This window comes from Euprymna scolopes, chromosome 25, assembly GCF_053919585.1.
Source record: "Euprymna scolopes isolate OS-2025 chromosome 25, ASM5391958v1, whole genome shotgun sequence".
In the NCBI taxonomy this organism is placed as follows: domain Eukaryota; kingdom Metazoa; phylum Mollusca; class Cephalopoda; order Sepiida; family Sepiolidae; genus Euprymna; species Euprymna scolopes.
Window position 1 is genome coordinate 28,454,611 of NC_136506.1, and position 72,089 is coordinate 28,526,699.

A 72,089-nucleotide genomic window follows, 5' to 3' on the forward strand; every position below is an offset into this window, starting at 1 on the left:
CAAGCAAATCTATTGATCTCGTGAAAATTGCTATCTATTATCTATCGAAAGGTTCGCAAATTGCTGTTATTGTTGGACGGCTCTCGGCGTTTTAATTACGTCCGTTTTTAGAAAAACCCGCTCGGACGGGGATAAAGCAACAATGCCCCCCACGATTAGACTGTTTCGTCAAGGAAATAAAACCGTCCAAACATTGACTCTACCTTTCAACTCCAATTATGTTAACCAGGCGTCAGTAATTTTATTCGTACTATTCAACCCCCCATCTCAAATCCAACATCAAGTGTAAAGGTTGTCCTCAAAGAAATCTACGAAGTCTTATATATAGACGGTTATATGTCTATCTGTCTGTCTGTCGGTCTCCGTATTTTCAAAATTTATCTTCTCCGAAACTAAAAGTCGCGGAGCGGCATTAAGGGACTTAAATGATTGGAGGTTTTTTTTTTTTTTACGGACACTTATTTTATAGGTCTTTAGCCGGTTAAAATAGTTTTCGAGGGGTCAAAATTTGGTCCAAATTGAAAAAATCGTTATACATTTTTTACAGTGATCTTAGTTAATTTTATGTTTTAATTTTTAATTAGTCCCTAAGTGTGTCACGTTGGTACAGTGGTAACGTCATCAGCTTAGAATGCTACAGTATTGGTTTCGGTTTCGATTCTAGCTGATGGCACCCAAATAATTTTCTTTAAATATTTAAAATCACGACTCTATAATAATATATACGAAATCTGGAAAAATCAAAATACTATTCCGAAACATATTTTTTACGACCGGGCAAAGCCGGGCATCCCTCCCCGCTACTAGTCTCAAGTAATTTCTGTATACCGACAATAGCTTTAGTACGGCACAATCACGTTGACAACCGGTTCTCACCAAATCACCGAAGTTAAACAACGTTGAGCCTGGCCAGTACCAGATGGGTGACCATTTGGAAACGTTAGGCGCTGTATGTACCTTCTGGGAAGGTTGGGCGTGGAGCTAGGTCCCTCACCACAAAAAGGAACTCGTCGTAACAAAAGCATCTATAAAGTTGTTGATGTCCTATGCTTCTTAAGGCTATGGGTGGACAATAGCTTTGTTTTACTTTTACTTTTTAACTGAATCTGGTGCTATTTTGTCTTGTTACTGATGGTTTTGCGCCGCTTATCAAAGCAAACAACCACTCGAGAATAATGGATTGTTGATGAATCAATTTCCGGCAAATGATGAACAATATTTTAGAGGAAAGCGAATTATTGAAATGAAGTAAGAAATGTTACTTATGGATATCGTTTATAGCAAGTAATTTGTACACATTCGATTTGATTCTGGAATATGGCATACTTGCGTTGAAACATCGGTTCTCGTTAGATTACAAGAGTTAAGCGACGTAGATCCTGGCCAGTACCAGGTGGGTGACCATTTGAGAATACAAAGCGCTGGTCGTATGTTATCTTCCCTTAACCGGAATATACATGCGACTTGCTACCGTTTGTGAATTTGATATTTCGTGTAAAGTTCCTCATTCGGAGGAAGTCGGTATAGCTTGGACATGACTAATACCGAGCAACGCCAGGTCTTCCTGCTACTCTTATATTCTTACTAGGTGGATATTCGTTTGTTTGTTTTTTTTGCGTTACTTCTCGGAATATTACAAATTCTTACAATATTTGTGCCCCATTGTTTGATCATAATTAAAATATAATTATAGTAAACCTTGTGTGACGATTCGTTATTTGGATCCAATTCGTTTCCAATCCTGGATTATGTCTAAAATGTATACCTTTAGTAAGAAGAGCTTTCAAAACCGGTTAAAATGTGAAGAATCTTATTTATTTGTTGTCTAACATCTATAGATAAAATTTGATTCAAATTGGAAATATTTTGCTTGTAAAATCAAATATTTTTTAAATATTGAACTCTCTAAAACCTGTAAAAAAATACTGCATTATTAATTGATATATTCATATTTAAATTGTACAAAAATCGGAATGATCTTAATTTTTACGAAAACAGTCTATCTTCTATTTTTCACTCCTAGCATACCACTAGATTAAATTAAAAATAATTAACACATTGCACGCCGTAGACTTATTATCTGCGTTTTCAAATTTCATAGTTTGTTTAGAAGTAGAACCTATACGACATTTAGGTTTAGTTTAGTTTGATCGTGTTGCTTTACGGTATATCAACCGTCTTCGTGTTATTCAATACTGAATCCAGTCATTTGTGCAAACGTTTTTAGTCGCGTGCAAACGACTCTATAAGTCACTCCGTCGGTCCATCCGTCAGTCGGTCGGTTGGACGGTCGATCGGTCGGTCTGTCGGTCGGTCGGTCTGTCGGTCTGTCCGTAACACTTTTGTGCTTGGCCTTTTTGGTTAAGATCAAAGGTCTGATGCCTTTTGGCCAAGATTAAAGTGTAGTATCTGTTCTTACTACAAGCTGTACTTATGTTTGTAACTTTGTGATATAAAGTGGGAGATCACTTTTCTGTATTAATTTAATGTAAAATGATCACCCACTTTACAACCAGTAAGTCGAAAAACCATTCAAGTCATTCTCCAGATCATTCAAGTTGTTTTTGAAGGATTCCAGTTATTTTTGAAGCATTCAAGTAATTCTTAAGGTCATTCAATTCATCCTTAAGTTCATTAAAGTCATTCTAAGTCATTTACTTTTTATTTATTTGAGTCATTTCAGCCCAGTTTTCGGTCATTTTAGTTTATCTTTAAGAATTTCATGTCAATCCTACATTCACGCATACATTCATTACACGAGAGCACGCGACTAATGGCTATCGGCCTTGTTATCCTCAAAGTTATTTATACTTTTAACTATTGGTTTGATTGTATTGTAGAGGCATAATCGCGTTGACACACCGGTTCTCCTCAGATCACCGACGTTAGGCAATGTTGAGCCTGGTTAGTACCAGATGGGTGACCATTTGAGAATTCTAGGCGCTGTATGTTCTCTCCGCTTATCTAGGCATTTGTTTCCAGTCGTCCTGTACATACACTTCACTTACCACTGGTATTTAACAATGTCGACTCGGGAGATGTATGGTTTGAGATTGCGCACCTCCTGCCACAAAAAATTCACGCGCAGGCACACCTTCGTGGGTATCCATAGTCTGTTAAAGACTGAAGAACCCTTTCTATTGTAGAGAAAATTATTGCTTTTTTTTTTTTAGCTTTTCAACATATGATTGAGTTTTGTACAGAGAAATAAAAAAAAAAACTACAACATAAATGTTTAGTGCATTTTAATTCAGGAAATCTAATCTCGTAGGATCAGTTACATATAAATACTAGCGAACGTTCAACCAAAAATTCAGCATCCAAATTATTTGCCATTGAATGATTTAAATAATATTTATGGTTCGTCTATAGCTGAGCACCTTATAAATAGCCGTTCCTATGCCCTCATTTTGAATGTTTACTTCATCAAATGATTTTTCTTAATCAGAATCTCAATATTGGTCTGTTAAGCGAGGTTAGAAATCGATTAGCCTGTCCTTTCAGCTTCTTTACTTTATTGATTATGTTTCAAAATGAACACGGTCTTTGTAAAGCTATAATAAATTATTGTAACCCCAAAACAAATTTCAATATATAAACATGTACACAGACCATTACCATCATCTTCATAGCTGTTGCTGTTGTTTCACAACGTTTCGGCCAACTCATGCTCTAGACTTCTTCAAGTGACGCAGTGAATAGAGGCGTCCAGTCTAAAGTCCAGGTGATCATTGTCTGAAGGTAGTGGTTTCAATTTTACCCCAAAACAGGCCAGAGGGTTAGTTGGCCAAAACGTGGTGAGACAATAAATATGAGTCAATAATTACGGGGGATACAGTTATATGACTCAGCATTACTATTGCGGTTAATCATATGTAGAAGGCCAGAGGATGAGATGGCCGAAACGTGGTGAAACAACAACTATGAAGATGAGGATACTAGTTCGCAAAAAAGGATGAATGCACAAATGATGAAGCCTCATCTCAAAAAGATTTCAAAAATCAAAATAACGAAGAGACCTGATGTTCGAGCTGAAGTCTTCTGTCATGGCCACGAAGCACCCTGGGTTCAGTTGAATACTCAATCGCGCGAAAATCTGAACAGAGATCTCAAAGTTTATTCTGATTTTATGGCATTATAAGATCAACAAAACCATTTTCGGATGCAGAGAGAAGGGCTGTACGATGCAGCATTGCCTTCTCTTCCCTTTTTCATGCAAAACCAGCCTAGCTTGCAAAAATTTGCAAAATACAATAATAATGGCAAATACACAAACTACTCATCTCAAAGGATTTCAATAAAAATATATATAAACTACGCAGACCTAATCTCATTTAGAGACTGAGGCGGCTACTTAATATATATGTTATATTTAGCCGGTAAGGAGAAATAGATAACGATAATAGGTTACTTGTTGTTGTTATTTTTTTTTTCTGTACTCATGAAAACACTTTACTATTTCAAGTCAATCGACCGTTTTATTTTCAGCAATACCCTGCACGCTTGTATTTCCACGCAATTCATCGAATTTCACTCACGTTCTTGTGACTTTTGCGGATTTTTGTAATGCGGTTTCCGGCTTGGCATTTCGTATTCCATCTTCAACAATCGACAACGTTCGTGTCATTATCTTGACTGACCTTTCCATAGCGTTGAAGTACCTCTTGGGATAAAACGAGACATTTACAACCACTTTTTGCTGCGCTTGCAGCTATATATCCACTTTCACTCGACCATATCTTTTTTCCTAGCTCATTCTCTCTATCACCATAAATATATATATATATATATATATATATATATATATATATATATATATATATATATATATATCATCCTTAAAAATTCCTTTGCTACCTCTGTTACTCTTTTTTCACCCCCAAATAAAGCAATTTACTACTGAGACGAAAGATGCTACTATTGTAATATAGCGCATATAGCGCGCGTGTGAGAACATCAGCAGCAGCCGTAGGATAGCTGACTAGCGAAAATATAAGCAGCAGCAACTGTCTTAGATCATATGCAAATTAAGCGAATGTTCACACACTGACGTCATGGAAAGGAGCTTAGAAAAAGCTAAAAAAAAAAAAAAAGGAAAAGGACTGCACTTAGTCTAGCAAAGGAAGGGATCAGACGTGTTTTGATTCTTGGATGGTGAGAGATAATATGCGTGGTCGAAAAAGCAGGAAAGGAAAGCGTCGACAAAGACACGTGCATGAAAGAGCGTCTCGACAGGCATGTTAGACGCGTGAGTGGTATTTTGAAACACAGTGATGTGCGTTGTTGAAAATTACTCGAATAAATGCTTTTTTATTCACCTTAAAAAACATTAGAGTCGTATTTTTATGTCCTTCCTTGTTTGTTTGTTTCTGCGACGGTACTAGACAACGTGTGGGTCTGAATCGTTGAAATGTAACGACAAGATTAAATTGTAACGGCCACGTTACACTGTTAATTAGATACTATGTCTACAAGAACACTCAGTAGGGAGTTGAGCCGCGAGATGTCTGTTTACTTTACACTTAAATTTCTGCCTGTTATTACAGTTGGGAAGCAGAGTAGAAGGAAGTAATTGAAAATCTAGCAGTACGAAGGAAGACACTTTCAAAGTAGACAGCTCTCAAGCAGTGGGGAGCTTTAGATTAAATGTTTATTTTTTAATGTTTGTCGGGTAAGTCAGGGGTATTTACGTAAAAAAAAGCAACAGTGCTACTAGTTCTTCGGAACACATTCCATTAAAGTACTTGTAAAGCACAACATTGCGGTCATGAGGCAAGGGTTGAAGCATAATTGACAGTGCGAGACGTATAAAATTTAAGACTTTTTATTGCACCCTGTCTAATAGAAAAAAGAAATGCACCGATAGATACGTGGAAACAATATTGTATGCGTCGGCGAATGGTGGCTTTGTAGAGATATAGAATACTGCCAGGTGTGCATATTTTTCCAGCGCGGTAGAGATAGCTAATTTTCTTCGCAGCAGCAGCCTGGGCAACATCTTCTATGTATTTGCTCCAATTAATATTCTACGTGAATGTTAAGCGGAGAAGTTGAATTATGGACTCTAAGCTAGAGTGGTGTTATTTATCACAATCTGTCGCACAATTCGCGTTGACACACTGGTTCTCGCCAGATCACAGATGTCAAGCAACGTTGAGTCTGGACGGTACCAGATTGGTAACCATTTGGGAAGGCGAGGCGCTATATGCAACGCAATGTAAAGTGCAAGCTTGAGAAACTGGCGCGGTCTATCCTACCTCTTAAGCCGTGGTAAATACCCCATCTAGTGATGACATCACGATAAAAAATACCCTTGATAGCCCTGGCGAAGCATCAAGTAATAAGCTGCGGACAAGATTTGAATTACACTACAAACTCGTGTAGTGAGTTCAATCTCGGCTACGGCAGCGCGGAATGGATGGATGAATGTGACTAGATAGGTTCATTGGACGGAAAAGAATTTTGCCTTCGTAGCATATATTATACATTATTCTGCTTTTTCCTACCTTTGTTATTAAGAACGTTACTCTTTTAAAAAGGTCAAATACAATTTTTGCAGTACAAACTGCTTAAAAAAATCGCGAAATGAGACTTTAAAAGAGCCAATATGACAACCAAGGACAAGAATATTAGAGTGACCTTCCTTTCCTAATATATAAACGACTATATGTCTGTCTGCCTGTTAGTCTGTCTGCCTGTCGGACTTTCTTCTGTCTGTGTGTCGGTCTTTCTGTCTGTCTGTCTGTCTATCGGTCTTTCTGTGTGTCTTCATATTTTCACACTATATCTCCTCCGAAACTGAAAGTCGCAGAACAGCGCTAGGGGTCTAAAATGATTGGATTTTTTACGAGCTCTTCTTTTTTAAGAGGTCAAAAAATGGGTAAAAATTGAAAAAAAATTGTTATACCTTTTGTTGGTTGGTTGGTTGGTTGGTTGGTTGTTTTACGGCATATCACCCTTTTCGGGTGATTTAATGCCGAATCCAAAGATTTTGAAAAAAAAAATTTTTTAATAGAATATATTTGTTGTTTTTCACGTCGGTTTCTATTTAACCCATAGTTGGGACCCTAACAGGTACTACCACTCCGGGTCAGAGTGGACCTGGGAGCAATGGTAATTAAAGGGTGGCTCCACACTCCCCAAAGCTCACAAGCTGGGGCCTCACCACTGGATATAGTTTAAGGTCATATCTAGGACCCCCATTGAGGGACTTTTACCCTCTGCAGGGGGGGGGCAGTCGGCGTATTCTAATGCCCCACCGACATGGCCAGTTATACATTTTGTACATTCATCTTCGTTTATTTTTAATTTTTAATCAGTTCATATGCGTGTCACGTTGGTACAGTGGTGACGTCACCAACTTTGAATACTAAAGTTTTTTGTTGCGATTCCAGCTGATAGCACCCTGATACTTCTTTTTAACTTTTGAAATCACGACCCTATAATTATATACAGTCGAACCTCGACATACGGCGGCCCTATCGTATTGTTTTTTCATGTTACGATGTGGAATACAATGTTTTTTCCAACCCATGATTACGGTATTTGCCAAGCTTTGCAGTTTATAATTTATAATGTTATTCGATTATATGCATGCGTATTATACACGGTAGTGTATTTTGTTACTAATTTTTAATGTCATATTCCGGGATTTTAATTTATACGAAATCTGGAAAAATTAAAATGTAGTATTTAAGCGTATTTTACGCCCGGGCAAAGCCCCAGACCGTGCTAGTATAATGTAATTATTGTTGTAATGGGGTAAGAAAAGAAGTCATAGTAATTTCGACGTAGGGGGTTCTTTACTAAAAGATTAAGTTGGTCAAATGTTACGTAAAAAAGAGAACATTCGAAAGAAAGAGTGCAATATATATATATATATATATATACATATATATATATATATATATAAACACTGTCTATCAAGAGGTACTGGACTGAAAGAGGAAATTAAAAATTGTCTCTTACGACGTGCTTTTATTATTTGCCTTGAACTATGTAGCACAATATTACTTTCTGAGTATTATCATTTTAATTATACGATGGACATTATTTTCATAGAAATGTTAATATATTTATATTTGCCTAGTGTTATGGTCTTTTTTCTATCACAATAAACAAATTTTTGCGCTAATCAAAGAAATACTAGATTCATCAAAGCATTGTCTGATTAAATATACGTATTATTTCGAAGAATTTTCAATTTCCAACATTTCTTTTTCTGCTGAATCTACTAATAATATAAAAGGGAACACTTTCTTTTTATCCGCCAAAGACAATATTTAAAAAAAAATGCAATCAATATATTGCGAAATTTGCTTCATTCCAAAATATCAGATATCGTACCTACATTTTTAGATAATAAATATTAATGGTTTATTCTTAAATATTTTTAATATATCGATACCCTTGTTGAACGCTAGTGTATTGATGTTGGCCTGTATTTTCTAATATGTATATATATAAAGTACTCGCGTTGGTGACGATGTGTGTGTGTGCGTGTGTGTGTGTGTGTGTGTGTGTGTGTGTGTGTGTGTGTGTACAACTCGCTTACAACCCACACAACTGGGCCGATCAGGATCAAACCTGACATGCTCATAGTCTCTGATCAAGGGATAGTGACACAATTTTTCAATGTAAAGGTCAAGGGTTAAAGTCATACTTTGTGCAGCTCTCCATAAACTTCTCACCTGGGGATGGTGCATACCAATTTGGGGTTTGCTATCATCCCGGGAGCCGCCACCATGGTGCCGACCAACTTCTTTGTGAATTTAAATCAGATAACCATCCTCTATCCCATTCTCTCAACCAATCTTAATGAAACTTGGCGTGATAGTGGTTCCTAAATGTTGTGGGGTACAAATCACCTCTATTTAAGAACTAAGTAAAATCAACCAGTGCTATTAATAACACTGGTTTCAGAGACTAAATGGAGACATTCATATCCTGTTTAAACTCATACCACTTTAGCGGCTCCTGTATTCTTTATGATAAATACATATTATATTTTATACACTTTACACTACTTGTGGTTTCTTTCATTTGTAACCCCTAGCAACACTAACATAGGCCAAAATTTCAATCTCCAAATTTCAACCATAATTCTTAGGCATTAAAAAAAAAATTGAACACCTTAAGTAATAGTTGCTCTTACAATATCCACTTACTGCAAGGGTGCCCGCAAAGAGGGTACCCGAGCGCACAGAAAAGTTCTGCGCTTCGAGCTGGTATCTTTTCTAGTATATATATATATGTATATATACATATATATATATATATATATATATATATATATATATATACTAGCAAATATATATATATATATATATATATATATATATATATATATATATATATATATATATATATATATATATGAAAATTAAGAATAAACTTCTTTAGGATATGGACTTGGAAACAGTTGTCATATTCTTCGCTTTCCGGAACCCAACACTAAAGACTTCATTGCAACTTGTATCATTTTATTTTTATATTATATTATTTTGAACACTTTTTTACATGTTTCTAATCCCCCACCCCACTTTCTTCACTTTCAGATATTTTTGTTTTTATCTATTTATCTATTTCTATATGTATTTCCGTATCCCCTATTTACATTTCTATATCCTCCCCTTTTTATCTACGTTTTCTTGAATCTCCCATTTTTATCCTTCCTTTTTTATTATTGGCTATCCTTTAATGACCCATATTATTTCATAGTGGCCTATTTTTTTTACTCTTCAGATTTGCCCTTTTATGTAGTACTTACTTTTAATTACTATTCCTCCGTTCTCATTTCGTATCTAGATCTAATTAAGCCAGTTTTTTTTTCTTTATTTGTATTTTTTCATAATTCCAGCCTTTCTACTCTTCTGATGAGAAGTATTTATTTCGAAATATCATGGCCTAAATATTTTTTTCTTTATTTTGCCCTTAACGTTTCGTTATTGTTCAGATGATACAATAAAGTTATATATAACTTTTATTACTCATCATTAATCAAGATTGTTGATGTATTTATTTTTATTAGCGATGTTGTGGTATTTTTCTTCTTTCTTCTCGCTCCCTGGACGCACTTAAGAGAGAAGTTGTTTGCCCTTGGTTTGCATTTTAGTTTACTCACATTTTAGGACGTATTATTTGTAATTATTTATTTATTATTTTAATAGTTTTTTTTTTATTTATTAACTTACTTTTATGCGCGTAATAAAATTCAAATAAAAAATATGTAAATGATAAATGTATATATATATATACATTATATATTATATATTATATATATATAATATATATTATATATATATGAATGTATATATATATTATATATATATATTATATATTAGATATATAATATATATTTATAATATATAAATATATTATATATATTATAAATATATATAAAATATATAATATATATATATATTATATATATTATATATATATCATATAAATATATATAATATATATAATATGGTATATATATATATAATATATATAATATGGTATATATATATATATATTTATATATATATATATATATATATATATATATATATATATGGGTGGCCGAATATTTATTTAATGGGCATTATATGAGACATTTACGAGCACCGATACATTGTCCAGTGGTAAGAACTGCCGACTATCAACGCGATAGCTGTAGGTTCAATACATGGCGAGGGAAAGATGCTAGTCCAGCCGCACTGATGGGTTGTGATAGAACGAAACAGTAGTGCATGGGGATTACTATATATATATATATATATATATATATATATATATATATATATATATATATATATATATATATATATATACTAGCAAAAGTGCCCGTCGCTGACTGGGTTCAAAACCAGCCTACAGAAAATGGACTCTGATTTATTAAAGTATGATAGGTTATGAAAAGGAAGGGTTATAAAGAGATAGCTTTGACTTTGGGGGTATCAAAGCCGAAGCAACATATGATGAAAGCAAAAATAAAATAGATAAACCCAATAATTTATTATACAATACCTGTTCACATTAAAACACTTATCACAATATTCTGTGGATCTATATTAAAAAAAACTTGTTAAACTTTGTGACATATTTCCATTCTATTGGAGGTCAGGCGCGAACGAATACTCCATAACTTTAATTTCACCATATTTGTTCAAAATGAAACATAATTGTCAAAGTATACTTACGGAGATAGATATGAAAAGTCTTTATTAAAGTGTGTGCCTATTTCTATTCTGTTGAGTCCAGACTCGAACGCAGATCCCACAATTTTATTATACCATCCCTATCTAAGTTAAAACATACTTATCAAAGTATTATTATGTACATCTATATGAAAAACACTTGTTTTTTTTTTTAATTATTTTTTTATTTCCATACGCAGACTCCACAATTTTAATGAATCATAATTATGTCAGATCAAACATACCCATTCCTGTGTCTCGATACATCTTCAATCATTATATGTGATGGGTTTTCTATAATAGTCAAACATATAGGAACCTATTCGTGACCAGACACACACAGAGACTTAAGCTGTATATTATATATATATATATATATATATATATATATATATATATATATATATATATGCACACATATGTACGCATGTATAATTATTAGAGGTTCTTCGTAGTTTAACGTTATCGACGCACAAATTCGTTTCAAGTCAAATCAACGTGTGCACTAACACCGTGAGAGAATTATGCCAATGTCTTACGTTCTTACTTATTTAGTTTCTCATGATGAATGTGATTCCTTTCAAGTTCTGACTGGTTTTACATTTTCAATCTTAAACATTTTCCGCCTACAATCCGTTCCACAGTTGCAAGTGTTGGCTTCACTGAAATTCTTTCATATCCAGAACACTCTAGTCCAGCACAAGGCCTCACACTTAAGCTCAGAGCCATAAAATCCAAAAAAACAAAACAAAAAAAATAGACGATGTTATATAGTGCGCGTTATAGTTTTATATTAAAAGTATTTTTCAACGTCTGTCTTTTATTATTTATGTCTCCGCCATTTTTCATTTCGATTCTTCAACCCTCTTTTTCTACTTCGCCCAGCCCATTCTTCTCCCTATTTTTATAATGTAACTTCTTTGCTTAACTTGTCTCTTTACAATGTAATACTGTAATCTTAAGCAAGTCAAGTAATTTCGTTTTTCCAAACTGCTTTTACAATAATATAAATAGAAATTATATTGATAATTAAAATAGTTCAAAGAGATGTATATGTAATATTATATATATGTAATATATATATATATATGTATATATATATATATATATATATATATATACATGAAAATCAAATAAGAGACGTGTTACATTTAATGGATAAACCTACCCAGACTTTCATATATATATATATATATATATATATATATATATATATATATATATGCATTATATGTATATATATATAATACTGTAATTTACGTTTAAATAATGTAAAATAAATTCATAATTTCGTCCTCTGCACAAATCTTTTGCTGACTCTGCATAAAATTACTTCAAGTAAATGCAACCTAAGTTACTAGACTTGATGCTTAGCAGTTTTTTTTTCATAAAATTCATCATGAACGATTAATTAGTTTAGATATAAATCGAATGCATACAAATATATAAATGTATACTCAAACCTAATGATATGAATAAGAAAAAATTTAACCATCTTAAGTTAGAACCGAAATTTTTGAGTGAAGAATTATTCTTGTAAAAGAAAATTGATTTAAAAAGACCTAAGTGTTCGAAAATAAAAGAAAATATAGTGAATATTAAATGCTTTAGTCCAAAGGTCATAGCCTCAGTCTAGTTAAAGAATCTTTAAATCTAAAATATAAACGGCTATATGTTAGTCAGTCATTCAATCTGTCTGTCTGCCTCCTTATGTTCAAACTCTATCTCGCCTAAAAGTCCCAGGCCTCAAATGATTGGATTTTTTCGGGCTGTTCTTTTATGTTTTTTAGCCGGTTAAAATTTGTTTAACCGGTCAGAAAAAATAGGTCATAATTGAAAAACTTGTTATACATTTTGTACATTAACCTTAGTTTTTTTTTTTTTTTTAATGGTTTGCATGCGCGTGGCGTTTGTACATTGGTAATGTCACCAGCTTTGAATGCTTCGGTTTCGATTCTAGCTGATGGTACCTAAACACATTTTTTACTTTTAAAATTACGACTAATATATATATATATATATATACGACATCTGAACAAATAAAAATATAATATTTAAGCGTAATTTACGCCCGGGCAATACCAGGTGTCCCTCTTCACTAGGGTTAAATAACTTCAAGTTAAAATGATTACTAGTAGTATCAATCCAGTCAGGATCAGCAGAATGTAGTTTCCATTCCTATGTCAAGTCGAAAAGCTATAATTAGAGAATGTAAAGAGATTCAGGCTATTTCATGAAATTATACTTGTATTTAGTGAGTATGTTCTTAAAACTCCTGGCTATAAATATAATCGTCCAAATCTTTGTGGTCATACCTAGTTATTTAGCCAAAATTATTACAACATAAATGTTATATCGCTAACTGTTATATATTTCAGAATAAATACATAGTTTTCAGATTAGTTTTTAAACGTGACTCGTAGTTAGAAAAGGCTGCAATCACCATTGTGAGGACAGGCGTAAATATGCTATGTAAAATGAATTCCCTTCTTTCTATAGCACAATTGAGCGTAGGCTGATATGTGCGTACGGATATCGCTGACTGGTTGACAGCCCCGAGTTACTTAGGTTATTGGATCTTCGTTCTATGTTTACTTTTATGCCAATGAATTATTCATTCGGACTTATCGATGCCAAAATCGCACGTGAAATGAATTTCAACTAATGGCATCGAAATAAACGGTTATGATTGATCGACTGGGGGAAGTAACCAAATCACGTGCTGGAATTTATCTGAAGAAGCAGAGAATAACGTATATAAAATAAAAATGTGGTCACAGCTTCAGATGCTATTCCATTATTTAAACTTAGGTAACGACGAATACAAACTTAGACGGGAAAAACCGACTAAAAATTATATATATATATATATTTCAGAATGTGATTTTTCGGAATATATATATATTTTCAGAATGTGATATATATATATATATATACAGGGTGCCCCCCCAAAAAAAACAAAAGCTAAATGGAGGCCATCTAGAACATATGATGTAGAACGGAGAAAAAAAAAGGCCAAAGACCCTAGTGTTTTAATGTAATGTTTTGAATATAATAAACTAGTTATGACCAAAGTTTCATTTCATTCGGACAAAACACTAAGAAACGGGGCCTAATTAGAGTTGAGGCCCATTATTCTTGGTCATATATATATATATATATATATATATATATATATATATATATATATATATATATATATATATATATATACAGTGTCTGCAGGTATTAAATATATATATATATATATATATATATATATATATACATAGTGTCTGCAGGTATTAATATATATATATATATAGTGTATGCAGGTATTAATATATATATATATATATATATATATATATATATATATATATATATATATATATATATATATATGATGCACGGTTTTTATCGCTTTTCAATTTAAGATTTGTTGTAGGTGTTTTTTTTATTGATATTAACAACATCGAAATGCTGGTATTTTTTTCCGTTAACTTAGCTGTTTTTTTTTTCTTATTCTTTCTTTTTATTCATATATATATATATATATATATATATATATATATATACATATATATATATATATATATATATATATATATATATATATGAATGAGTCGCCCCCTATTTATTATGGGAAGTATTCAGTACTTCAATGCACGGTTTTTTTCATATATATATATATATATATATATATATCACTCTGATAGACGTTATTACATATAAAAATAAATGTTTAAATTTCGACGATATTTCTCACGATTGACAGTGCCCGTGTGGATTTGGTACTTGCTAATGGAGTCAGAGATTGCTTCGTTGCCGGTTTCAACTCTACCGACCGGCGATAATCGTGACTCCCTGCACTGACGATTCCCGAAATGAGATATACTGGTTTATGTAGGTATTTAATAATTATTGTAGTAAATAATTGTGTCAGCCCCTTTCAGAATTTCGTTTGTTATCGTTGGGCACTTTACACTTGAAATAAAGTCGGTCACTTTAGCTCCTATGCGCAGATCATTATAATATAATCTTTTATAACTCTGGCAGACATTATGACATTTAAGATGTTTAAATTTCAACGATATTCTTCGCCGTTGACGGTGACCGTGCGAATGTAGTCCTTGCTAATGAAGTCAGAGATGACTTCGTTGCCGGGTTCCAATCTCCCGACCAGCGGTAATCATAACACCCTGCAGTGATTAAACGCTAGTGTCCGTAGGTATTTAATAATTTATGTAGTATTTAATTATATATATTACAATAATTTCTTTTTAATACCTGCAGAGACTAGTGTTTCATGATGTTTTATCCTCTCGGGAATCATCAGTGTAGAGGGGAATGATTACTACCGGTAGGGAAATTCTAACCCTGTCATTAAGTTATATCTGACCCATTAGCAAGGAACAGCCCTCACATCCAATCTCAACTACGAGAAATACTGTTGAAATTTTAACATTTATTTTTTAAATGTCGTAACATAGGGATCTAAGGATTATGATATCATGGTCAACGCATGTGAGTTCAGGTGACTGACTTTCTATTTCAACTTCAAAGTGGTCAACAATAAGAAACGAATTTTTTAAAAGGGCTCACACAATTATTACAATAATAATTTTTTCAATACATACAGGAACTAGTGTTTCATCCTTTCTAGAATCATCAGTGCAGGGTGACATGATTACTACCGGTCGGAAGACTCGAACCTGGCCACGAAGCCACTTCTGGCTCCATCACACAAGGAACAAACGCATATATATATATATAAGAGCAAATAGTTAATAAAAAATGTTAAAAAACACTTGGAAAAAGAGTTAAAAACATATTTAATCTGAAAAATATTTAATTGTAATTGTAATTTTTATTATATATACATATATGATGATTGCAACGTCTTGTCAGACGAGTGCCACTCCCTTAGACATTTAAAATCCATGAGCCCAAATGTCTGAGGGAGTATCTATACAAATATGATGTTACAGAGTCTTAGCTTTGTACGACAGCCAAGTCTCTCTCTCTCGGTTCAAAATGTTGATATCCAGCAACAAGCAAGAGCAAGATAGCCAGCAACAAATTAAACTGCAGACCCGCTTAATGCGGGTACTGGTCTTCCGCTTTATGGTTTTTTAAATCAGAGATTTGCTTCTCCTAGAAAGGTTGCCTTCACCACGGCTTACGGGAGCCCTCTCTACCCCAAATATATATATATATATATATATATATATATATATATATATATATATATATATATACACACACACACACACATATATATATATATATATATATATATATATATATATATATATATATATATATATATATAGGGGAGTTAAAACAATAAGATCGATTCTTTAAGAGAATACCTATCTGAATAATGCAAAGCACCACATATTGCTTTGAAGCTCATATAGAAAATATAAATAAAATAAGAAAATTACAATATAAAAATGCATACTAATGCATATAGATTTATTCGTTTATTCAATGTGTGTAACATCAATTAGGGGTGTAAAATAAGTAAAACACTTTATATCATGGTATTTCGAAGTCTAATGCTTCTCATCAGAAGAGCATAGAAGACGCTAGGTAACATATTAGAGATGCAACGTCTAGCGATATTTACATTACGTGCGAAATAAGTGTGAGCAAGAGAGGAATGGTGATATATTGCAACTGTTGGGGCGGGAAATGTGAGGAATGCAGTGATCTCTGCGATAGAAGAGTAATATATCTTATGTCACAAAATAGAGATCGGTGTATAGCTCGTATGATTTGATATATGTGTGACTATGCTATAGGAAAGAATATAGAAGTGATTGAAAGTTTATTTTTATTTAATCCTATACAGTTTTGGGTTATAACTATGGAAAAGGTATTCTTGAAATAGGGGACTGATGTTAGGTCCTTGCATATTAGAAGAAAACAAATTAGTATTTAAATGAAGTATACATTATAAAGTAATAGAACTAAGAAATATAATACAAGAATGAAAGGTAAAAAGATCAAATATAAAGAAATAAATATAGACACTATAAATGAATAAAATAAAGGATAAACAAATGCTTGAATAAGGGGATAATTAATATGGATGAATAATGGATAGAAAAAGATATAAAATTATATTAAAAAATGTAAAAGTATATGAGGCACAAGAATATTAAATATTACTATAGATAAAACTCAGATCAGCTTGCTTGCTTTAGCGTTCAAACCGTCCATCCGGTTTTTTTTTTACTTCCGGTTTCAAAAAATCCAGCTGCTTACTTACTTCATGATCGTCTTAAGTACGATATTAAAAGCCACTGCTGCTATTCAAAGCATACACAAGGTCAACAATATTTTTGTTTTAAATTTATAAATGTTGAGTTAAAAAAAACTGATTTAAATATAAAGACACTATATATAAAAATAATAGTATTTATAACCATATTTACTGCTTTTAGTAGCACTCCTATACTTTCTGACGGTTTTTTATTGTTTTTTTTTTTTCAGGCCTTGCTTAAAAAATATTTTCTCTCCAAGGAGGGAGTGGGGGTAGTAACTTGGTTTTGGTAGTGCTTTTATTAGGGCCTCCTTAATTTTAATTAGTGCTTGCAGTAGTGCTGTGGAGGCTTCCTGAGTTTTATTTTTTCACTAATCGCTTAAAAACTAGTTTCGCAAGATAATAAAAGACAATATAATCCCAAAATCACTTTTTATTATGAACATTTTTTATGTTACCCTTGAAAGACAAACAAGTAGACTAGTATGAATATAAAAGTGAGATAATAGGTAACACAAAGGTTGGGCAGGACTTTTTTTCACGCATACTGCGTCATTATTTTAAAGTATAGTAGTTATTTTTTTAAGTATATTACGTCATCATTTAAAGTATATTGCGTCATCATTTCAAGTATATTACGTCATTATGCTCTGAAAGTAGGTTTTTTAAACTATTTTGCAGAGAAAAGTGGAAGCTCGATATTTATATTGAAATAAATAGAGTTTAATATACATAAATATATTATTATTATCATCTATATATTAATACGATAGCGTGTGTGTTATTTTTTGTGCCACGCTTACACCCGGGTCGTTTAATTGTTATGTACTTCCATTTCTTGTAATAAATACTTTTATTCAAAATTCTTGATAATTTTGGTTTCGGTTTTGATTATAGCTGATGGTATTTAAGTCATTGATTAAATTCATATAAAAAGCACAAAACAAAAATGTAAATATTGGAAACCCTGCTAATAAACTCAATCCAAAGAAGGACTAATATATGTGGCCCTTTAGATCAACCGTCTTACATAAACCCTACCTTCCTTCCTTATTTCAATTCTTCACTGCAAGAATAATGTTTTTGACGCTCAAATATGGATATGAAAACGATATTATCTTTGCACCAACCTGATATTTGTAGAATTAAACTACAAGGAGGTATTTGGAATTAAAAATAAAGAATGCTAAAAAAAAATCAAGAATACTGATTACGCTGTTTAAATGAATCAAACAACTGAACTCGATTTGCATCAGAAGAAAAGCCGACATTTTTGTTTACTTTGTTTATTTAAAACAAAACATGCTATTTTATTTCATTTTCGACCGAGATTCATTTGTGAATGCCTATTTTCTCGAAGTAGGCATCGATCGAGTTGCATCTGTGCACTAGAAAGCAAGAGGCAGATGAACAAAACCAACATGGAGATGAAAGAATCATGAAAGAAAAGCGAAGTTAAAACTGAATATTAAGCCTTGACCTTGTTCTAGTATTTCCCAAACTAAGCCCATTCCGCCTTCAAATAATCCATTGCGGTTTATTCCGATTTTGATTTAAAACATCTGTTTTAATAACAAGTTTTATAACATGTTTTATTAACAAGTTTTAATAACAAGTTTTAATAACATGTTTTAATAACAAGTTATTAAAACTTGTTTTATTAACAAGTTTTAATAATAAGTTTTAATAACAATCTTTAATAACATGTTTTAATAATATGTTTTAATAACATGTTTTAATAGCAAGTTTTAATAGCAAGTTTTAATAACATGTTTTATTAACATGTTTTAATAACATGTTTTAATAACAAGTTGTAATAACATGTTTTATTAACAAGTTTTAATAACAAGTTTTAATAACATGTTTTATTAACAAGTTTTAATAACAAGTTTTACTAACATGTTTTAATAACAAGTTTTAATAACATGTTTTAATAACATGTTTTAATAACGTTTTATTAACAAGTTTTAATAATAAGTTTTAATAACAATCTTTAATAACATGTTTTAATAATATGTTTTAATAACATGTTTTAATAGCAAGTTTTAATAACATGTTTTAATAACAAGTTTTAATAACAATTTTTTATAACATGTTTTAATAACATGTTTTAATACCATGTTTTAATAAAAAGTTTTAATAACAAGTTTTAATAACTAATTTTAATAACATGTTTTAATAACATGTTTTAATAACATAGGTTTAATACTCCTTGAGAATTCAGATAACGTTGATTTTTTGAAAGTTTAAAATAGCTATTATTTATTAACTAGAAGGACACCCAGCGTTGTCCGGTAGTAAGTTACGTTTAAATATGAGAATTTAATTTATGTATATTACGTATTTATTATTATAGAGACAATTTTCTCTCGAGTATTATATTAAACCGAATATATAGTAAGAAGATCAAAATTGAAATATATATATATATATATATATATATATATATATATATATATCAAACTGTCATGTAGATGGATACCGCGAGTCTACAAAGCAATGGCAAGGTGATTTAGCTAGTCTCAGTCTTTTCTATAAATATCATTAAGTCACGTGTTCTTCAGAATTTATTGATTTTTTTGTCTGCTTCTTTTTTCAGCCTATTTGAATCGTTGGTTATGTGGTTTCTGTCAATTCGCTCTTTTGATACCTCATTGTAATGCATGTTACCATTCTAGTAACTTATTTTCACCAATTTTAAGCTTGTGGAACTCTTCTTGCTGACTGTTTTCCTCCTACCTGTAGATTTGTTTTTTCTTTTCATTATTCGATACTCATCTTTCGTTTCTGTTAGCTAGTTACATCAAGTGGTTTCATACCTTGTCTGGAGCGATTTCCATAAAGAACTATGAAACTTAATCCGCGTGCTTAGACATCTTTATGAAGTCTCGAAATTCGTCTGCCAACAATGTCCGTTCAAGAGTTGAGACGCGAGCTGCGACGAACTAAATAGGCCTCAACATTTACTGAACTGAGCTTTAATGGTATTTTACTGGTATTTCAAATTTAGAAAATATGTCCCCGTTGTGTATACAATAATTAAAATGTTCAATGTCTTATATTCGAAATATTTTTTATTGCTAATAGAATACTTTTCTATAAATTATTTACTGTTATATATCGGCGTTGTTCGGGATTCATTGAAGTTATTTTAACATTTTATTGCAAATTTTTTACAACTGCTTAAATTTTAGGTAAAAAAATATCCTACTTTGTCCTTTAATTTGAAATAACTTTTACTGATTTAGAAGTGACTAGTAGGGGTGCCACACCTTGCCGGTCATAAAATTTCTTGATGTCTATGTTGGTTAAATAGTCTGTGATCATGTCTGAGCAACATCGAGATAAACTTTATGCAAATCTACTGTATCTTCAATTCATCGCGAATAAGTGGGTGTACAGTTTCCACACTGATATCGACCTATGCACTTATTGTCTCCATATACACACGACTGTCTTTATCCATGAAATTCTTTATTTTAGCAATCAACTGTGGGGTTTTAACTTCCTTATTTGTCCCACACGTTAAATCATCCCTCACAGACGCACTGGTTTCCTTGAATCTCTTATGCCACTCAAAAACTGATGCTCCACTCATGCAAGATGGTCCAAAAGCAGTCTGAAGCATTCCAAAGGTTTCTGTGTCATTTTTTATAATTTCATTGCATATCGTTCTTTTTAAAGTGTTTTCACGTCCATATTGTATTTTTGAAATTCACCAGCTATGATAATCAGGCTTTAGTAGGGGGCCTTCCAATTCCTGCTGTAGCCGTTCATTTGAACTTGAAATCATAACAATTATTTAGTCATCTCATAAGATGTATAGCAATAACATGCTGGGTTTTCAAGTGTTTACGATAATTTCAAATACCAGTACAAAAGTCTGGACACTTATTTAAGGCATTTCGTAGATTACATTCATGTCCAAACTTTATTCATAACGTCATGTAACTGCGTCGCTTTTAAATAAAAACAAAAGCGTTGTTAGTTCGTTCTTTATATAGATGTTAACATATTCGACCAATACGCATAAAAAGAAAAGTATCAAGAAAAAAAGTAGATATTTCTCTGTTTGTTATTTTTTCAGTGAAGCAGCCGACTCTTTGATTCTACACACAAAAACATTAAATAACCATTTCAATCCATCAATCAATAAGGGTTTTATAACTCAATAAGGGACTCCTCCCTGAACTTTAACCATCTATCTCTGTCCATGTGAGACTAATATGTAGTATAAGGTCGTCCCCCCATCTCGTTCTTCGTCTTCATTTTGGCCCCTAATGTTCACGAGGTGTCCATTCCGTTATCCTAATAGACCATCTGTTGCCATGTTGTCTCCTACGTGCCCTGCCCGTCTGTGTTTGGATATCTTGATGGCAGTATTGATGTCAATACCTCTTGTTTGTTGGCGGATCCAGCTGTTTGTCTTTCTGTCTTGTTGAATGATGCCCAACATGATCCTTTCCATCGTCCTTTGTGCCACTGCCAGGATTTCACTTTGGCGAGTTGTCAGGTCCCATGTCTCACTACCGTTGGTCATCAAAGGTGGAACATATCCATTGAAGATCTTCTGTTCGATGTGCTTGTTTTTCGGCTTCTCATGATATTCTTCGCTTTCCCAAAGACTTTAATTACAATAAAATGAGTGTGCGATCATTTTGAATGTTATATGTGTTTTCTAAACAAGGTAAATTGTTGCCTTTTCATGAAATTTGAATTGAAAGCATTTTTTTTTAATCAAACACAATTAAATCAAACACAATTAAATCAAACACAATTAAATAAGCCAATTAACTGTGTTTCATGAATAAGTATTTATTTTCAGTTGGTGACGATGTTCATTTGTCTTGAAATTTTAAATCGCATTAAGATAAATATCGATTAATCAAAGATCCAAATTTGATTATAAAATCTTTCCAGGTAATCTCATTATTTCTTAGAAAAAAGACCAGCAAATCAGTACAGGGGGGGGCGATAAAATTGTCACCCTAAATAAAACAACACTGTTATTGAAAAAAAATCAATTCATGTAACTTGAATATGTAGTCGAGCTAACATCTATTGATTGTAGGCGCTGTCAGACTAAATCAGCCCCGATACGGGTCCGGAACTAAAGTATGCCTTACCCACTGCCCACATTGCGCCGGTGGGAGCTCGGTTGGTGGCAGCGATAGGCTGGCTTTCGTGTTATGTGAGGTCATGTTGGTCATGTTCTCGACGTATGACTAAACAAAGTAGTTCAGCGGGTTCAGGTCGGAGAGGAGGAGGAGGCAAGTGAGAGAAAGGTTCAGAGTCAGCACTCTTTCTGAAGCCAAGTCTGGTTTCTTTGAACTTGCGGACGGCGTCGAGTCTTGCTCCACACCCAGAGTCTTCCAGCTAATTACACCAGGGGACACTACACTCTTCAGCACACCCATGTCTACTTTGACTTGTAAGCCAACTTCGAAGACGTGAGGTTGCATGATGTTGCCCTCACTTGAAATCACATCAAAGACCAGAACTGTGTCCGGAAACTTTGTTTTCATCACCATGAGCACGCCCCTTTTATCTGTGGCAATCCAGCGATGCATTTTAAGGGTGTTGGTAATGGTGCTGTTGTCATAACTTCGATCGGTAGAGAGCATAAGTGTCACAGTGGTGCACCCCTGATCTCGCTCGTTGAACATGGTGTTACTTTCAGACATGATAGAAGGCTTTTATGTCTTTTGGGATTTGTACATAACTGGCCAACTAGTAGAGTGTCTGCAAAAAAAAAAAAAAGAAAACCGTTTTTTTTTGGGGGGGGTAACGGAAATGCAATCGTGTTGTTATCTCTAGGGCCACAATTTTATCGTTCCACCATGTATTTTCGGAAACCACAATAATAGTTTTATTTATTTCATTCTTATAATTTTATTAGCTTTAAAAGATCTTCATTTCTTTTAGCAATATTTTTCCATCACCATATCTTTTACATTCGATGGAAAAATATTTCCTACTTTTTTTTTTCCGAGGACCATAAGAGGAAAGCAGAATGTAAACAGATAAAGCGTTACAACCGTGAAATAAATGATTGTATATTGAAAATATAATTCGCGCCTTGCCGTTTTCCTTCTGAGGGAAGAATTTGCGGCAGCATGGCAACATGCAATAAGCAATTCAAAAGAGGAACGTAATGAAAACAAGGTATGCGTTTCATCTTGTCTTATTGAAGCAAGAATATGCATGTATATGTTTTGTTAAAAAGGATATGCCCCATCTTAAACGAACTGGATTTTATGTGTAAACACCGATACCCACGCATTCCACATACACGAATTCAAACTAGACTGTAACAGTTACACGGTTATATATATATATATATATATATATATATATATATATATATATATATATATATATATATGATTGCAAGGCCTTGTCAGACGAGTGCCACTCCCTCAAACACTTAAAGTCTATGAGCCTGAAAAATACTTTTTTTTCCTACCGGTTAATTCACACGCTCAAGCAGGTATGACACTAAAGACGGTCAGTGAGATCAATTATTGCATGCTTCCAGCATTTCAAGCCTCCACACGTCACAACTTTTCCATCGCCACAGGACCATTTTTATAGACAAATGCCTGAAGGAGTATCTATATACAGGTGATGTTACAGTCTTAGCTTTGTACGAGAGCTAAGTCTCTCTCTCGGTTCAAAATGTTGAGATCCAGCAATAAGCAAGAGCAATATAGCCAGCAACAAGTTAAACTGCAGACCAGCTTAATGCGGTACTGGTCTTCCGCTTTATGTTTTTTTTAATCAGAGATTTGCTTCTCCTAGAAAGGTCGCCTTCACCACGGCTTACGGGGGCCCTCTCCACCCCAACACACACACAAACACACACGATGCTAGTTGGCCGTTGACCCCGAAAACGGGTTCATTCGCCCTTTGTTTTATATATATATATATATATATATATATATATATATATATATATATATTTAAATAAGGGAGTAGTCACCAACAATGTGTATTTTGTAACATTATTTTATTATTCCGTGTCTTGGTTTTTCATTGATAATTATGTTTGGATCATTGTAATAATGTTTTTACGTCATTGAAATCGTTTACGCGCGTTTCAGACGGTCTGTGATGCGTCCTCGTCAGAAATTATTTTAAAATGTGTTGGAGATGTAAAAATGGCGATTTTCGTAGTTAACTTGAAGTTTTTCCAAGGGGTGGACGCTTGTAAGTGTTTATTATTCATTGGTATGCTGAATTTTTATTGCTCTTTTATTGGGCTTGTCCAGGGAGACGTTGACCTGGCTGTAGTCGCTATCTCTTTCTGCTAATGTTTTTTCTTTTCCTTTAGGGTGGGGTAGGGTGTGTGTGTGTGTGTTTATGTGTGTTTGCGTGTTTCTGACGAGGACGCATCACAGACCGTCTGAAACGCGCGTAAACGATTTCAATGACTTAAAAACATTATTATAATGATCCAAACATAATTCTCAATGAAAAACCAAGACACGAAATAATAAAATAATGTTAAAAAAATACACATTGTTGGTGACTACTCATCTTTCTTTCGTTGGAATTTCTTAACCCATTTTATATAAATATATATATATATATATATATATACATATATATATATATAGGGAGAGAGAGAGAGATAATACAAACACGTTTACCTATAGAGATAATTATATACACACCTTTATATATTATTTAGATGAGAATCATTTAGCTTCAAAATGCAATGACTTAAAGAGATTTTGCATTATTCCTATTTTCATTAATCTAAAGATATAATAAAGTAATAAAGTATTTTCTTACTTTTATTCTTATCTTTTATTTAATATATTTAATTGTTCCTTTTAAGAACGTTGGGTCTTTACTATCTTGATAACTCTATTTGGTAAAGGTACATTCTTTGATAATTTCATTATATATATATATATATATATATATATATATATATATGACAATGTCTCTATCAACCCATGTTGACGTTAAAAAACGGTCACTTAAGCTTACACGCAACGATCACGATGTTATAAAAATTAGATCACTATCACCGTCTTGACCTTTTAAAATTAAAATGTTTAAATTTCAACTGAATTTCTCGTGGTTAACGCTTGCCGTGTAGGTTTTGTTCCTTGCTAATGGACTCAGAAGTGGCTTCGTTGCTGAGTTCGGATCTTCTGACCGGTGGCAATCGTGATACCCTGCAATTATGATTCCCGAACGGATGAAACGCTAGTGTCTGTAGGTATTTAAAAAATAATTACAGTAATAATTATATATATATATATATATATATATATATATATATATATATATATATATATATATATATATATATATAAGGCAAAGTGCGAATGAACTCAAAATCCAGGCCAACAAAAATGGAACCCGGGAATTGGATGACCTGGTCCTATGACGCAAGTCGTTTTATGGGCCAGGCCGTTATATGAAGCAAGGTTCGAATGAACTTTACTCCTGGCCGACAAAAATAAAACCGGGAATGGAATGACCTGGAGATGACGTAATTTGGTCGCAGTTAAGACCAAAAGCAAACGCCGGCCTGGTCAAAATATGGGTCAATGACGTCAATTGGTTTATGGGTTCCCAGGTCGAAAGTCCATAAAAGTGAGATGGTAAACAAAAACAAGGCAGAGACGCCGTGACGGGGAACGAGAGACAGACAACGAGAAACTGCCTGTCACGTTCGCAACCTACACCTCTCTCCACCACCTCCACCGCCGTATCGTGTATATAATAATGTTTGTTAAATAAACCAAGTTTGTTTATAACAAAGTGTCTCGTTATTCATTGATAAATTAACAGCGGTCATTCCAATCACTAGACAATTTACAACAAACATATATGTATAAATGTCAAACACACTATCTCTCAGTCTATCTATCGAGATATTCAAAAATCTCTTATAGTTAAATAACAGGCTTGGTGCTCCTATAGAAGTGTGTACCCTGTCTCTAGATATCTCACTAAGACTCTCCCTAAACCAACAACAACAACAACAATACAGAATATACGTCAACTTCATACCACCCAGTATATAACATATACATATATATATATATCCATATATATATATATATATCCATATATATATGTAGAGAGAGAGAGAATATATATATATATAGAGAGAGAGAGGATATATATATATATATATATGTAGAGAGAGAGAAATATATATATATATATATATATATATATATGTAGAGAAAGAGAGAGAACAAGACAGGGAGAGTTTTAAGAGTCGACGAACTTTAACTTGACAACTCTGTTTTCTTTAATTGTAGATTTGGCAACTATCGGTTATTTTGTGTTTAACTTGTCTTGCCAGTTCATCCTAAAGAAACTAACATCCGAGTAGCGTTTACAAATTTTGCAAATTTATTTTTAAATATCACCGTTCACTTAAAACAACACATCGTTCATTATGTGAATTTTCTGGTGCTCAGAAACGCCTATCAGAACGAGTAATTTTAGAATGTAATAATTTTTCCGCGCTACGTTCAATATACACGATAAAACCTATCCCCTAAGACAAAAGGTGATGCTACTATACAGCGTAGTGTTGATGCTTCTGCAAATTTGTTAACCTCTCAACGTGCTCAACAATTGCAACTGTGCTTTGTTAAATGATTCTTAAGTAATTCTTAATAACAAAGATGGCGGCGAAGAATCAAAGTATAATAAAGTGTGAGGCTTCTGATTGGTTGATTGTTCTTAACGGAAAGTTATAAGTAAAATCGTCGGATTCATTAGGGTCATAGCCTCATTTCCAATCAAAAACATTTTAATAGGCTTAATGCAACATTTTATTTAAAGTTTGGTTTGCCATTTACATAATTTAACTTGTTCAGGAATTAAAACCGAATAGTCATCTTTCACGCCGTACATAGGCGGACAGTGATCGACACTTTCCTTTCAAAAGTTTCATCAGTGATGAAGCGCAGGTTTGGTTAAATGTCTATGTCAATAAACCGAATTGTTGAATTTGGAGCGATAAAAATACACGAGCTTTGTTCAAAATACTACTACACCCAGAAAAAAAGTAATATTTAGGTGCACTTTACGAACTGGTGGAATTATTAGTCCATATTTCTTCAAAGGTGATGATAGTCAGAAGGTACAGTCAACGATAAGTGATTGTGAAAAATTACCAACACTATCTTCGTCTCGTGCTTAAACCTGAAGCCATTCATGTTGCAAGAGGGAAACCCATGCAACACAGCATTAACCCCAACCCTAATCCTAACCCATGCCACACAGCACTATCATAATACTATGCTAATAATGATACAACTATGATAATATCAATTTACTGTCAGAAGTATCTGATCAAGTAATAACTTCACGAAATTGAACTGTTAACTGGCCATCTCATTCGTGTGATATTTTCTTTGGAGATAAGTAAAGTCCCATGTATGTGTTGATGAACCAAATAAAATGGACGACACTCAACTTGGAAGACAACTCTTGACGCGTTATTGCCAAAAGACAACAAAATTTAATGTTTAGTTTGTACCAAACATTGATCTCTGCAACAAGTTGTATATTTGTCTAAGAAAAATACTTTTCTGTGATTTATTTGGATAGAGAGTTCGCCGACCCTTAAACACACCCTTTACAAACACACACACACACACACACACACGCACACACTAATATATATATATATATATATATATATATATATCGGGATCGGGCCAGGATCAAAGTGTAGTATCTGTTCTGAAGATGCTGCACTTAAGAAAATTTGTACCAGTCAATGGAGGGGAAACCCTCTATACTGGGACAATTATTATTTTTGGTAACCAGAGTGCCCCCTGTCTGCCTACTTTTAGGGGAGCTGGTTTTTAACCCACATTAAAAACGGCCTTGTGCCTAATTTGCTTTGGTGAGGAAGCAAATAAATACAATATATATATATATATATATATATATATATATATATTGATTGAAGTTAAATTCTGTAGATTAAAATATTTATACGAAAATATCAAGTTAAAAATTGATTGTAAATTCTTAACTTGAATATATTTTTATAAATATTTTAATCTACAGAATTTAACTTTAATTATTACACTTATGTATTGCTCTATTTTTATATATTGAGCTTTACCTTTTTGGCTAGGATCGTCCTGAAAGAATTACAGCATAGTAATATCTAAAAGGACTTATCTCATTTATATATATATATATATATATATATATATATATATATATATATATATATATATATATATTGTTGAGGGTGTCTACATATACACTGTAAATTAGCGTTCAAGTAACCACAAAATCAATTAAAAATTATGTTTTATAGGCAGATTTTGATGGTTTCTTTCTCTATAACTGTGTTATCATCACACAAATCATAAGTTACAGGTAAATTTTATAATTCCTATGATGAAAATATTGGCTATATCTACAGTGAAACACGTGAAACGCACTTATCGAAACAGTGACAATAAAAAAACAGCCTACAAAAAATTGCTTTTTCAGTAACTTGAATGTAAAATATTTTATATATATATATATATATATATAGAGAGAGAGAGAGAGAGGGGGGGGAGAGAGAAAATAAAAAAGGAACAAACCGTATTATGTGTTCACCAACGTTTCGTCTTTATTTCGAGACTTCCTCTGGGTGAATGAGATTAAGAAACCAAAAAATATACCAGTACAAAATATTTGAAAAAGTTTCACGTGCACAGTGTGACGCAGTTCTATTTAAGAGAAACGGAAAATTGATGTTGGAAAATCAAAAAGGAAGGGGGGCTGTTAAAGAGAAGGAAATTTTAGTGACGTCATATAGTCGTTAATTTAATTTTAAAACTATGAACGCAAGTTTATATTCTTATTGGGAAAAAGATATATCTGTTGAAATTTAAATATAAGTTTGTAACAGGAATGAAATGAGTGTTTTTAATGTAATTTATTGATTGAGATTATGTGTTAATTATTACAGGGGGTGTTTGAATGGTGTGAGAAAGTTAACCTGTGTCCACAGTTAAATAATGTTCTTTTAATAACAGTTTACTTATTAATGGCGCTATGTTATAGAATCCTCCACGTTGTTTAATAGTGCTTGAAATTGCGATAAGCGCAGATTCAAGGAGTCTCCGGCGCGGTTTATTTGAAATAAATTTAACTACTTTTGCTTGTTTAAAATCAAAGGTGTGGTTATGTTGCAATGAATGAGAGAATAATGCACTTAGAGAATTTCTATTTTTTATATCTCTTTTGTGTTCATTGAGCCTTTTTTCCAATTTACGCTGAGTTTCACCAACGTATTTATGATGGCAATTATGGCAAGGAATAGTATATATACCTCCATCGGAAACTGGTTTGTTATAGAGATGTTTCGTGGTTTTTAATATATGTCTTATGGTTAGTGATGTGGTTTGTATCATAGGAATTTTTAGTTTGTTTAGTGTGTTATAGATTATTGTATTATTGGAGGGTGTAGGTAAAAGAAGATGTCTGTTTATGAGAGAAAGGTCTGGTGTGTATGATTTTTTATTATTATCTATTCTGGAAAATATTTGTGTGGCTTTTCTCTTAGCATTCAATATGAAATATGTCGGATATTGCAAGGTTTTCAAAATGTTTGTAAGGTATTTGAATTCTTCGTCCAGATATTCAGGACTGCAAATTCTGAAAGCGCGTAAGAAGAAACCAATTATCATCCCTGTTTTTATTTTATTGTTATGGTGTGAATAGAAATGTATGTAATCGTTTTTGTGTGTAGTTTTGCGGTGAACTTTGAAGGATAGTTTATTATTGGATTTTATTATAAGTATGTCAAGAAAAGGTAATGAGTTATTGTTTTCTGTTTCATAGGTAAACTTTATGGAAGGTTCGACTGAGTTTAATTTGTCTGTAATGATATTTATGCGCGTATTTTCAGGAAGAAAAATTAAGATGTCGTCAATGTATCTGAAATACTCTGTGTTTCATTCCTGTTACAAACTTATATTTAAATTTCAACAGATATATCTTTTTCCCAATAAGAATATAAACTTGCGTTCATAGTTTTAAAATTAAATTAACGACTATATGACGTCACTAAAATTTCCTTCTCTTTAACAGCGCCAGCCCCCCTTCCTTTTTGATTTTCCAACATCAATTTTCCGTTTCTCTTAAATAGAACTGCGTCACACTGTGCACGTGAAACTTTTTCAAATATTTTGTAATGGTATATTTTTTGGTTTCTTAATCTCATTCACCCAGAGGAAGTCTCGAAATAAAGACGAAACGTTGGTGAACACATAATACGGTTTGTTCCTTTTTTATTTTCTCTATTTTGTCGGAATACTATTTCCATTATTTTCATCATATATATATATATATATATATATATATATATATATATATATATATATATATATATACGGTTTTGTTTTTGTTTTTGTGACAGGTTTCGAATGAATTCAATTATTTACGAAAGTGCATTTTTACCTAAATGCGAGTTGGGAATAATTTTCTCATTTAACCAATTTGGTACCCCCACACGGGGAGCGGTTTATATATTGTTTTTAAAATATGATTATCTACTGATAGGTGTTTCGTCGTCTACGACTCATCCAAGTGGCTGAATTTTACGATATTCGAAATCGGGACCCCACGGTAATGAGCCTAACCTCTTTATACGCTTGTCGCCGACTGTTTTGATATATCGCGGTTTGCTTATATTTTATTTTTGGTTTTGTTTTATATTTATTTGTTATGCAATACGTTTTGAATGAATGCAATTATTTACGAAAGTGCATTTTCACCTAGATTGCGAGTTGGGAATAATTTTTCCTTTAACCAATTTGGTACCTCCCCCATGCGGAGCGGTATATATATTTTTTCATGGGTAACAACTTGGGAATATTTTTATATTAGCTCCAATATATATATATATATATATATATATATATATATATATATATATATATATATATATATATACATATATATATACATATATATATGTGTGTGTGTGTGTGTGTGTGTATTTATATATAGAGAGAGACACACATACACACACATACTCACACACACACACACACACATATGTGTGTGTATAGCATTTCTATTGATGTGGAAATTGAGGACTTTATTTAATTTTAGCTTCATCAAAGCAATGCATATGTATGCGTTATTTCCTGCACTGAATATCTCGAGGCGTTTATAAATGGCGCAATTTTGGAAAGATAAGCCCGCAAGATGTCTCGCGATCATAGGTTGGCGTCATGCCAGAACATCGCTTTCAAAATTGATTTCTAATACTGTATTGTGATTTCTTGATTTCTTCATACTATCTGGGTATGTTTTAACGAATGGTCTTTTGGAAATGAACGAATCAAAATCTCGAAAATATCAATAATTACATGTGATATTGATTTTCATAGTTTCTTTTTTTTTTTTTTTTTTGTAAGTATGCAGCCATATTTAACCAAATATGCACCTTCTGTTATCCAGAGAATACATAAAAATAGTTCGAACTTTAAAAAGTGTCCAGAAATGTTTTTTTTAATCTGATATGTCAAGTGAAAGAAATATATTCGTTTGACGTTGCTAATTGTACTTGGCTACAGTATTCAGGTGATTATCGGCGTAATTGTCAATTGGTATTTATGATTTAACAAGCCAATCATATTCTCGTAAAGAAAAATCCGAAAGCACTCATATTTTTTACGTCAATTGCATGATTTTTATTCTAGAAAAAGTTTATAATTTAATCCGTTTAAATAACATTCCTTTTCTCTCTAATGGATATTTTACATTCACAAGATCTACGTGTTTATAATATAAATCTCCTCGCTTAGGTGTCTCGACGATGCCCGGCGGTGATAATATATACACCAAGAATATATTGAATATACTAAATTTAAGTTTAAAGGATATACATAATAACATCTGATGTGTGTTAGTGTGTCTGTGCAGTTTTTTGTATGTCCGGCAAAGTCTTTTTTCATGGGGAGGGCTCTCGGAGCGGTTACTGCTTCTTAGAACCTTTTATATGCTACCTAGATTATAATATCTACGATTTACGAAACGATCTCTCGGGTATCTTTAATTTCGGCAACTTTTACACACTATTTTCGCAATATTTCTTGGCCTACACGTGTTTGTATGGCTTTTCAGTATAAAACGACACTGGATACGGCTCCCTGGCACAATACCCCCTTCGAGGAAGCACATTTGTGACCTTCGGGACTAGATCAAAGTGTAGTATCTGTCCCGGCAGATGCTGCAATCAAAGACCATGTCAATGTAGGGGCAATCCTACATACCAGTGTGCAAATCACTATCCAGCTCCTATTTCCCACCTCTCGGGAACTGGTCCCCTTTTCCCTTCCCCCTACCCCCCTCTCTCTCTCTCTCTCTCTCTCTCTCTCTCTCTCCACATTAAAAAAACAGTCTTGTGCCTAATTTGCTCAATGGGGAAGCAAATAAATACAATACGGCTCCCTGGCATTCGTAGCAGAGACATCCAGAAAAGCAATAAGGTTTGATCAATGTGGTGGAAACTTTTTATACCAGAAAATTGCTATTCATTTGGAAACTCCCAAACCCAACATCTTGTGAAACAAAAACAAAAACTGCCTCGCAGACAAACTTAACTGCGGGATTAACGTTTGATCGCACTAAATTTACGCACCTGTCAATTCACTTTTTAAACATTAAGTATCATCCATTCTCATTCCTGTACCCTCGTAGCGTCGAGGTAATTCATAACGTTTTTTTCCGCTTTCGCCTCAAGGATTCGGGTTCGAGACTACCTCCTTCCCCAAAACTTTTTTTTCATACACCAATCACTCCGCTAAGAAGTTTTAACATCGTTCGTTTTGCATCGCGTTCGTTTTTTTTGTTTTTGTTTTTGTTTTTTCCATCAGGTTCGTGTTTTTTTTTCTTTTTGTTCTGTTTTGTCTTGTTTTTTTCCATCACGTTCGTGTTTTTCCCCCGATAGTTTAAAGAAGTTTTAACATTGTTTTTTATATAATATTTAAACAGGGTGATTACTTCGCTTTGTTTGATTTACTCCCCCCACACACACCTCTTAACACCCGGGCAACGCCGGCACCCCCGCTAGTATAATATAAATCTGAAATATTTATATTTTCAGATAGGCAGTTATGGAATAGCATAGACCACGGGGAAAAATACTGAAACAAGAAACTCGACTTGTAGAAATATTTATTAATTTGTGTCTAGTGCATACGTCATAACCACATTGACACGCAGGTTTCCGCTGAATCATCGAAGTTAAGCAATGTTGAACCTGGTCACTACTAAATGGATGGCTATTTGGAACTTCCAGGTCACGTATGTGTTCTGCGCTTATCTCAGCGTTGTTTCCAGTCGTACTGGACTTCTAGCTACTGGTCTCTAACAGTGCTCATTCAAAAGAGGTGTGCTTGGAGATGGCACAAACCTTGCCTCACTATTATACGCGTAGCTGCCCCTACAGAAAGTATCCTTTGTCTTTCGAGACTGAACGGAGGCATCGTTCGACCTGTGTCTAGTAGTTATAATTTAAATTTAGCCAACTTATCTATTCTTATTCGATTCTATCATGTCATTATTTGTATTGCATAAAACTAAATTACGATACCGTATCTCTAAACGCTTTTTTTTTTGTAATGATCGTTTAATAATCTCTGGAACAAAGAATGTATATTAACATATATTAACATACACATTTAACTTTATCTAAATATGGTTTGCATGACCCTAAACGCCATCCCAAAATCTTGGAGTTCAAGTCCACTTAAGGAGGCCCGCTAGTTGGAAAAAAAGAGGAAATGTCTCTAAGCTTTGAACGTGACTAGCTTTCAAAACATTCCACTACTGTATATATATATATATATATATATATATATATATATATATATATATATATATATATATATATATAGGGTGGCCGAAAAGTCCCAGGACACTATACATGTATTTTTAATAAAACACAGTATTTTTTAATGAAACACACAGAAAACATATATATTCAACAAAAAAAGAGAACTTTATTAGAAACAAAGCAGAAAACAACTAGAGTAATTTAGTGGTCTAGGGGATCAGTATGTTGGCCCTCGTTGTTCTTGCACAATTCCATTCGCCTCCAGGTTCTTTGTGCCATTTTTTTAGAGAACATTAGAATATTAAAATTAGATCTATTATTTAACAGCATTAAAATATTAAAAATAGAGTGTCCTGGGACTTTTCAGCCACCCTGTGTATATATATATATATATATATATATATATATATATATATATATATATATATATATATATATATATAGTAGCAGAAGAACCCGTCATTGAGGACTGCGATTGATGAAAGTATGATAGGTAATGAAAAGGGGGGTGTAAAGAGATAAGTTTTGATACTCAAAAGTTTTACTAGGAGCAAAATATGATAAAAGTAAAGATAATTTTCGCGAAAATATATTTTTTATATCAACTTTGTTTCCATTCGTAGCCAAGAGTGACCAAAAAAATGATGTTTCCTTACAAAGAGAAAATGTTATATATAATAATATAAATATACAAGAAATAAATGTTATTATAGTCAATAAAAGTTACTTTTATGGTAGAAAAGCTCATTGGCTTGTATTTTTAAATAGGTTTTTGATTCACGAACCGGTTCAATAAAAATCAAAATGGCAGCGACTTTGAAATGGAGAGCTCCGTTTTCAATTTGAAGGAGAGGCACCTGGGCATTCTATGCTAACAATTTAAGAGAGTTCCGTCAACGTAAGGAATATTTATAAACATATTTTAATGTTTTCCGTTGTTTTGTGCTTGAGGAATATTCGATTATGGCATGTTTAGTTTATATAAGAATTCATTTAAGTAGTCATCGCCTCAAATTTCGTGTTAATTTCGGTTCGCTGAAATTATTTCAAGTAAAGAGCATTAAAAACTATTTCAAAACAAAAAAAACAGAAACTGAACTTTTATTGACTATGGTAACATTTATTTCTTGTATATTTATTTTTTCGGGTAGTAGTTTGTTGGCTTTTCTGCTAAACACTCTTACTAAATAATATCGACGAAATATCGAACAACAAAGAAACAAAAACTGTTTGGAAAAATGATGAAGCTTTACTTACTTAAGTAAAATAATCCGAAACAACCAAATGGGATATTAAAAAAGTAAACACGTAATTACTTTAGTTTTATAAAACAAATAATCGATATAAATATGAATAAGAAGAAAATGGCGCCCTTTTCAAGCAGAACAGCTTCGTTTCAGTTTTACAGTATTGAACGGTGTAGTATTGCGCTGTCGCATTCAGGGTTGTACTATTGTAATGTAAAGAACACGAAGAAAGAGTTGTAATCAACTGAATTTCTTCTAGTACACTGACAAAAAAGCTTAAACAGATATATAAATAAAAATAAAAAGGTTATGTAAATGTTTTTAAAAAGACACGTAATCACGTGAGCGGGGATTTTTCCTTCTTTTTACACGATAAAAAGTAACGTTCTTATTTTTTTATCATTTATCTATTCATCTATTTTCCAAAGAGTGAGACGTGCAAGTGGAGAAGGAAAAAAAACAGAGTTATGCAAAATTTGTGTCTAAGTTCTGACTTTTTTTTGGGGGGGGGGGCTTTCACTTTAATAAGAACGTGAATTCATGAGGTGAATTTATTCGACACAATATGATTCAACTCAAAAAAATAGATAAAAGCATACATGAATTAAGATTAAATTTAAGGTGCTATTGTGGACCCTCGCCCTTTTAAAAAAACCTTGTTAAACTTTGTGACACATTTACTTCTATGGAGGCCAGGCGCGAACGAACACCCAATAATTTTATTATACCATATTTCTTCAAACTGAAACATAATTATCAAAGTATACTTACGCAAATAGATATGAAAAATCTTTATTAAAGTTTGTGCCATATTTCCATGGAGTACAGTCGCGAACGCAGACCCCAGAATTTTATCATACTATCTCTATTGAAGTTGAAACATACTTATCAAAGTATAATTATGTACATCTATATCAAAAACCCTTGTAAACGTTTTTTTTTTCATTTTTTATTTCCATACTTTGGGGGGCAAGGCGCAAACGCAGACCCCACAATTTTTATGAACCACCGTTTTGCCAGATCAAACATACCCATTCCTGATCCTCAATACATCTATCATTATTTGTAATCAGTTTTTTAAAATAGTCAACCATATAGGAGCCTATTCGTGACCAGACACACGCACAAACAGACGTTCCGCTTTATATATATAAATATATATATATATATAATTATTTTTTTACTATAATAATTAAATACCTACAGACACTAATGTTTAATCCTTTCGGGAATCTTCAGTGCAGTGTGTCACAATTAATACCAGTCGTAGGATTTGGACCCCGCAATACGAGACATCTCTGACTCGATTAGCCAAGACCTAATCCATTCGGCTACCATTAACCGCGTGCAATAACGTTGAATTTAAACATTTTAATTTTAAATGTTCATATATATATATATATATATATATATATATATATATATACATATATATATACATATATATATACATATATATACATATATATATACATATATATACATATATATATACATATATATATACATATATATATACATATATATATATATACATATATATATACATATATATATACATATATATATACATATATATATATATATATATATATATATATAACGATAGTTTTATTAGTTTCATTTAAAATATATATAGTTTTTTCCCCGGTTTTCTCCTCTTCAATAATAACAAAAAGCCCTCGATACATCTCCTGACGAGCGACGCCGAAACCGGTCAGCTGACGTTTTTCTCCTTCCTCATTATTGCTTTTTAAATCATGAGTATCAATAAAAAAAAATGTATACAGTATAATAATAAATCAACTCAAATACAAACAGATCCATTGGCAAACATGGCAACAATTCATAGTAATTATGTACATCCATATACAGTTATTTACAGCACAGAATATTTTTCAAAGATAACTTCAAACTTAGGTGTACTAGGGGTTGTGACGACTTCCTATGAAAGGATGTTCTCCAGAGCAGAAACACGTTGGTTTTCTTCTGTTGATACGAAAGCGATTAATTATAGCTGATACGGCTCCCTACGGAGACTGTGATTTAGGAGTGAAAGACATCACAAAGTAGACAGGTGAAACATACATGGTTCCCCGTAAGTGCACAGCAAACGAGGCATAAAATATGACTCAATTTAGCATTTCCCCCTCCCCTCATTATGCTCCAAAAGTCCCCAGGGTAATAATATATTTAAATTGGAGTTCAACACCATGCAAAGTGCTAAATAGACATACACAGACAATTTTGGACAAATATGGTAAAATAGTCCCACAAATGGAGTGTTTTATTTGCCATAAAAGAACCCCTGGGGCACATCCAAGAGTTATCGCGAAGTATAAACAAACAAAATTTAATAGAAATTAGTTAGTTACAACTTTTCTGAAAGGCTTCAATTTTTTTTAATAAGCACAAAAGTGTTGAGTTTAGCTATTTAAACCCGAAAAGCACCCCAGGGGATCAACCAGAGTTTTTTCCAGAAAATCCGTTCTGTTACTTTTTTACTCATATCATGTTTAATGCTTGTGCAAAATTTCCAAATATTCCAAGGCGTAGTTATTGAGAAAAGTGCGGACAGACGAACAGGCGACCGGACGAACGGACAAGGGTGAATTTACCGGTCCACCTTGCTTTTGTATGGGTACCTAAAATTATATATTTCCTTTGCTGATAATGTACGCGGGAATACCTTACTTATAAATAATATTTTCCAAAGGTAACCTTTCTTATATGAGTTTAAAGAAACGTATATCCCCACTCATTATTCCTTGCAAATTCATACACTTATGACTGGTTTACAAGTACGTCCTTAGCATGTGCTCACTTTACTTGTACAATCCACCGAGGTAAAAACTCTTGACAATTCGGACTAGCAAGAAAATAAAACCTCATTCATTATATATACTTTTACTTAAATGGCTTCCTTTTTTTCTTGACTTGAAATTCCCTTCCTGACTTCTGTTTCCTCGAATACCCGTAAAGTTAAATGCAATATCACCAAAAGTCTAGCTATCCATCTATTCATCAAAGTTTCACTCCACCAAAAATCTGACTTATTATGCTTCTGTGACAATATGATTTTTTTTGGGGGGGGGGGGGGATAAAAACAAAAAGCACAAAAATAATTATAATGTTACAGGTACATCTCTTAATATAGATATTATTTCATATATCTACATAAAATGTACAAAGACGATATAATATAAGGTGTTTTCCAGAGGCGGCTAAATTTAAACTAAAATAATTCATGGATAAAATATTGGCATTTAGTACGATTCCTGTCATTAAATTTAAACAGAAAATCTCCCTTCAATATATATTTATCAAACGAGTTAAACATTGTAATGCGTAAATTAATTTTTTCAATTTTCAAAATAATTTTAATTTCGTATTAATTAAGAAAAAAATAAACAAATTCCACCAAAAAATATTTTCCACGTAAAAATCAACACAAATATTTCCAGAAAATTAATTTTTTAAAAATTAAAATCGAACCAAACCCATATTTAAAAAGAAAAAAAATCGTCTTTCAGACCCTCGTATCTTTCGTATCCTGAAATGTTTTGTGTATGCAAGGTCGAAATAAATCCTCATCACGTTTCGTAAGCTGAAAATGTCGTCAGCAAAACCTTTCGTATCTAAAGCTTTCACTGTAATAAGTAGGGTACTTTTTATGCGAAATTTCACAAATATTTTTTTTTCTACTGGCTCTAAAGCGGAAGAAACTATATAGATGTAAGTTGTAGGGAAAATTGTGGCTTACCATTAAACCGACAGCGCGTATGTGTGTCACGTAGAGCCGAGCTGTTGTGGGAAGGGAGGAAAGAATAAAGATGGCGGCGCCCACGGCCTTTATAACTGGGCTTTCTCGCAAAGTAACGGAAAGTCTCGCGTCTAGTGTGCAAAATCTCACCAATCGACTACATAAAATGAGGCCGCGGGGACAACGAGGACGATCAGTGACAAGAATACAGTTGTACGAGAATCCTTGGAGATTGTTACGTGTGACTTGTTTTGTTTTTTTTGTATTACAGTTTTTTTTTCTTCCCTCTGTTTTTGTGTTACAATATATCTACATACGCAGCTACTGTAGTAAAATTATTCGAAGAGCGAGTATGTACTAGGAAGCATTCCGCGCGTTTGTCTAGTCTTTGTGAAAGCCATCGATTCACACATGAGATTAAATGACATTAACGTTTTCCTTAATCGTTCAGCAACCATAAATATCCTGCTCATCTGTTGTCTGGAGATTTTCAGTCCTTGCTTTAATCTTCTAAACCTGCCAATCACGCGTTTCTCTGGCATCGATCCACACACCACCAATTATTGCATGCACAACTCGAATCTTCACATCTAATCATTGGCCAGCCACTTCAAGTACTTCCGTTTCGTTGTTCTGTGGCGCGTTGAATGATCTGTTCTGTTATTTTAGCAAAGGGTCACGTGAAATCTGTCACAGAATTGTGATATATAGCGAAGTGAGTGCATATAAACAGCGTCTGTTTGAATGATTCTATTTAACGTTGTGATATATATATATATATATAGTTTCTGAAATCTAGTGGTTAAAACGTTATTCTCTTGTACGTAGGTGTGAGTGTTTCACGTATAATTAATAGGGCAACGACAACAGGATATGCTTTTCATTGTTTTTACTCTCGAGTATGTATCCGACACAGTTAGACACAGTTAATCAACCGAGAATCACATCACTCTATATAAAAGCATCTAAGCTATCAACAGATACACACTCGAGGGTCAAAACAAGGAAAAGAATATGCTGTTGTCCTAGCCCTAATAATAAAACAGTTCGTTAACATAAGTATGTGTAGCGCACAAGAAAATATATACCTCTCTCCGTTATATCTCCGTCTTATCGCGTTCTTTAACTTCATCTTCCTCCGAAGGAAACCAACCAACAATAACTTATTCTTGACTTCCCAGGTTCAAGACTTTGTAAGTTTTTTACTTTATTGGAAGCGTCCCATGCCTCCCGCAATGACTTAGTTCACAATATATCGGGGTTTGCATTGCACTGTATAGAAACTACTGTTGATTTTATTACATTATTTTTAGTTTTAATTTGAAGTTCAAAATTCAAAAGTCCAATATCATACTCCAATTGTGCTCTAAACAGAGACTATCGTTTCGAACGCGCCTGGCCTTACCGGATGCGCAGTGATAATGGCTTGAACTGCAGTTTAAAATGAAAAAGTCAAGTATCATGGTGCAATTGTGCTTTAAACAGAAAGATCCATTTCGAACGCGCCACTGTCATATCAAAGCATGTCGAGCATTTCGGTTTGTGTAGTAAATGCACTTGGGATGTTAGGTAGTGTAAAAAGTTAACTTTAGTAAAAATCGCATTTTGCTTCTTTCATCGGATTTAGTCGACTATCGATTATTAATACTTATCGATGACTTTCTGATGCACTACTTATAAAAGAATACTGCCAGCTACCCAATGTACCTCCGTGTTAAATATCGTAAAAAATTGACTGAGCCGTTTTCGAGTCCAGAGGGAACAATCTCACTCACGAACACACACAGATGCGCACACACAGTAACACAAAGTTTTATTAAATAATCGCATATATATATATATATATATATATATATATATATATATATATATATATATATATATATATACTAGCATACCGACCGGCGTTGCTCGGTCGTAAAATACGCTTAACTATATTTTAATTAATGCAGATTTCATATTTATTATGATATTATATTGGACTCAATACATAATAATGTTTTAAAAAGTTGTTTAAAAATGACTCGGGCGCCACCACCGAGAATCGAAGCCAAAACGTTTAGCTAACGATGTACTTTTTCCTTGAACATTAATGACTGTACTTGCTGCAAGGCTAAAAAGTAAAACGTGAACCAATAACTATTACGTTACGCATGCATATTCATAATGCCGTCGTTCGATCTTCACTTGGCAAATTCCATTTTTATTTTTAATTTTCACACTTTTGCACCAATTTTCTCCGGCTAAAACACAAATATAAAGTTTCGCATGGGTTCGAATACCCTATATATTAAGTTTCATGTCTGTAGACCAAACACTGACAAAGGAATTTGGTATGCAAAAATTTTTAAACAAATATATATATAAATAAATAAATAAATATATAAGTTTGTGTTCCTTATAACCTTTTTTTCGCAAATTTTACGCAAGTATAAATCATGTATAATACCTGCATGAATATAATTACACATACTTAGTAACTTAAGATGATCATCCCATGAGAAAACCGAAAAAACTAATAAGGAATTAATTGAAACAAATGCTTGAAAGAATATGCAAATTAGCTAGATCTTTTGCAGGTGACTGCAATTCCACGACCCATATATAACAAAGTTGTTTTTTTTTACTTTTTAAATAAAGAAGGGTTTTCATAAGAATATCAATAAACAATAAAAAAAAATTAAAGACGTGTATATATATATATATATATATATATATATATGTGTGTGTGTGTGTGTGTAGTCACAACTCATCAGTGCCGCTAGACTAGCATCTCTCCCAAGCCAATGTTGAACCTAGAACGGTCGTGTTGGCAGTCGGCAGTTCTCCCACTCGACCATGGAATCGACGCCCGTAAATAACTCGTCAGAATGTCTATTTAAATAGACGCCCGTCACCACTTATATATATATATATATATATATATATATATATATATGTGTGTGTGTGTGTGTATGTATGTCTGTCTGTGTGTGTGTGAGAGAGAGACTTCCATTGCATTAGTGAAAGTTTCGAAGCCGTTGCAAGAAGATACTTCACTTTGATCTTAGTCAGAAATCAAAAGAATGGTAATGCTTTCCTAACGAAGAAAATAAATGGAGAATTATCGTTTGACGTGGGTCAGTAGTGTAGTATCAGTTCTGTTGTAAAAATACTATCCACCCAGCAATTATTTTCTCCGTTTTAAAGAGATATCAATTCTCATGTATCACATCCTCATTTTCGATGGAGGTAAACTAATATCTAGTTTTTCTTTCTTATTTGTCATTAAATCATCTTCCGACCCACTATATTTTACTGGTCGGTGATTTTTATTAAATAAAACAATACCTTGAAATATCACTTTCAGATTAAATTACAAAAATAAGAACTAAAATCGATAAAAACGACGCTAATATATATATATATATATATATATATATATATATATATATAACTACTTCATTTACTCACACAAATTTAATATACGAAAGTATAGATTTATGCGTAAATTTTAAGTATTTACTTCAAAAGTGCTCAATACGTAGGTAGAGCTAGTTAGTAAGTTATAAAATATATATGGCGATTAAGCTACACTGAATATTCTGCGTTTCATCCACTGTAGGATTCGTCAGGCTTATGCGCATAAGCCTGACGAATCCTACAGTGGACGAAACGCAGAATATTCAGTGTAGCTTAATCGCCATATATATATATATATATATATATATATATATATATATATATATATATATATATATTATACATACATTATTTTTTCTCATCAGGAGTAGTCACACAGGATATCATCCAAAAGTTTCTTTGAGAACAACTTGCCATATTCTCATGAGTCCAAGTGACAACAAGATTCCCAAGATTTCCATTACTCTCCACCTCTTTCGATCCATTGCAGATTAATTTGCGTTATCGTAACAGCCGCTTACCATTGATTTCTCGTTGGCGGCGACCATTTGTCTTCACAGGAATTTGGGTGGCAATAAGCCTCCCCAAGGTCCCAGTCTTCTTTACCCTCATTCAACGGAGATCTGGCAAGTGATTTCTCTCTTTTCCATCCTCATTTATTTGGTGCGGTACCAGTTTATGGTTATATATACACATAAAAGTGGGGTGGAAGGCAGGGGCGCAGTGGCGTTAACTTACAATTATACTGTTTCAGCTGCCATGATTCCATGTGATGGTCCTTTTTGTTTTACATTTGCAATAGTTTCTGTATGTCCAGAGTGTGTCTGTTGTTCACGTGTTCTAGTCTCCACGTTCAAGGGTTTTCCTTAATATTTTTGCAGTTTTCATTATTGTTATCCATTAAATCTTCTCAGCCATTCCTCTGATTCTCATCTCTCACATTTCTTTTAAATTATTTTCATATTTTTCCTAGCCCTCCCACTATTAGTGATGCTATCTTTTATTTCACCATCTCCAGATCCTTTGAGTTCTTTGGCCAGATCCGTGTATTTGCGCTTCTCCCTCTCTGTGATCTGCTGGAACAGAAAAATCTACAATCTGCCGGAACTTTATTATTATTATTATTATTATTATTATTATTATTATTATTATTATTGTTATTGTTATGTTTATTATAATTATTATTATTATTATTATTATTATTATTATTATTATTATTATTACTATTATTGTTATTATTATTGTTATTATTATTGTTGTTGTTATTATTATTATTATTGTTATTATTATTATTGTTGTTTTTATTATTATTATTGCTGTTATTATTATTATTATTATTATTATTGTTATTATTATGTTTATTATTATTATTGTTATTATTATTATTGTTATTATTACTATTATTATTATTGTTATTGTTATTATTATTATTGTTGTTATTATTATTGTTATTATTATTGTTATTATTATTATTGTTGTTGTTATTATTATTATTATTATTATTATTATTGTTGTGGTTATTATTATTATTATTATTATTATTATTATTGTTGTGGTTATTATTATTATTATTATTGTTGTTGTTATTATTATTATTATTTAATTTCACATTTTTCGGTAATAATTATCTTTTTCAAATACGAAAATATTAGTTTTTTAATTTTTTTCTTAATATCCCAATCTATTTGTCTCTTTTCCACATTTTCCCGCTCCCTATCAATATATTTTATGTCTCTTTCTCTCTCTCTCTCTCTCTCTATATATATATATATATATATATATATATATATATATATATATATATATATATATATTAAATTGAAATACGTATGACATACGTTTGTAAGTCATATTACAGCAGCACATTTTGTAAAATAACCACACATTTCTCTGTTTAAAATAAATATTTCGACATCATCAGAATTTTTTTTATTTTATTTGTTTTTCTTCACATCGTCAAATGAAAAAATACAATAGAAAAGAATCTGTTGGTTGTTCTTCAGCGGTGATATTTTTAATGTTTTGTAATTTGGCTTGTAAATGTGTATCTTACGTATTTCAATTTCATTGCATGTTATTATTCAAACAACGCTTATATAGCGGAGAACACAACATTGACTCATATATATATATATATATATATATATATATATATATATATATATATATATATATATATATATTGCAAGTTTTAAACATATATATGGCACAGAATATTCCGCATTTCATCCTCGTGAGAATTCGCCAGTATTCTGCAAAGAGTTGTACATATCGCGTATTTATATAAACACGTGGTATTGTTTTGCTAGTTAGCAATTCAGCTTCTTAGTTTTAACCGTGCCCATCCTAATTAATATATAGAGAGTATATCACAAAAGTGAGTACACCCCTCACATTTCTGCAAATAATGAAGTGTACCTAAGACAACACTGAAAAATGATTTTTTGACACAATGAAAAGTAGTTTGTCTGCAGCATATATAACAGAGTTTATTTATTTTCCCTTCAGAATAACTAAAAAAATATCCATTAAAAGCTATATACCTGGTAACAAAAGTGAGTATACCCCTAAGAACCTACACCCCTAAAAAGTGAGTACAGTCCTAAGAAAAGTACATCCCTAAAAGTCTAAATTGAGTACTGATTTTTCCCCTCCAAAACGTCACGTGACTCATTAGTGTAACAATGCCATGCGTTAATAGGGAGCAGGTGTATTCAAATTTGTAGTGCAACTCTCACACTCTCTCTTACCAGTCAGTGAAAATTCCAATATGGCGCCATACAATGTGTCTTCAATAAATTCTAAACTTTTTTTTTTTAATGCAATTTCGACGTGAGAATTCTTTAGAAATACGATATGCAATAAAATTTTGTTTTATACTTGGAAAAATACCAGAAAAACGTATGGAATGCTTCAGACTGCTCTAGGGCTATCTTACATAAATCGAGCATCAGTTTTTGAGTAGCATAACAGATTCAAATAAGGCATGGAGTCTGTGAGGGATAAAGATAAATGTGGGAGATGTATAGAAGTGAAAACACCAGAGTGGATTGGCCAAATAAAGAATTTCATAATTAAGGACCGTCGTGTGTCTAGAAACAATAAGTGCAAAGTGTGATGTCAGTGTAGGAAGTGTACGCATAATTATTCGCGAGAAATTGAAGACGCGGAAGATTTGCACGAAATATATTCCAAGGGCGCACAGAGAAGATCAGAAAAGAATGACGTTGTCATGACAGCAGGGATATTGTCCAGCCAGCCAATTCAGATCTCGCAGTCAGACCTTACTTCCTATGAAATGTGGTTATTCTCCAACCTTAAGAAAAATCTTAATAAGATAATTGAGGAGACGAAAGAGGCTATGACGAGGATCATTGACGCGCTCACACGAGAGAACTTCTATGGGGCCTTCTAAAACTTGTTGGAACGGTACACGTGCTCTGAAGCCAAAGGGGATTACTTCAAAGAACGGGACTAGAGTTTTATGCTACTAATATCAATAAAAGTACGCATACGAAAAAAGAAAAAAAAACACAAGCAAAATATGATGAAAGTAAAAATAAAATAGATAAAACCAATAATTTATTATACCATACTTGTTCACACTGAAACACTTATCATAATATTCTGTGGATCTATATTAAAAAACCTTGTTAAACTTTGTGACATATTTCCATTCTATGGAGGCCATAATTTCATTATACCATATTTCTTGAAACTGAAACATAATTATCAAAGTTCCGCAGATAGATATGAAAAGTCTTTATTAAACTTTATGCCTATTTCAATTCTATGGAGGCCAGATGCGAACGCAGACACCACAATTTTATCATACCATCCCTATTTAAGTTAAAACATACTTATCAAAGTGTTATTATGTACATCTATATCAAAAACACTTGTAAACGTATTTTAATTTTTTATTTCCATACTTCGTAGACCAGGCACGAACGTAGACCCCGCAGTTTTAATGAACCACTGTTCTGTCATTATATGTAATCAGTTTTTTTTCAATAGTCAACCATATAGGAGCCTATTCCTGACCAGACACACACACACACACACACACACACACACACACACATTCAGCTTTATATTATATATATATATATATATATATATATATATATATATATATATATATATATGCGCGCGCGTGTGTGTGTGTGTATTCCATTCTCTCTTCCTATTTATTTGTCCGCTAATTTCTTGGTGTAATTTATCTTTACGTATTCTTTTTATTTTTTTTTTCGTTCATGTTAGCTCGTTTGACATTATTTCAGTTATTGTTATCGAGAGTGAATCCAAAGGGAGATAACCTTTGTCCAACACCATTTCATTTCTTCTCGTTAAGCTTAACCTAGTCGTGTCTAATCAAATCATATAGAGTCGCCTGATCGGACGACTGACAACAGGGACGTTCAAAAAATTAATTAACTCGGAACTTGGAAGCCAATCTACAATAGCCCGACTCTTCAAAAGTTCAAAGCATTTAATACGAGATGAGCCAACTTTCTGTACGATTATATATTGGATATGTAACTAGAAGGTCATTGCTCAAATTCTATCTGGAGTATAATTGTCTGAAATTTCATAGTAGCTGAAAATGTCTTATTAGACTATCTATCTATTCTTTTTACACAGTGATCACCACTTATCAAGGCCCGGAAGCCACTCAGGGATAAGGGTTATTGCAAGTACATTACGTTAGTGTGGAGATTTGATGAAGTGTTTACTTAAGGGGCGGTTCATTAGGAATTTGTTAACATTGGACTTGAAGACATCCAAGTTGTAGTCCGGTGGGAAGCAGGCAGACGGAACAGAGTTCCACAGGCGTGCAGTTCTAAGAAAGAAGCTTTGTTCATGGAATCCACGTTTTGATTTAGGCACAGATATAGAGTGGGGGAAATTTTTCCCAGTGGTTTCAGCTAGACGGGTGTTTTTCGTGAAAGATTGGCGAGGGGGGACCAGAGATTGGAGTTCAGACGAGCACCTGCCATGGAAATAACGATAAAACAAGGATAGACTCGCAACGTCTCTTCTGTGGGAGAAAGGTTGCAGGGTAGAGTAAAGGGCATCCCCCACTAAGCCACGAAGTCTATTTTGTACTCTGTCAAGGCAGGATAGGCTGTTTTTAGCAGCTCCTGTCCAGATATGGCAGCAGTATTCCATCCTTGGACGTACTTGGCTTTTATACAGATAGAGAATTGCATCAGTAGTGAGATATCTTCTGGAGCGATCTATCTATCTATCTATCTATATGTATGTATGCATATATATATATATATATATATACATTTGTCTTGTTATCGCTCTCTCTCTCTCTCTCTCTCTCTCTCTCTATATATATATATATATATACATATATATATATATATATATATATATATATATATATATATATATATATAAACTGTGTCAATCGCTTTATTGCAGATGAGTAAAATATCAATATTTCACTAAATATACGTCACAACAAAATGAAAATTATATTATCAAACGACTCCTTTAAGGTTATTTATTTCCAAAAATGTTTATTCAAATTCATGCGATAATCACAAAATTATGACATTTTATTCTTTATCGAAGGGTATCGACTGTCCAGCGCTTTATTGCAGGTCTCTTGTTTTACTGCAAAAATACAATGTCTTATCTTATTTACTTTTTTATTATATTTTTCTGTCAAAGAATTATAAACAAAAACATATCCGTGGTATGGGCCTCATATAAATTAATCATTTATCGACATATCCACCATATTTTAAAAATAACTTAAAACAACTTTTTGTCCCCCGAGGAAGTCAATTCTTTAATCTTAAAAGATTTAGTTATGGCTATGCTCCTCCCCCTCATTAACTCCTCCTTTTAATATTGACCAGAGATATTTAATTCGGTTAAGGTCTGCGAAACACGGTGGTCGGGTCATGAGAGTTTCATCAACGAAATCCATAGCAGAATGGGATGGTACATTGTCATGTATAAAAATCATCTGAAAACGACGTGACAATGGTAAGTCATCTAGCAATGTCGACAAATGATTACCAAAAAGTCCGTGTACGCATTACTGGTAAGCTTTCCAAACTTTGGCGCTTGGAATAATCCAATCAACTTATCCCCAATGATTCTCGACTAAAATGTGATGCCTTCCCCTCCTTGTTGGCGATGAACTTTGTAACGAGTGGGAGTTCCGTTCGGGTTTCAAACTTTGGTCCATTTATCCGGACTGTCAAGAGTAGCATGGGCCTCATCTCTAAGTAGAGCCTGGTGGAAATCCATTTTCATGTAATTATGTGTCCAAGCCATTCGTTTTTCACTATGTTGTTCAATGGAGACATTGGAAGCGGTTTGATGTCCCGTTCCATCTTATTCAACACATTATATCGACCATGCATGGATCTTGGAGCGATTCCAGCTTTTGCAAAACGAAATCACTGTGCTTTTTGTGGTTCGGTTGACTTCCCTACGAATGTTCCGAATATCAGGATCTAAAAGCTTTCTCCTACTTCATTTACTCACATAAAATTAATATACGAAAGTATAGATTTATGCGTAAACTTTCAGTGCTCAATACGTAGGTAGACCTAGTTAGTGATTTATAAAATATATATGGCGATTAAGCTACACTGAATATTCGGCGTTTCATCCTCTCTAGGATTCATCTACGACTCATCAGAGTGGCTGAATCGTGCGAGATAGTTTATAATTATATTTTTAAAACAATATATATATACCGCTTCACATGTGGTTAAAAGGAAAATTAATTCCAACTCGCATTTAGGTAAAAATGCACTTTCGTAAATAATTGAATTCGTTCAAAAACGTATCGCAAAAACAAAAACAAATAACACACACACACACACACACACACACACACACACACACACACACATATATATATATATATATATATATATATATATATATATATATATATATATATAAACAGGGTGGCACATCAGTCAGATTACAGTTTGAAAATGAAACACTATTTTTTTAAATGACTGTAATTAATTAATTCTTTTTTATTACACAGTTCAGAGTGTGGAAAATTGTTTTGACTTAATTATGAAAAATAATGTCTCTTAATTAGCCACCATTCTCGGCTTCGCAAAGTCAAGCCCTTTCTAAGCTATTTTCCATCACAGTTCTTAATATCGGAGATTGTAGGGAAGGATTTTCTGTTCTATGTTTGCTTTAAGGATGGTTTGAGGCTTTTTTGCATGCACTTTTTCGTTAAGAATATCCCAAAAGCACAAAACCTGGTGGTGTAAAATCAGATGAACATCGCAACTATTTGAAACTGGAATCTCGAGAGAGAGTTTTCGATCCTGAAACATCAGTTTCCAACTGCATTGTGGCTTTAGCTTTATGTGCAGTTGCTCCATTTTGCTGCCACTAATACTCTGGCATGTTTGCTAACTGACGTTGAACCAAATTCACTAAAATATCTCTATATTTCTCAGCAGCTACAGTCACAGCATTTTTATTCGCATCTTCAATAAAGAAGGGCCCAATAACCCTTTCTGAGGTTACTCCCCACCATACTGTGATTTTAACTGGATGCATTAAACTCGCATGAAGTTTGCGTAGATTTTCGGTGTACAGAATCTGGTATTCTGCTTATTGACATATCTATTCAAATGGAAATGAGCCTCAACACCCATGATCAATTTGTGAATAAACTTATAGTAATTTCTTGCAGTTCCCTGAAACCTTAAAGCGTAATTTAGTTGTTTCTGAAAGTCTTGTTGGTGTAAAGATTGCACTAATTGAACTTTGTGTAAGTCTCTCTGAATGCACTGTGGAATACACCATGAGATGGCAAGTTCTTGAGAACACCTTCGAGTGGATGTGGTTCGTTTCTCTTCGATGCTACGCCTCACATCTTTAGTATTCTCAGCTGCATGTACTGACCGACCTCATCCACGTCTAGACTTATCAATTTCAGAACCCTGCTCTTAAAAACGCGTCACTAAGTTCAATATTGCAGGCCTTATGTTGAACATTGAAATGGCGCACATAAGATCTTTGTGTTACAACTATTGACCGAGCATTTTCAAAATAAAACTTACTTATCTTCACTTGTTGTGTTGTAGACTTATTCTTACTAAAATATCAAAAGATTTCATTTCATAATTCTGAAAAGAGAAATTAAATTATATTAACAGAAAAAATGGTTATTTAATTTTTAAAAGGTAATGAGACTTATTGGCCACCCTGTATATATATACATATGTATAATATTTTTAAATAAATACCAGCAATTAGTTTATGCAATCGGACACTATCACTTTATGCTTACGCAATATATAATGTAGGAAATGATAATTGCAACTGTTCGGGAAATTCGAATCCACTCACAAACTCTCAGCTTACTGCGCAGATTAACACAAAAATTGAGGGGTATTAACGTATATAAATGGCAAATCGGGGGGCCAAACTCTCACGAGGGTATCGACTACCGGAATTGGCAATGTTGCATTTGCGCTAAAATTGACCGGATTTTGAAATTCCTTAAAAAAGGCCAAACTTTTCGTCCTTGTAGATGCTTCGATACAATATATATATATGTTGAGACTTGCAAGTCATATAAACCAGGAGATAAATTTTGTGCACTATGTACAAAAGAGACCCTAAAAATTTTAAAATATGAAGATATAAAAAGTACAACCAGACTATTAAATTCAAGACAGGAGCTTATGACATGTAGTCATAAACGTTGGTTTAAATTTAATAAATATAAACCACCTTAAATCATTAAAAATTACTTATTAGTAAAAATAGATTACAATTATTATTTTTTTTTTTATAAATTAAGTTAGACTAATTACCTCCCTTACACCCGTCAAATAAATAATAAATAAAGTAAAGAAAACATTACAATTATCTCCCCTTAAAACATGTAATAATAATATTCTCTATATATAAACCGTAGCGTCTTTAAATCAAAAATACGTTAACGGAAACAATTTATTGCACGAGCGTCCCCCCCTTTTTAAAATTCATCATTCAATAAGATAAAAAGCTATAGCAAACATCTATATGACTATTTTAACCATAGTTCCTGATTTCAAAAAAAGAAAAATTAAAAGGTAAATATCTCTATATATTTTTAAAGCAAATTTATTATGTAAATTCAAAAATATATATTTTTCTCTACTTATTTCTATCTCTAACCCATATTAATTTTCTTATAAATTTTAAATCCAGACCTTTTATTTCAATTTTTCAGATTCATCTGCCTTACTTTTAATGCTAGGTTTATTTATGGTGTCTTTTAAATTCAATAAAAACCCTCCAAAATTTGCTGATGAGGAGACCTTGCTTACCAAAAAAACTATATATAAAATTCTACATAACTTGATGTATACCACAATAAAAAGCATTGTTTTCCGAAACGATCGTACAGATAATTGATTTTGTTGTTGTTCCTTCTTATGAAACGGATTTTTAATTTAATTAAAATTTGATTTTTAAATTTTAAATTATAAATCACATTACTTAATATATATATATGTATGTGTGTATGTATGTATAAATATATGTATATATATGTATAAATCTACATATATATGTATAAATATATATATGTATATATATATATTTATACATATGTATATGTTTATACATATATATATATTTATACAAATATATATATATTTATACATATATATACATATATATTTATACATATATATACACATATATATATTTATACATATATATACACACACACACACACACATATATATATATATATATATATATATATATATATTATAACTTTGTGTGTTTTTGTGTGTCAGTTCGTTCCTTATGGAGTCCAATGCAGCTGGAAATAATTCGATGAAAGGATATTTTTGTTTAGAGCACAATTAAATCATTATATATACAATGATTTTATGAAACAAACAGCATGTTCTCTACAGAGCAATGTACACTACAATATATATGTGGACTTTGTCACGGCGAGTAGGCATGTGAAGCTTCATCCAGGTGCATCTAGGTGAAGGTTCATCAAGCGATTGTTTTTTATTAGAGAAAGCAATCCATCGATTTGATCCAATATATATATATATATATATATATATATATATATATATATATATATTTCTCTGGAAATCTGATTTTTTTCAATTATATTTCACTTTTTATGTATAAAGAAATATTAATTTAAGAAGCTCAATGTAATTATAGAGCATATACAAAAAATGGCAAACGCCTATATTTCAAATTTCATGATGTTGATCATCTTACAATTTAATCCTATAATTCTATTAACATTTACAATTCTTGACAGTAACTGTTTCGTAATGAAAAATCATTAATTTAATTATTATGCTAATCAGTAAATCTATTTTGCCTTTAACACATCAGAAGTAGTAGCAACTATCCATCAGCTAAAACAAAATCAAATGCATTTTCGGCATATATACAAAATTTGAAAAATTGGATGAGAAGTTGAAATTACCTTATTTTTAGCTGACATTACGCCATTTTGAACTTTGCATTTGATTCTCATTTTGTGGATTTATATTTACTTCTTCTGGTGAGTTAAGGGCAAAATATATTCATTCATTGGTATAAAAATTACATGAATGATTTTGCGTTAGGAAACAGTTACTGCTAAGAATTTAATTGTCAACGTAATTAACGGAATTGATTTTAAGATGGTCAACATCATGAAATTTGGAATATATAATTTTGTCATTTATAATATACTAGCAGGGGTGCCCGGCGTTGCTCGGGTGTTTGGAGGTGTATGCTGTGCAAAAAAAGCAAAAAAACAAAAAAAATGGTTAATTTTTTAAAACTTTGACCCCTATTATGACCCCTTAAAATTTATAGTTTCGGGCTCAAATCACTTTATTAAGTTAGATCCAGGTTCAAGGAACCTATATCTAAAATTTCAAGTGTCTAGACCCAAAATTGTCGGAGGAGTTTGGTAGAGTTCTTAAAGGTCAAATCGTTGAAATTTGACCCCTTAACAGCCAAATTTCTGGATGACACCCGTCACATCGATTTTCCCAAATCTCAGTACCCGGTATTTCAAATTTCGAGTCTATAGACTAAAAATTGACAGAGTTATTGCGTAGGGAAATGTACACAGACAGACAGACACACAGACACACAGACAGACAGACAGACTGACACGTTCACTTTTATAGATATATAGATAAATATTTATTTATATATATATATATATATATATACGACGAAACATGTGTCAGTGGATAATTATATTTTAAAGACAATACATATACCGCTCTCCATTTGGGGGTACCAAATTGGTCAAAGCAAAACTCATTCCCAACTCGCATTTAGGTAAAAATGGACTTCTGTATAAATAACTGAATTAATTAAAAAAGTATCGCTAACAAAAACAAATGAACAACATCTACGTAAAAACGCGATACATTAGTAGTCGTGCGAGATAGCTCGGTAGGAGAGATTTAGGCTTCTTTATCACGGGGTCACGATTTCGAATATCCCTAGATTACGGCACTCGTAGACGACGAAACATGTCAGAGAATAATTATATTTTAAAAACAATATATATATATATATATATGTGTGTGATTGCAACGTCTTGTCAGACGAGTGCCACTCCCTCAGACACTTAATGTCCATGAGCCCAAAAATGACTTCCATCGCCACAGGACCATTTTAATAGAGTATCTCGGTTGAAAATGTTGTGATCCAGCAACAAGCAAGAGCAAGATAGCCAGCAACAAGTAAAACTGCAGACCAGCTTAATGCGGGTACTGGTCTCCCGCTTTATGGTTTTTTAAATCAGAGATTTGCTTCTCCTAGAAAGGTTGCCTTTACCACGGCTTACGGGAGCCCTCTCCACCCCAACACACACATACATACACATAAACACACACGGTGCTAGTTGGCCGTTTACCTCGCAAAAGGGTTCATTCGCATATATAAAGCAAGATATAGAGAAACAGAGAGGTTAAACGGAATCTATCCGCAATGATGAGATGAATTCAAAAGGAAAAATAAATATGGAGTACGAATGAAAAAAAGAGAAATATTGTCGTGTTTGACAAGATGCACGTGAAGAAGGTTGGAGGTTACATCGACCGAAACTTTGCGACAATGACACTCACGATGAGAACAGTATTTCGAAGAATCCAAATGATACGGATTTTAGTACAATCCAAATGAGCTGAAATTTCTGTTTAACCATCAATAGATGTCAAATGTTTAAGTTTGAAATTTCATTAAAATTAGATTTATCTGAATTTGTAGGAATGTCTTCCATCCTGATTTTTCCACTAAATCAAACTAAATATATGACACACACTTATGCTATTCAGCTATGCTTCAACATTCATAATTATCTGTAAATTAGTTTAAGATTGAACTACATACATAGAAATGTTGCATAGGCGTACATATTGGAGACAAATTAACGGAGACTCAGAACAGATGACGATGATAATGAGATTCTTGTTAACACATATAGAGGGTAGGAGATACAATAGATGGTTCCTTTATTATTCAATCGGCCGATGAGTAATATCAGGAATTCAAGATTTGATCTACATGGTCTCTTCCCCCCTTCGCTTCTAAGGGGCTGTCCTCTCGATCTCTCCTAACTGACTCTCTCTCATCAACTTCCCAACTTCGAACCCACAGATTCAATATATCGAGAAATTTCCTTTGTTTATGACGCCAGAAGTGTACTGTCGACCAACGTGACTATATCACGTTTTCTACACATATCCGTCCAACACACTTTTGGCAAAAAAAGAATCAACCTACTTTTAACAATATATTTTAACTCGCATTATCCATTTTATTAACTGACATATTTAATATCCATATTTCTAAAAGAATGGACAATCGACTCTTTTTTTCTGGCATTAATATTAATTAACTATTCTAATAAAATTAACAATGGATTGAAATCCTAACATTCCATTTTCCATTATCTTTAACACTTGCCTACAGGGTTCGATTCTAGCCTTTTCCTAATATCATTTTTACTTATCTAGTATGTCTTCTTAATTACATGCTAAGGAGACAGCCCTTTCATGTAACAGAAATATATAAGAAATTAAATGAAAACTGCACCAATGGAAATGTTGAAGATGTACTTTACGTTTACGAAATGTGAATCTAGTCGAAATATTAACTCAAATTATGATTTTGCAAGATTCAGAAGTTCGAAAACTTACATACATGCCAAAGATAAAAGTTACGATATTGCAGACACAAACAGCACCAAGGATTTGGGCAAAAAACGTACAGCTTACTTTTACTTTGATCAACTTTCTTATTCGATTGCCGCCGTGTGAGAAAGCAGAATATATGTATAACCGCAACCATAGGCTGCTTAGTAATCATGTTAACGATGGAAGTTTTACAGCTAAACACTGACATGCATTCTCTTCGATTATTAGGTTTTCTGTAAAGAATAATAAACTTAGCTTTGTTTAAAGCATATCCGAATGAGCTGGCTAGGAGCTGTTCTGCCCAATGTAGCAGTGGATGTGTTTCCTGGCAACCTCTAAGGAAACTCGTTCTATGAATGTTAAAAAAATAAGAGCTGGATTTTTCCCGTTTCTAGCTAGTCATGACTCGATTGGTTGACATCTTGGTATGATTTCCTAAAACTCTGTCAGCAGTTGCATTAAATTTTTTGTCTGATAGCAGTCACCGATACTCTCAGAGTACGAAAACCAATACAAACATTTAATCATCCAAAGACACGAAAGAAAACAAACAGGTATATAACATGCTTCAACAACATTAGACTGTTGTTCTAAGTTCTTATGGATCTAAGTACGTTATTATTAACTATTCTCCCTCGCTGAAGAATTTGACAATCATTTTGTTTACAGTAGAAAATGGAACACCGTGATTTGTCTCGATTAAACACTGATAAATTTTATCTTGACATACGGAATAATCACGTTGACACATCGGTTTCTTGTCAGATCACCGAAGTTAAGCAAAATTGAGCCTGGTCATTACTAAAATGGGTGACCAATTTGGGAACTCCAGGCGCTGTATGTACGATGACGTCGACGCCTCCCTGCAAAAAGTTGCAAAACCCTGACGTCGTCATCTCCCCTGGCAGAGATATATATACATGCGACTGGGGGTCGCTTGTGAATTTCATACTCCCAAGGAACTTCTTCCTTCGGAGGAAGCCGGTTAAACCCAAATAGTGTTAGTGCCGTTTCACACACACACACACATACACACACACATGCGCCCGCGCGCGCACGTTCACATTTACCTATAAAACCAGTTTCAGTTTTTAGCAGAAGCTAATCTAACATAAAGGTTAATGAGATGCATGGGTCGTCTTTTGAATAAAGACCAATATTATGGCAGTACGGAAAATTCCCTCAAATCAACAGAGATTATACCAATTTCGGCACTAACATAATTCCTCTAATGACCTTTTCCCCGTTGATTGCAGTGTAATGCTCATTCTGTGTAGTTCTAGGAGGTTAAACCTCCCAGGCTTTGCTTCCTCTCTTTGGGAAGTAGATTAGTCTATTGTTAGTCGCTTGAGGCGCCTCTGGGAGAGAATGTCCGTGGACTTGGCCAGGTATCTTTTACAGGGTGAGAGCGTTCCTCCTCTGTAACCGTGACATTTAAATCCCATCTTCCGACGCTAGTGTCACGTGTCTAGCGATAACAAAGAAACAAATATCGCAATTTGAATACACATAAAAATTAAATTCTGAAAAGTTTTTCAACATAGACACACGCGTGATCTTTTTTTTTTACATAGAATTCATCACATCATCAAGGTCAGAAGTTAATCAAACATAAATGTTAATGAAACGAATGTGTTGTCAGTTGAATGGGGGCTAATAATATGGAGCGTTGAAATTATGCAACGTTGTACACATACGTATACACACGTGGATCCAACACGTTGTTGCAGAGTACGTCGAAAGGAAAACAAGACAAGTAATATCTCGATTCCCTTTTTTGTAGCAACGACATATATTTCTTCATTCTCCCGCCATGCGTGACTTCTTATTGCGATTGTGACGTCATCCACGTCTCTAAAATAACATGCTCTCGAACGTGTTCCCGAACGCCCTCTCGAACTTGCTATTCCGTCTGTTGTTTTCCCTATCATTTACGGGGACGTCATTTCACATTCCGTGTTCATTTGCATACGCACGTCCGCGCTCTGTTTTAAATGATTGATGGAATGAACACAATTCTAATGCGCATTATTTAATGACAAGTATTTGTAGACATTGAACTTCAAACTGATCACGTTGTAGGGTGAAGTCACTTGGAAACGTTATCTACATATGGGAACATTTGGAAAAGAAACTCTGCTCATGTCTAATAGTTTTATAAATACAGAGATTTCGTTAAAGAGAATGAAACTCGATATTTCGTTTGGTCCCAATCTCTTCAGCGCAAAATATCGATCACTCAGTTCAGTCCGTCTAAGCCATTCACGCCCCCCCCCGAATAAAAAAACCCAGTGAAAATGGATAAAGTAATCACGAAATACCGTTTTTTACCGCACTTTTTTTTTTATTATTCATCCCCGCTTATTTTATTCCTGGTATATTTTATTCGTTTGTTTGTTTGTTTTTTTTTTTCATTGAGAAACACGACGGAAAAGCGTTGTGTTTTGTCGTATGTTTTATTGTTTTTTGTTTTTTTTTGTTTTTTGTTTTTCCACACCGTTTCAGTTCATCACGAGAGCCTAAAAAACACATTCATTCATCATCATCATCATCATCATCATCATCATCATCATCAAGAGAATAACAGCAATAGCACTAGCAGCAGGAGCAGAAGCAGCCTAATTGTTAAGGCGGTGAAACAATGGGTCCATTGTTTCTTTATTTATAAAATACAAAAATATCTATCCTATGACGTGTAAAATTTATACTTCTAAGCGACAGTTTTACACTTTTTATGTTCTTTTCTTCTTCTTCTTCATCATCATCATCATCATCATGAAATTTCTTTATTAAACTTGGAGGAAGGGCACCCCCTGGTTCTTTCCGACTTTATTTTTCCCTGGCTAGGTAATGCCAACTAGGACCTAACCGGCAGTCGAAGTCGTCTCTACACACGGCCACCGAGATATAGAAGACCTGTTTACTGAGAAATGCATTCATCCTCGTCCCAAAATCAGCTGACGTGATATTGTAAACAAACATTTGATGAACGACATTATCATTATTATGCATTTTATTTAATAATTTATTCATTTATTTTGCGAATCTCCTATGTAATATTTTGATTGCAAAAATTCTCCTCTGAACCAAAGTACCGTAGGTTAGAAACAACAGATGCCACTTACAAATTTATTATGTCTAGACTATTAGTCACTAGCTTATGTAACTTTAGGACGCCATTTTAGATACATTTAGTCGTTATAATAAAATCCTACATTTCCACATCCACATCATCACAATCGCAACCATATTTAGAAGAAGTAGTTCCTATTTTTCTCTTTCTCAAGTCTCCCTACCGCTCCAAGTAATCACTGGGAGGTATTCTGCATTTTGGACAGATATGGATTGTAATCCTTCATAACATAATCTTCCCCTTTTTCCGTTACAAAAATAATAATTCCGCTCTATCTGATTGGATGAGTTCTGCCCTTTTCTGTATTCTGGATTAACGATATTAGCATGCTAAACCAACGCTAATGTATCATTCAAACATGGCGTCGCAATGATATCTACTTTTGCCTTATGAGTAAATTGCTCACTCGCCGCTTTGTACATTTGTGTCAGTAATCAATATTTTTCAACATAGTTACGTTTTTTAGGTAATTCATTTATATATACTTTATTTAAACATGCGCGATTCACTGGATTCTCTCGCTGTATATATTCTTCCCAACACACACACACACACACTCTCTCTCTCTCTCTCTCTCTCTCTCTCTCTCTCTCTCTCTCTCTCTCTCTCTCACACACACACACACACACTCTCTCTCTCTCTCGTTTTCTCGCTTTGATACAACAAACATTTATTTCCTCTCTCTCTCTCGCTCGCTTTGTATCTTGCTGTACATATTCTCCCCATTTTAAAACTATTAAACTACTTTTATACTTTATTTTATGTTTATTTTTGACTGCCCTTATAATAAAAAATATATAAAAATATGTAACCTTTTTAGCAATTGATTTTATAGTTTTTTATCGCATATCTTTTCCACTAACTATGTTTATTTAAGTTAACATCTTATATTTTTTGTTAACCTGTTTGATATTTTCCATTCTTTGTTTCCATACCTCAATTGACAGATCGGCACCCGTCTTTGAAAGTTAGGGTCTGATTTTAGTCACAATTACCGATTTTTTTACACCGATTTTTACACCGATTACCTACGCTGCAGTTTTCACGTAAATTTCCTTGCATAAGGAACTGAATTCGGTGGCGTATTTTATTTAAATTTATTTTCCGGACAGATTCTGGAGATTGCGCACACGTTATGTTTCATTTATTTGTGTGTGGGGGGGGAATTTTGTACATTTAAATTTTGCGGATACAAATACTTATGGGTATATAAAGACCTTGAGTATGCACTGGCTGCCATGTTTGTACGCACGCGAGATAAACAAATCTACATCTTTCCTACCATACTGCCACTCCACATTTTTTTTTCATTTGCGGGTGGGTATGCTGTCAACGATCTCCACAGTTTGATTTTTGATTTGAGGGGAATTATTTTCAACTGCCCCCACCCTTCTTCACAAAGAAAGATAGATTACAATATATTTCAGTTTAGTTAGAGTCAGTCAGAGGAAAGGAGAGTCAATCAGAAGAGGTCGGAGTTGACAGAGAATAGGGGGAGTTGAATTAGTCGAAGCCCCTTTCGAAAGCAAACCAGAAAAGGAAACAAGACAATGTAATTCTGTAAGGCATCGAATACCTGATCATTATCATAACCAGCTGTAATAAATGTCTTCATCTTATAAGTAAGGTTTTGTTTTCGTTTGTCATCCACCGAAAGGTAATGTGTTTTGTCTATCGTCTTTGTAAATGGACATTATATGAAACACCTTACAAAGTGTTAACGGTCTCCCCATCATCAATAATGAATTCCCTGTGTTAAAAAAAACTATCCATTTCACATCCTATAAATATGAACTCACAAGTAATTATCGTAATCGCCTTCACCGTATACACTGTTTATATATATATATATATATGTGTGTGTGTGTGTGTGTGTGTGTGTGTGTGTGTGTGTGTGTGTGTGTGTGTGTGTGTGGTGTCGTCATATATCTCGCTACACAACATACTTCGAAAGCCGTTCTTTATATGAGGATGTTGGTGGGAGTGTCTATTCCGAACACCGTTTTTAAGATGGAGACGTGGCTGATGTCTATTCCAAAAGCCGTTCTAAACATGGAGGGTTTTGTATGTCTATTCAAAAGCGAACCAGAAAGGGAGACAAGACAATGTAATTTCGCAAGGCATCGAATACCTGATGACTATTCTCATACAACTGGAATAAATGTATCCATGTTATAAGTAAGCCTTTGTCTTCGTTTGTCATCCACTGCTGTATGTATCTTGTTCGTTATTAAATACTGTTAGTATATTTGTCCCGGTGTTAAATGAGATCCAGTTAAAAAAGGGGTTGAAGCTTTTTAATAAGTATGGCTTCTAGTAATTATCGTAATCGTGAGCAATTGTTAAGGTATCGAATTTTAGTTAAGATATTTCTAATGTCGGATGACTGTAGGTTTTTATCATGGGATTTTAGGTGTTGTTTTATGGTGCTATTGTCAGCTAAATGATAGGTTAATCCTCGGGAGAGTGTTGTTGTGGTGTGGCCTATGTATGTGTTGTATGAGGTTTTTTTTCTTTGAGACATATGTAATATGCAAAGTGTTAACTTTATGCTTCAATCATCAATAATGAATTCATTTCCCCGCGTTAAAAAGAACTGTCCATTTCACATCCCTATGAATATGAGCTCACAATAAACAATTGTGATCGTCGTCGTCGTCGTCGTCGCCCTGTACACTGTTATATATATATATATATATATATATATATATATATATATATATATATATATATATAAGGTAAATATATAGACTTTTAAAACTCTAAAGCTTTCTGCTGTAAAAATAAAAATATCAAAACTAGTGTTTCTAAAGGTATTTTAAAAATACTTGTAAGTCATCTTATTAAAGAATGCTATATTCAAATAGGAAATAAAATATTACTCCAAACGATAGGTATCCCAATGGGATTTGATCGTGCACCATTTTGGGCAAATTTGTATTTACATAGACTCGGTATATATATATATATATATATATATATATATATATATATATATATATATATCATCACTATTAAAAACAGATATATCTAAAACATATAACTTTCATGAGTGTAGGAGATTTATAGATGACCTTATATGTATAATGATGAATTCGAAAAAAATAAACATCTTATATATCCAAACGAATTAAAATTGAATTGTGAACATAGAGGACAACAGGCTACATTTCTGGATTTAGATATAAAAATTGAGGATGGGATTTTTCTTTATAAAATATTTGATAAAAGAAACGCTTCCCCCTTTAAAATAGTACGTATGCCCCATAAAGATAGCGCCTGCCCTGTCTTTATGCTTTATGGAACCATTATGTCAGAGCTTTTGAGAATAGCTCGCGTTACTTTAAAATTAACAGATTTTATACCACCAGTTTCTAGCTTAGTAATAAGGATTATAAAACAAGGTGGGGATAAAAATAAAATATTTAAACAGTTAAATAAAGCATTTGTTCGTTATCCTGATGTACTGACATGAAGAAATTCACGTGTAATGTGAACAAACATCTTGCTGCTCAGTTCCCTTCACAATATCCATGCAATTTATATCCCCATAGTAGATATCATCAAAGTGGCACTGTGCCTTTTTGGGGTGAGGTTGAGAACATCCAACTGTATTCAGGTGATAAGTAATCTCCCTCTCGGTACAGACCAATAAGTCTCCTGTGCGTCATGAGTAAGTTGCTGGAATCCATATTAAATAGAGAAGTAGTCAACCACCTCATCAGAAAACCCCTTCTTAGTGACATGCAATATGATTTTCGTTCTGCTAGATCTACGGCAGATGTGCTAACGGTTATATCTCATAGGATTAGTTAATCTCTTGACAAAAGCTTCCTTTCTAGGGCAATTGCTCTTGACATATCAAAGGTATTGCATAAGGGCCTACTTCACAAGATTTCCAGCTACGGTATAACTGGAATTTTTTTCTCAATTATTAAATCATTTCTCTCTGATAGGCTCGTAAAAAAGTAGTGGTTGGTGGGCAGAAATCAGAGGCCCACAGGATTAATACTGGTGTCCCTCTTCTTGATCTACATCAATGATCTCCCAAAACACATACTTAAATCATTCATTGACATCTATGCTGATGACACAGCCATCTATGGAAACACATCAAAGGCTGTAAATGACAAAGCTCTCTCTGATTCTCTCTTCTCTGATCTTGAGCGCGTGGTAAAGTGGGGGAATAGATGGCTGATTACTTTTAATGCATCTAAAACCAAGCTTCTATCTTTACATCATCAACGCTCTGATCTTCATCTGGCATCAATTGAAATGGATATCTCTCGTTTTGGGAAGGCTCCATGTTTTGATTAGCTTCTGGGATATACATTTACTCCTGACCTGAAATGGAACACGTACACCAAGTCTGTTGCCAAGTTCGCAGAAAAAATAGTGGGATCCTTCTATCGCTCCAGAAGATATGTCACTGCTGATGCAATTCTCTCTATATATAAAAGCCAAGTACGTCCAACGATGGAGCACTGCTGCCACATCTGGACAGGACCTGCTAAAAACAGCTTATCCTACCTTGACAGAGTGCAAAATAGACTTCGTGGGGGTGCCCTTTTCTCTTCCCTACAACCTCTCTCCAACAGAAGAAACGTTAGGATCCTGTCTTTGTTTTATCGTTACTTTCATGGCAAGTTCTCGTCTGAACTCCAATCTCTGATCCCCCTCGCCAATCTTTCACAATAAACACCCGTCTAGCTGAAACCACTCTTTAACTGTGCCAAAGCCAAAACGTAGATTCCATGAACATGCCTGTTTCCCACCTGACTACAACTTTGATGTCTTCAAGTCCAACATAAACAAATTCCTGATGAGCCACCCCCTTAAGTAAGACACTTTATGAAATCTCCAATACTAACGATTACTACGATACTATCCCATTGATTACTGTACACGTAATAACCCTTATCCCCTAGTGGCTTCTGGGCCTTGATAAGTGGTGACTTCCATGTAAAAAAAAACCATTTAAATACGTTATAGTATATCTGTTTTGTGGGCTTTTAGTCTTACCGGATTCCAGGACAAGAATGTATCTCGTCTGGTAGAGTATCCAGCTTCATGCTATTACTTGAGGTAACATCACTTGGAGAAGATACAACATTCCTTGTATAAACCAGTGCGATTTATCTATATCGAGCAGATCTTATTCGAGTCGCGAATATTATGTGATTTTGAACATGTAGTCAGAGTTTACTTGTAGGGAAAACCTCCAGATGCCAGGTTATTCTGACAAAGCTCTGTACAGAGGCATCTTACACGTAATCTCTGGTAGGTATTTAAGTTCACTTCTGTATGCATTATCTTCAGAATGTTTACGACAGTGCATATCGAAATCTATATTATTCATTTGATTCTGGAAAATTATTCAATTATGGAATCAAGCGTAATGAGTCTTAAGAAGAAACGGAAATTCAGGGATTTTTTCATAAATTGGTGTGTACTGGTTATTGATCTTATCGGAGATACTTGGTATTTTCAAATAAGAATTTATGTCGAGATCGATGCCTCCGTTCAGTCTCGAAAGATAAAAGATACTCCTTGTAAGGCAGCTGTGCGTGTAATTATGAAGCAAGGATTGCGCAAACCCTCAGAGAAAAGAGAAAAAAAACGACGTAGAAAAGAAAGAAAGAAAGAAAGAAAGAAAGAAAGAAGCAGTAAAGAGTGAAACGACGAAAAGAATAATAGGAGAATAGAAAGGAAAATACCAGAAAACAATCAGAAAGAAAGAAAGAAGTAGAATAGTAGGACGGCAAAAAGAAAAAGAAGAGAAAAAGAAATAAAGAGAAAACGAAGAAAGAGAAAGAAAGAACAAGGTAATAAAAAGGGTGAAACAAGAAAAAGAAAAAAGAAGAAATATAAGAAGATGAATGAAGAGGAAAAGAAAGAGAAAGACGAAAAGGAAGGAAAAAAAAAGAAAGGACAAAGGAAGTAAATAACAAATAAAAAAAAACCACAAGGGAAAACAAAAGAAAAATCTGAATACTAATGGAGGACGATAACAACAAGTTAGATTGCAAAATCCTCAAAAAACAAGATAATGTAAATGCAAAAAAAAATTAACAAAAAAATATAAATTTTTATCATGTCTACTCAGATGAATCGTTGCTATTACAATTTCAAGAAAAATAAGTAATAAAAAAGGCGAAAAAAACGGATTAATCACATGGAGGACTGGAATTACTAGACATTGATTTAACAGAAACGATTCCAACGATATCTTTGGAAATGCAGCTGAACAGATAAAAAAAATAAAAACTGGAACTCGAAACGACACGAGATGCACATTTCAGAATAAGGTGAGCGTAAATGAAACCTTAACTCCAAAAAATAAATACACGTGTCTTTGAAAGAAATGCAAATATATTAGATACGAAATATTATCAGTAAAAAAATACGTTTTATGCTGCATTCGATGGTGTAATCAAAGAAATTTGTCTATCTATCTATCTATCTATCTATCTCTCTCTCTCTCTCTCTCTCTCTATATATATATATATATATATATATATATATATATATATATATATATATATATATATACTCGGGTTTTTTTATATTCAAAAGTAATGGACTAATGAATTCAACGAGGTTGTTAGATAGTGCTCAATAAAAAGAGCTGATAATACTTGTTTATTGTTATATAAAGATTATTCATTGAACTTTTGAATAGTCAAGTCGCTGCCTGATGATATCTGTTGTTTGATTGAAACAAGTGGCTATTTGTAGCAGCGAGATGTGAGCATGTTTATATAACAATAAACAAGTATATATATATATATATATATATATATATATATATATATATATATATATATATATATATATATATATATATACATAGTGGAACCAGGAAAAAGTTGTCAGCCTAAAAAAAAAGACAAGACTACAGCTCTATTTTAAAAATTTATTTAAACAAAACTAAATCAAGTAACTTGATTATATAGTAGAGCTGATATCTATTCACTGTAGCCGGCCTCAGTCTCAATCACCGCCTCGATGCGAGTCCGGAACTGGAAGCATGCGTTTTCCACACGCGCCGGCGGAAGCTCGGCGAATACTTGGCGGATAGCGGCGATCAGGCTGGCTTTGGTGTTGTTTGTGTCCATGTTAGTGATGTTTTCGACGTATGATGAAACGAAGTAGTCCAACGGGTTTAGGTCGGTGGAGAGAACAATGAAAAAAGAAGGTACAAAGTTGTAGCACGCTTTCTGAAAGCAAACTTGTGTCTCTTTAAGTTTGTGAGTCGGCATCGAGTCTTTTTTCACACAAGTGTCCATCAACGGCCATCTGATTGCACCAGAGTATCACTGCACTTAACAACATCCAGATACAATTTAGTGTTGACTTTCAAATCGATTAAAAAATGTGAGGTAGCATGATGCGGGCCTTACTTGAAGCCACACCAAAAATAAGTGACCGAAAACTTTGTTTTAATTACGTCGAGTACGTTCCTGTTATTCGTGGCAATCCAGCGGTGCATTTTGGGGGTGCTGGCAATGGTTCTATTGTTATACCTTGGATCGGTAAAGAGCATGATTTGTACAGCGGCATATCTCCCATCTCGTTCATTGAACATTGTGTCACTTTCAGACATGATAGAAGGCTCCTATCGCTCTTGGGATTTGTACATAATTGGTCAACTAGTAGATGGTCTGCAACAAAAAGAAAACCGGTTCTTAGCAAACGGAAATGGAATCATGTCGTATTTTCTATTTTATAGTTTCACCCTGTATATATTTTATTTTTATTGTTCCACCCTGTATATATATATATGTGTGTGTGTGTGTGTGTGTGTGTGTGTGTGTGTGTGTGTGTGTGTGTGTGTGTTTCTGTTTGCGTGCAAAACGTTCTTTACCAACTTGTTCTGTAAAATTTCGACCTACAGACATGAACCTTTATATTTAGGAGATTCGGACCCGTGGAACAAATTCAACCTGGTTTTTACCCGCAGAAATAGCTGCTAACGGGGTCAAAATTGAAAAATTGTAGCTTGGTAGGCGTAAGTCGACTTAAGCTACATCTCTACGAATGCGCAAATATACATTTATACGTTTAAGTTCGTTCACTCGAAAAGTTTTCATGTCCATCTCTCGTTAGCCTAGATAGTAATAGATAACGCTGGAGAATTAAATGTTTTGTTTCGATTATAGCATCCAATTCATATTTTTTAAACTTTTGATATCAAATACTATATATATGGGTTATATATAATAATCTTCAGAGAATTAGCTCCATAAAATAAACACGAAATATTCAAAAAATATGATATCATATTTTAGCATAATAAGAATGAAATACTAAATAAAAAAATGAACCATGGTTTCGTTTAGTTTGGTTTGGTATAATTTTTTTTTTTTTTCAATTTTCTTATTAGTTCGTTCAAGCTGATGACCGGGCATTTTACCGGCTGCCAAACATTCACTTATTCGCTTGGCCTTTGGGACAAGATCAAAGTGTAGTATCTGTTCCGGCAGATACTACAAGCTATGACTAGCTAGGACTAGCTATGACTAGCAAAGACCAGATGTGGGGGCAACCCCACATGCCTGACCTTTAACCAGCTCCCATTTCCCACCTCTCGGGAGCTGGTCCCCTTTTCCCCTTCCCCCTCCCTTCACTCCTCACATTAAAAATCGGCCTTGTGCCTAATTTGCTCGGTGGGGGAGCAAATAAATACCATCTGTTCTTCAGATGCTGCACTTCTATTTCTTATTCTCTGTCGGTGGAGGAGAAATCCTTCACGACTGAGACAATTTTTATTTTTTGTACCTTTTCTCCACGTTAAAAAACGACCCTGGTGTCTAACTCTGTCCCGTGGGGAGGCATAGTAAATAGGTACTATCATAATATTCCAACCGAGAGATATTTTAACATTCTATTAGAGTGCAATTGTATAAATCTCTCTTTCACTAGGTTCACTGGGTATATTTGACGCATAGAATTTTAAAATTATTTTTCCTATATCTAGTTACTTCTATAATTACTGGAATAATCTCCCTATTACATATTAACAATTACTTAAAGAGCGAATTATAATTAGAATTTGTTCATATTGAATTTGAAGATGACCAAGTTGTAGTAAGCAAGGATGCACTCTTGCGCTATTGAGTTCCTTAGGTTGGAAACCCTTGGAAAAAATCTTTGTTGGTAGAATTTCAGCAACGAACTAGCCCTGCCGTAACGTGTGTCACATGTGTTACAGAGGGCTGCCTGCATATGCCGAGCATACATGCGAAATGATACCACTGTGATGAAAAAGAAAACGACTATAAAAAGGAGAGAGTGCGTAAGAGAAGACGATCACGTTAGAGACGTAGGTGATGTCGCGTTCGTAACGAGAACTCATGCGTGGCGGGAGAATGAGAAAATGAATAAAGTTTTTACAAAAGAAAAGGAGTCGAGTTATTACTTGTTTTATGTTTTTGCGACATACTCTGCTACAAAGTGTTGGTCATGTGTGTAAATGTATACAACGTTACGCATGTACAACACCTTGCGAAAAAAAATGTTCGTTGAAATTTCGGTTTGTACTTGGTACACGAAGAGAGAAAAAATATGTTTCTTTGCGGTAAATGACGATTTCTTGCTGTGAATGCTTTACACGTAGTAAGAAAAGAATAGAGCACAGCTGATCATATTGTACAGTAAAAACGGTAGATTAGAGAGACTAAAAACGTTTCTTCTACGATAAAGTAGTTGACAAACTAGACTTGATAAGCTGCAAAACTAAACCAGCAAAGCCACACCATATCAGCGACATCTCTCCTATTGTATAAAAGGAACTTTGTCTGTGTGCCTGTGAGTTCGTTCCCTATGTGTTCCAAAACAACTGGGCGGATTTTTTTTTTTTTTTTTTAGTTTCAAACAAATGTGATTTATATGTCTGGGAGTTTTCTTAGATAGGTTTTTACTGGAATGCCTCCGATAATTATCCAAAATTGATAATTGAAAAAATATATATATATTAAGGCTATAACAGTCCGATTTTGACCAAAGTTTCCACTTTTACACATTCTAATTCATAAGTGCATTTGAAAAGTTTTATCGCCCAATAAACAAATTTGGCTGAAGTATAACATCAACAGAAGTCCTATTATATGACATGGGCGAGTTCGAAATGAATGCACAACTGAACTATTAACCTTGATTTTTTGTATTTTATGCATTTAAACTTGAAATTCAAACTATTATCAATACCAAAGTAGAAAGGCCAGATATATAAAATCAACAGTAGGTTCTTTGATATGACAGGGGCTCGTTCGAAATTTAGGTTTCTGTTTAGAGAACAATTGAATCATGACACTTGACTTTTGCATTTCAAACATTGATTTTAACCATTATATGTAAAAACCATTTAATAAAATCAACAGTAGTTTCTCTACAGTGCAATCTATTACTAAGTCAGTGCAGGGAGGAAGGTGAAGCGTCCTCCCGGTGCACCGCAACCACTCGAATTTGATGAAAAATAGTCGATTTCCCCGATTTTGATGGCAATAAACTATCAAACGGTGGAACGTTCGTTGATCCTTACTAAATCCCGGGCAACGTCGGGTCTCCTTGCTAGTTGGATTATATAAATACACTCATATATTTCATTTTCAGTCTCATTGGTAGTTTTATTTTAAGACACTCAGATAAATTCGTGACGAAAGTAATCTCTTCTTTTTGTTTTTATACATTTCGCAATGAAACCGAAACTTTAAACATATCACAAAAAGATTTCATCTTTATTTGGTTTTGTAATAGTCGATCATCATTGAAATTTTGCCAAAAACATTACAAACTTTACATGTGAACAGATGAAAGAAAAAGAAAAATGATATGTATTTCGAGTTTATCGCGAAGTTAAGCAACTTTCTTCTTGCGTATGTCATTAAATAAAACTAATATTGATGTTATTCGAATTGACGAGAGCACAATATTGAAAGACACCGCTGATAAAGAATTCGAGAGCGGATGAATTATTAGAGAAACCAATTTTCTTGCTGTAGAAATCTGGGATATTTCAAGATAAGCTAAGGAACCATCTTTTTATTTATGAAATTCATTTGGAATGAAAAATACGACGATTAATAAACACTGAAGATTATAAAATCACATATTTCTCTCTCTCTCAATTATATATATATATATATATATATATATATATATATATATATATATATATATATATATAAAAGTAAATAGTAGTTTGCCTGAACCATTGCTGGTAAAGGAATGTATGGAAGTTTTAAACGCCAAAAGCAATGCGGAAAGGACCGGAATAACAAGAGTAAAGAAAAGAAAAACAAACAAATAGACAGGTATGTTAAAGTAGAGAAATGTCTAACTGTTTATTCATCTATCATTCCTCACCTCGTTATATAATTCATTTGTAACCAGGTTGTTGGTATGCCCGGCATATATAAAGTCTGTTGGTGCTATGGAACTTTGATTAATTTCGGGAGAAAATACCTCCCCTTTTCCAAAAGAAAACAAAAGTCCTTTTTTTTTTTTTTTTGAAAAGGGGAGGTATTTGAACTTGAACATACCCGTCTATTTGTTTGTATTTCTTTTCTTTAGTCTTGTGTTTCCGGGCCTGTCCGCATTGCTTTTTGCTTTTAAAACTTCCATATATATATATATATATATATATATATATATATATATATATATATATATATATATATATATATATATATATATATACAGGGTGACCCCCAAAAAACAGCGGGCATTCAATTGTTTTTCTGAGCATTTTACAGTCAACGGAGAAAAAAAGGCCAAAGACCCTACACTAAGGAACGGGGCCTAATTAGAGTTTGGGCACGTTTTTTTGGGTCACCATATATATATATATATATATATATATATATATATATATATATATATATATATATATATATATATTTATATATATATATTTACGTATATATATGTATATATATATATGTATGTATATATATATATATTACATAGAAAATTGCGAGCATGAAAAGTAATATAGTTAAGATCAAGCTTAGTAAAAGTATAATAAATTTATAACTTAAAATATTGCAGCATTAAGATTGTTTTTTAAATTCAATTTAATGTTAAATATATAAATTCTTAGTGCTGCAATATTTAAAGTTATAACTTTATTACATTTTTCCTAGAATATCCTGCCTTTTCCTTTTTCCAGTTTTTCCAACTATTCCTTTTACTTGTTAAGGTTTAATCGTTTCCATATTATTTTTCATGCTCGCATTTTGTTCATATAATCCATTATTTTTCCAGGCTTTGCTTTGAAATAATATTTTATCTTTCATGTTTAATACCATACGCATTCCAAAAATCTATAAAAACATTATTACCAACTTCTTAAATTGACTAAATAAAAAATACATAAAAGATATAATTAAATGAATAAATAGAAAAAAGGGGGAAAAAGATAGAAACAGTATTAATGGGCGACGTTGTAAGCAAAATATTTTAAGACCTAGCACGAAAAAGAGCATAATTTTCTATATAATCAAAATAAGATGTAAAGCGAGCGACATTCCCGCTATGATTTATGAAGGTGTCGACGATGAAAAGTTGCTATGGTAACCAACAGCCAATCAAAAGAAATCGTCTGTAAAACGTCATTGTTGAAAAAGTTGAATTGGTAACCAACAGCCAATCAGAAGTAACCGTCTCTCAGGTTCCTTATTAATCCTAGGACTTTTGAATACCATTAATTTTATTATAACTTTCGTTTTAATGAACGAAAATAGAAATTTTTTAGTTCAAAATATAGCTGAATAGGTAACCTATGGATTGTAAAAATTGTTTCAAATTTGGTCACAAAATAAGTGAGCAGTGAAGCTTTAAAACAGTTCTAAATGAGGAAAACTAACATATAACCATATATTAATACACTACATATATATATAAATGCATATATATATATGTATATATACATATATATATATATATATATATATATATATTGAAAGCACTTCGTAATTATTTACACATTTTCAATCTCTCACCCCTCTCTCTCTCTTTCTATATATATATATATATATGTATATATACATATATATATATATATATACAT